Source organism: Euleptes europaea, chromosome 14 (assembly GCF_029931775.1).
Source record: "Euleptes europaea isolate rEulEur1 chromosome 14, rEulEur1.hap1, whole genome shotgun sequence".
NCBI lineage: Eukaryota > Metazoa > Chordata > Lepidosauria > Squamata > Sphaerodactylidae > Euleptes > Euleptes europaea.
Genome location: NC_079325.1, coordinates 41,740,108 through 41,812,196, shown reverse-complemented (window position 1 = coordinate 41,812,196; position 72,089 = coordinate 41,740,108). Strand labels below are relative to the sequence as shown.

The 72,089-nt window shown below is 43.5% G+C and overlaps 3 protein-coding genes across 3 annotated transcripts; all 3 read right to left on the bottom strand.

The window, feature by feature from the left end:
* Positions 1-21,634: 21,634 nt before the first annotated feature.
* Positions 21,635-49,207, bottom strand: LOC130486839 (uncharacterized). Its single transcript, XM_056860139.1, has 4 exons — positions 49,052-49,207; positions 31,689-31,745; positions 23,510-23,638; positions 21,635-22,978 (listed from the first exon to the last, which is right to left on the bottom strand). Exons 1-4 carry the CDS (start codon positions 49,205-49,207, stop codon positions 21,635-21,637), a joined length of 1,686 nt encoding a protein of 561 aa, XP_056716117.1.
* Positions 49,208-49,403: 196 nt separating this feature from the next.
* On the bottom strand, positions 49,404-50,687 carry LOC130486838 (uncharacterized). Its single transcript, XM_056860138.1, has one exon. The coding sequence runs from the start codon at positions 50,685-50,687 to the stop codon at positions 49,404-49,406; it is 1,284 nt and encodes a 427-aa protein (XP_056716116.1).
* A 12,132-nt stretch (positions 50,688-62,819) lies between these two features.
* On the bottom strand, positions 62,820-64,145 carry LOC130486837 (uncharacterized). The gene has a single exon (XM_056860137.1). It carries the CDS (start codon positions 64,143-64,145, stop codon positions 62,820-62,822), a length of 1,326 nt encoding a protein of 441 aa, XP_056716115.1.
* Positions 64,146-72,089: the final 7,944 nt, after the last annotated feature.

Below are 72,089 nucleotides of genomic sequence, written 5' to 3'. Positions count from 1 at the left end.
GTTTATACACAGTTAGAATTCAATACGGGACATTATAAGTACAATGATATATCTGTGTATATATTTTCCTGTATAAAGAACATAACAGCTTGCTAACATCTGTGCATATATTTTCCTGTATAAGTATATAACAGCTTTCTAACATTTGTATAAAAAGTGCTTATGATGGTTAATCTTGCATATTAAGTATATGTTTAAATGCTTGAAGGTTTTTCTCAAGAGTAAAAGAATTAACTGAGTTGGTGGCTGTGTACTGAATAATTCCTTAGCTGGTTGCCAAACCTCCAGGTGGTGGCTGGCAATCTCCTGCTATTACAACTGATCTCCAGGTGACAGAGATCTGTTCTCCTGGAAAAAAGGGCCACATTGGCAATTGGACTCTATGACATTGAAGTCCCTCCCCTCTCCAAACCCTGCCCTTCTCAGGCTCCACTCCCAAAAACTCCAGGTATTTCCCAACCCGGAGCTGGCAACCCCACAGATCTCCCAGACTCTCTCACTCATCTGGATTAGGGATGCAGCAATCCACCTTTTTTGTTTGTTTGTTTCGGTTTTCAATCATTGTCCCTGTGAGCTAGGGTTGCCAACCTCCAGGTGGTACAGCTGAAGAGAACAGCACTATGACCCCAAATCATATAAATAAATCACACAAGGTACTGGATGCTAAACCAATATATTGTGAAGCCAAATACCACTCTAAAAAACACTACACTATTACTAATCTATCTATAATTTATCACAATTATGAAACTATTTATTCAGTCCAGTCAGCCCTCTATCCTCTGACGGAAGGACGTCAAAGCATGAGTCCAATTGCCAAAGCGGCCATTTTCTCCAGGGGAACTGATCTCTATCGGCTGGAGATCAGATGTAATAGCAGGAGCTCTCCAGCTACTACCTGGAGGTTGACAACCGTACAGACTACCCCTGCACACAAAGAAACAAAATGCCTCCATATACAAACCTAGCATGTAAGGACAGCCTAGAACTTTCCTTCTTAACTTGCTAGCTTTCAGTGTGAATTGTTTTGCATGGAGGCATATTCCACAGGGTCTTAGGGACCATATCAGTTCGCTCTTGTTCCATCTACACTGGCTTCCAATTTGCTTCTGGTCTCAATTCAAGGTGGCATAGAAATGTTTTACATACATACATACAAAAAGGTAAAGGTAGTCTGTGCAAGCGCCGGGTCATTACTGACCCATGGAGTGACATCACATCCCGACGTTTACTAGGCAGACAGTGCTCTGTTGTTTTGTGCTGGCCAATGGCCGTAACAATAAATGTATAAATGTACTAGGCAGACTGTGTTTACAGGGTGGATTGCCATATGCCTTCCCCAGTCCTCGGAAGGATGGAAGGCTGAATCAATCCTGAGCAAGCTACCTGAAAACAACTTCCATTGGGATCGAAGTCGAACTCAGTTCAGGAGCAGAGCTTTTGGCTGCAGTACTGCAGCTTACCACTCTGCGCCATGAGGCTCTTACATAGATACATATGAATATGAGAGCCTTGCTCCATCAGATGTCTGAAGTGGGGCAGATAAATCAGATTTAGTGAGTAGTAGATCTGGGTTATCTTTCATATCTTAGTCACACCCGATAGCCCCACCCGCTTGCTAAACAAGCGCTCTTCATTGCAACATAACTGGCAGCCTCTAAAAGTAAGAAAGGTGCAGGGTAAAAATCAGTGACTTCTTTGAATGGAGCCAACTTGCATTTGTATTTTCATTGCAAAGTACAACCTTTTTTGCATAGTGTTTTCTGGGGCATGACCGATCCCACGCTAAACTAACAGATGTGTTGTGCTTTTTCCTTTTCAATAAAGGGTAATGACCACCCTTTATTATGACCACCCTTCATCATGAACACAAAGGGTCTGATGAAAGGGGAAGGAATGGGGATACCCCAACTTTTCTGCAGCCCTGCTACTTTCCCCTTCCTCCCCACCCTCCTCTCCTACTGGACTTCTTGAGTGGGGGACAGGGGGGGTAGGGAGAGTAATTGGAAACATTTTAGCCCTGTTCATGCAACATAATCACACAACGCTCTCAGCATTTATGTACAGCTGAGTTTCATGTGCATTATCTTTTTGTGAACTTTACAACAGCCCCGTAAGGTGGGTAAATATTAACATCTCCCAAGCTGCAAATGGAAGTTGAGAGAAAGTGAATTTATGGCAGTGGCAAGATTTGAACAGGTAACTTCCCAGTTCATAGATCTTCATTTTAGCCACTACACTGCGTCTGCTTCTGTACAAGCAACATGTGCAGAAGGATCATGCCTGCTTCCCTTGACGTGCACTCGGACTAGAGTTGGCACAAAAGCTAGGGTTCTCAGATCCCCCTGGCAACCGGCGTGTGTGGGTCTCTCCCTGTGTTTGGCCACCTTCAAAAGCTCAATGTTAGCATGAGGTTCACAGCTCAATGTTAGCATGAGGTTGCACACACATAAGGCTAACAGTCACAACCCCTCCACGGTCTCTGTGTGCATTGCCTGCACATAGCTGTGCCACTTTTGCATCTACCACCATAACCCTGGACCTCTCCCTGGTCAGTAGTGGACTGGGTGACAGCAAAAAAAAATTCCCTGCCCTGCTGCACTGTTTCCCACCCCCGGCAATGAGAGATCCTTCCTTTCCTCCATAGAAATGACTTACAGCCAGTTCTTTAAATAGAAGCAATGGACATCGGACATTGTTAGAGCAGTAATCGGTCTAAACCTAATGATGAACTTGATTACTGGGGGGGGGGGAGCAAGTTTCCCTCCTCTCAACAATACCCTGCATCTGTACCCACATCCATTTTCCTCCATGGGAAAAAACAACTTTGAGCTGTTAACTGCAGGCAGGGAAAACATTAAGCAGCCCTTCCGTCCTCTCCCCACCCCCCAGTTGCTCTTCTGGTCTTATTTGCTTCCTTCCATGGCTTTTCATCGGGGGGGGGGGGGAAGTGTCAGGTCTTTCTTAGATGCAGTGTGATTTACCCACTTTTTGGCAGACCGAATTTGAGGTTTCTAGGTCACATGGAAGTGCCCCATCATTTCTTTCTCCAGGTCATGTTGAAGTACCCGAAACCATGTTCCCATAAATGGCTGAGCAAATGAAATCAAGTATCTTTCTATTTAATTTTTTTTCCATATTTGGTATTTCAGTGATGTTAAACAACCTGGACTCTTTTGAATGACCTGTGTCTAAAAACCCCACGTAACACCCTTCCCCAAAAACAAACGAACATAAAGTTAAAAACAAAAGACAGTACCTGCTATATTTTCCAAAACTTCAGGTGCACACGGGAATTCTCTTTCTTTTGTTTCCTTCTGGCCTTTCTCCTGGGAGGTAGAGGGAACAAACATTCAGTAGCAGACGTCTTTTAGAAAATGTTCTGGAGCGGGAAATTCACGCTCAGTTGCAAGCCTTCATTCTCCTGAATCTTTTTTGCAGTGGGTGGAAAGTAAAATTTCCTGCTAATCGTTTACTATTTATACATGGATACATTTACTACTATTTATAAATGTATTTATTACTATTTATACATACTATTTATACATCTATTTTTTTTAAAAAGGAGAAGAATGGAAGAGCAGCAAATCCTAGGACACAACCCGGCGCTCCAAAGTTTTCATCAGTCACTCCTGGCACAGTTTAACATTCATGTTTGTCGGGGGAAACAGGTTTTTCTTGCCCCAAGGAAGACAGATGGCTGCTTAGTCTCCATTCAGAGGAAGCCTGGAATACCCATTGTAGCTGCGGTGTTGCTCTGGAAAAAAATAAATTGGGCGGTGTGGAGATAGCACATTTGGGCTTCCGGATTTTAAAAACACCTGGGGAAAACAGGCAGAACATAAGTCTCCATGAGGGCCTAACCGTGTGATCCACTGTTCCTGGGTTAGGGTTGCCAGGTCCCTCTTTGCCACTGGCAGGAGGTTTTTGGGGCGGAGCCTGAGGAGGACAGGGTTTGGAGAGGGGAGGGACTTGAATGCCATAGAGTCCAATTGCCAAAGCGGGCCATTTTTCTCCAGGTGAACTGAACTCTATCGGCTGGAGATCAGTTGTAATAGAGGGAGATCTCCAGCTAGTACCTGGTGATTGGCAACCCTATCCTTAGGCTTACCAGGTCCCGTAGCTCCATCAGGGGGAGCTTTTTAGCAGCGCATGATGCGTGTGTGTCCCGCGCGACACGCCCACGTCACTTCCGGGTTTACTTAGAAGCGATGAGGACACTCTATCAATCTCTGCCGAAACTATGGTTTCCAGAAGTGACGTGGGTGCATTGCATGGGCGCGTGCATGCATTGCCCGCTGGCCCTCAGCTGGTCGGCAGGCAGTCTGGTGGATTGGCGGGATGTAACCCGCCACCACCGGGCACTTGGCAACCCTACTAATCCTGGGTCCTATTACGCAGCTGTGTGACAGGAGGGTCTTCTTGGCTGAAACTTGGATTCTCAGGGGCGTGGGTGTCAATTCAGATTGGGACCATGGGACAGAGGGAAAGGGGTCTTAATCCCCCCTCCCATCTTCTTGACCTGACACAACCCCAAGGAGCCACTGTTTCCCCTGTTGGGAAACCTTACATGTAACCTCTCAATACAAATGCAGCCTATTGGCACAGTGGGTCAATTTCAGGGCAGGGAAATGGTATCTGGGAAAATGCTTAAGCACCCTCTTTCCATGTGTGCCATGCTCCCATTCTGAACAGCCCCTGCATGCCCGAGAATTAAACAGTGCCATTAGGGTCGCCAACCTCCAGGTACTAGCTGGAGATCTCCTGCTATTACAACTGATCTGCAGCCAATAGAGATCAGTTCACCTGGAGAAAATGGCTACTTTGGCAATAGGACTCTATGGCATTGAAGTCCCTCCCCTCCACAAACCCCGCCCTCCTCAGGCTCCACCCCAAAAACCTCCCGCTGGTGGAGAGGGGGGACCTGGCGACCCTAAGTGCCATTCAAAGTAGAGTTGCACCCTTCTCTGTCCCTTGAAGTTGATTAAGGTGGCATTCTGCTTAGGATAACTCTAGAAGTTTTACTCAAAATTCCCAGCACGGGTCTGCTTGACAGGACTCTGGGCCAGACTCAGGAACAATTTCCTGGGAAAGTAGGCTCTGAGAGAGAGTGACTGGCCCAAGGACACCCAGGAAACTTTGTGGCAAGCGTGGAAATTTGAACTCAGGTCTCCATGGTCATCCCTGACACTGTAGCGAGAGATCCCCTCCCACATCCTGTGGGAGGATCTGTAGTAAACAGTTTTCAAGGCTTTGCCTGTGCAAAAACTGATTAGCAACATTCTCCTGGATTTATCATATTAAAGGAGATTTACAACCTTTGATAGTAGTTCACTAGATTAGCGTCTGCCACTCATGTGGAGGAGTAAGGAATCAAATCTGGTTTTCAGGATTAGAGTCCACCACTCCAAACCACGCTCTTAACCACTACACCATGCCTGTTCTCTCTTGTAAGTGCATAGGCTGTGTGCAGGATGGAGATCAGGGTATTTATTTAAAATATTTATGCCCCACTTTATTGTCTTTGACTCAAGGTCACTAACAAACGATCGGCCAGTTGCAAACTCATAAAAACAACTTAACAGCCCATAGGGAGACCAGGTCACCCCCTGGCACCTCGGGAGGATTTGGTGGTAGAAACAGACGTACCAGCATCACTCCAGCAAGCAACATTGCTTCTGGGGACATTGCTTCTGACATCAGGGGTGACCTCAGGGGTGATGCTCTCGGACGCTCTAGGATTCGCCCAGGTCAATCAACAAGATGCAAACAACATAGCGAATACAATCAACACATTGGATACGAATTTGTTTCTTTACTTTGTTTATAATTTGTCTTTCTCTTGGGGGCACATGGCGGATTACACAAAACAATGCAATAAGAAGGGTAAAATACATGCTACCAACAATGGAATAAAACTGTATCATATGTACATCTCCACAGTATCATGCATACAAGCAATACAACAGAGCTAGCGTGGTGTGGAGTTTAGGAGCAATGGACTCTAATCTGAAGAATCAGGTTTGATTCCCCGCTCCTCCGAATGAGCAGCAGACTCTAATCTGGTGAACCGGTTTGGTTTCCCCACTCCTACACATGAAGCCTGCTGGGTGACTTTGGGCGGGATGATTTACCACTCAATGGGGGTTTGCGGGGTAAATTGTCCCATTGTGCTGCAGCATTTCCGGGAGTAAACCGGAAGTGATGGCATTGCGTCACTCGTGGCCGTGTGTGTCCAATCCCCGCCCCCAAAATCTCCTGTTGGAAAGAAGGAGGGTCCTGGCCGCCCTACCCATCCACCAGGTGGAGCAAGGCTCGGTTGGGTGCCTCCCTCACCAAGCTGGGTGTGGCAAGGCCAGACGAGGAGCATCCCTTGCTACGGTGAGCACATTGAAAGATTAGCTGGGTGTGGATTCTCTAGACACATTTCATTAATGTTTCAGTCACTTGGTAAATTTTACTTATGACTATCTATTGGTGGTGGTGGATTTTAATGACATACTGGATACGTTTTTTTCTTAAAAATTTCTTTAATTGTGCTTCAAAGAACGTCGTTTATTGCGTGGAATGTAAATGTGGTTTAAAATATATTGGCAGCACCATTCGTCCTGTGAGAACTAGGGTCTCTGAACATTGTTCTAGAATTCGCTCTAAGAATCTTGAAGCCCTGCTCACGGCGCATTTTTTAGAAAAAGGACATGGAGACAGGGATCTCTCCTTTTGCGTCTTATGGCAATTTCGTGGTCGACCCTACGATACACAGAACATTCAGAAAACATTGCACCAAATGGAGACCAAACTTATTTTTCTTATGGGAACATTGTCTCCTGATGGTCTAAATAATGAACTCGATTATTCTTGTTTTTTAGGGTAGTATCCCCTTAAGAGCCTTTTCTCTCGCGTCTGGCTTTTGCAGCTGCAATCAATTAAATGCTATATCTTTTTACCTTTAAATTCCATTCTCTTCTTTTCTTGATTATTCTGTCCTTTGGGAGACCTAGATACAAATCTTTGCGGTCCCTATGAGACGACACCTACTAAGGCATCTATATATATATATATTTATTATTGGTAAGAATTTTATATTAATCTTATGTCTGCATAGTCTTTTGTTTGTTAAACAATGTTTTGATGTTTATTGTGAGTGGTTGGTTTGAAGCTGAATATATGCATTTGTGGTACACAGATACAGGTCACCGAAGAAGCCATATGCGAAACGTGGTCCCGATCTAGACGACACATCTGACATCTTGTTCCTGTGGCTTTGCTCCAATAACTGAAACCTAAAAATAATTTAAAAAGACTCAAAAAAACCTTGACATCAAATGATACCCTAATTGGTGATATACCTTACCTGTTGAATTAGGATCTATGATATCCTTTGGACAAGTCATATTTATTGGATTGCTTTTGTAAATTTTGTATCTGTCTTGTACTCCTATTTGTACATGCTGTATATATATTTATTCACTTTGCACTTTATAAATTCACTTATTTGCTTTATATTGTCATAGTGCTGTTTTGGGTTGCTCCAAGAATAGAGCATAGCATCAGGCAGATATATTCTACCCACACATGGAAACTTTGGGAACGTTGGCATCCATAACTATAAGAGGCCAACAGAACACATTGCCTGGTACAGGCTTTCCCCTATAGAGAAAAACAGTGTCTTACCTTCACTGTTAGGAATGTGAATCACAAGACCAAGTGCTTGCTTAGAGACAGCTTCTACCAATCTCTATATACTATGTTAATTAAAGAAAGGCAGACAACCAATGTTTAGTAAGTCGACGTAATTGGAACATCCCTAACCAGAAGTTATAACTGGGGTAGCAATCCTTTGTTCTGTATGAAGACTGTCCTGCACATTAGGGCAGTTTCATCCGGTATGTATATTGAGCTCAATAAACTGCTGCTTTGAACTATCAACCTCCCACTGTGTTATATTGATTCGAAATTAATATTATAACACAGACATTACAACAGCACTTAACACACACCCAACTTTGAAAGATAGAGTGAAATATCTGTTAAGCCAGCTATTTGGAAATTGATTATGTGTACATCCGCCACCACTGTTGTTATAGTTTTGTCTCTACTTTATGTATATCTATTTTCGGCTTGTGTGTGTGTTTGTGTGTTTTGAAAGAAAGGGAAAAAAGATTTGGGTGCTTTCTTAGCTGCATCAGGTGAGATGAGCCCTGCACTTCCTGCAATCTGAAATGCTAGGGGTTTAACAACACGGCAAGTGTGTACTTGCAGATGAACGCAAGAATGCACAGCCCCTCCCTTTGCCACCCTTCCCTACCTCAATTAGCCTAGGGGCAGCCAACAGAAAGCCTGCTCTGTCCTACAGAATCGCTGGTAGCTAGCAAGGAAAGCAATTTTTTTTATGGCCGCCTCCTCATCTGGATCTAGATGGGGACTCGGCCTTAATGTTTATATGCACATAAACCGACCCAGCAATACTCGCTCTGGGTTTCAACGTTGTGTTCCTTGCACAACTCAGGAGAAAATGTGGAGAGGCATCTGTCGCACCTGCCGCTCTTTTCCGGAGGCCACCGCTTAAGCGAGAATGATGTTAAGTAATAACTGAAGGGGAGAGACACGCTCAGAGAGAGACTCTCAAGGACCATGGCAAGCCTTCTTGGTTGGGTGCGGCCACACAAAGGCAAATGGAAAAGGCAGTGTCCCGGCTCGACACCTCCGCCCCTGCACTTGCCTCAGGGGACTGCAAGCCCCACCACCGGCACACTGTGCCAGCAAGAGCTGAGGCTGGTGAAGTCGCCTGTCCCATTGCAGCAGGGCATGGCCTTGGCAGAGTCTACTCAGGAGTCAGCCAGCTGGAAGAAGCCCAGCTGGCTCCAAGCAATAGGGGTGTGCATTTGGCTAAAGCCAAACTGGAAAAACAAAAAAGAGAAAAATACCTTTTTGGTATTTGGGGGCTTTTTTTTTTAACTGGTAAAAAAAAATGGCGGCAATGATCTGAAAAAGCAGATCCCAAATAATGCTGTTTTTTCTTGGTATTATTTGAGACTGCTTGGGCCCCGCCACCATTTCCCCCCTCCTCTCCTCCCTCTCCCCTCCCCTCCTCTGCTCTCTCTCCCTTCCCCCTCCCCGTTATTTGCTGGCTGAGCCCTTGCCATCACCTGCTGCTGCCAAAGTCCACATGGACTTCAGAGGTGGTGGGCCGCGGCGTTCTAAATGCCCCATTGTTCAGATCGCTGCCACCTCTGAAGTCCATGGACTTTGGAGGCAGCAGGTTGTGGCGATCTGAATGCCGGCCCAGCATTCAGTTCACTGCTGCCTGCTGCCGCAGAAGTCCGAGGACTTCAGAGGGGTAGGTAACGCAGAACTGAACGCTGGGCTCCACGTAGGGTTGCCAACTGCCAGGTAGTAGCAGGAGATCTCCTGCTAATACAACTGATCTCCAGCCGATAGAGATCAGATCACCAGGAGAAAAATGGCCGCTTTGGCAATTGGACTCTATGGCATTGAAGTCCCTCCCCTCCCCAAAGCCCTCCTCAGGCTCTGCCCCAAAAATCTCCCGCCGGTGGTGAAGAGGGACCTGGTAACCCTACCTCCACAAAGCCCCGTGTTCAGCTCTGCACCACATATTTTTCGGGTTTAATAAACCCGGAAATTTTTGATTTTTTTCCAGAAAGTCAAATCCCTTATAGTTGGCTTTTGGTTTTTTTAAAAAATTTCCAGATTTATTAAACTCGAACCTGAAAATTTTTGAAAAAGGTGCACAGCCCTATTCAGCAGCATGCTCCGCAGCAGAAGCCAACCCACCGGAGTTCCTACCAGAAATGACCCTGGCATTGACACCCAGGGAGTGTCCTCTGTCAAAAGGGACAGGGAGAACAGGCAGCGAAGACTTCTTAGAGGAGGTGGGGCAGGACAGCAAGCTATTTAAAGAAGTCCAGGGAGAAGGGCCAGTGAGCGCACCACTCCAAGGCAAGCATCCATTGGCTCAGGGCTGGATAGGGGAAGGAGAATAGGCTGAGCTCAGGGTTGACCCTCCCTTGGGGAAGGATTTAAAGGGTGTGTCCAGGAGCAGCCAGGGAGGAAGAATTAAACCCATTCCAAGGCAGGAGGGAACAGGTAAATGGCAAAGCAGAGAGGTGAAATTGGGTGAAGAGAACCCCGCCTCCTCTTGCTGTATTCTGAAGCTCTTTCCTGGTGAGGAGGGGGAGGAGAAGGAAGAGGAGGAGGAAGAAGAAGAGTTGGTTTTTTTATGCTGACTTTCTCTATCACTTAAGGGAGACTCAAACCGGCTTACAATCACCTTCCCTTCCCCTCCCCACAACAGACACCCTGTGAAGTAGGTGGGGCTGAGAGTGTGTGACTAACCCAAGGTCAACCAGCTGGCTTCATGTGTAGGAGAGGGGAAACAGATCCAGTTCACCAGATTAGCTTCCGCCTCTCATGTGGAGGAGTGGGGAATCAAAACTGGTTCTCTAGATTAGACTCCACCACTCTGAGTCCAAACCACCACTCTTAACCACTACACCATGCTGACTCTCACTGAAAGCAACCCTGGAGTTGGAGGGCGAAACAGCTCCGGACTCAGACCTGACTCCAGTGGAACCTGACAGGCAGCTGATAACCAAGGAGCATTTGTGTTCTGTTTCCATGACCAATTGTCTGTGCATTCCTGATGTGGTGAAAGACAGTGCGCAGAGGAGGCTGGTGATGTTTCAAAAACTGAGCTGCTCCACCCACCTCTGCCCACACCAGTTCCTCTCAGCCCAGATTGGATTTTTGACATCTGTACTAGCCTTATCGTTATCATCTTCAACTATTATTACTAACAGCTCAGCTGGGTGCTCAAAGGTGGTGCTTTCCTTCAGCACAGGGGGACTTCCGATGACACAAGATCTGCTTACATCAGTGAAAGGCTCAACACACCCTACAGGTCTATGGAACCCAAGCCATTATTCATAGTGGATGAATACATTTGATGCTGACGATTCTTAAACACTAGCATAGGCTTTGACATTTGTGCTTGGTAACACAGTTAATGAGGGAGCCCCGTAGCACAGAGTGGTAAGCTGCAATACTGCAGTCAAAAGCTCTGCTCACGACCTGAGTTTGATCCCGACGGAAGTCGCTTTCATGTAGCCAGCTCAAGGTTGACTCAGCCTTCCATCCTTCCGAGGTTGGTAAAATGAGTACCCAGCTTGCTGGGGGTAAAGTCTAGATGACTGGGGAAGGCAATGGTAAACCACCCCGTAAATATAGTCTGCCTAATAAACGTAGGGATGTGACATCACCCCATTGGTCAGTAATGACTCGGTGCTTGCCCAAGGGACTATCTTTACCTTTAACAGAGTAAACAGGGATGTGTTCAGTTCTGTTCAGTCATTATGATTTTGACACTCCAAAATTGCATAATAGGAGGAATGCGCTACCTGCAAGTCTTCAGATATGTACAGCCACCATATTGTGTGAACTGAGCAATGCAAAGGTTTCCAACTTTGTTATGTTCAAATGGTTAGCCTAGAAAAAATTGGGTTTCTAATCATGTGTACTAAATTTCTCCTTTTGCATTGGGACCGTGAATGAATAGGCGTTTTAAAGATTGTATTTTTTAAAAAAGCTTTGAGCGAGCATCAAAATTGACCCTGCATAAATGGCCAGTATATTTCTCTGGAAAACATATTTACTTCCCTGCTACCACAGATTTAAACTTTCCAGAAACTTACATTTGTACTGCTAAGTGCTTTTCCATTCACCACACTGAACTCTCATTCTTCTGAGATGACTAGGGTTGCCAACCTCCAGGTACTAGCTGGAGATCTCCTGCTATTACAACTGATCTCCAGTCGATAGAGATCAGTTCACCTGGAGAAAATGGCCGCTTTGGCAATTGGACTCTATGGCATTGAAGTCCCTCCCCTCCCCTCCCCGCTCTCCTCAGGATCCGCCCCAATAACCTCCTGTCGGTGGCAAAGAGGGACCTGGCAACCCTAGAGATGACATAGAAAGGAGAGGAACAGGGACTAAACCTCCTGCATTTTTCACTTTAGAAATTAGGTCACAGGGCGAGCTGATGGTCTTAGCAAGTTGCTTGAGTTTGCACAGTTGAAAGTAATTCTGAGCTACAAATTAATTATATGCGGCTGAGGTACATCAAGGGGTTCTTTTCATCTGTAGAGTTTACCCTTCCTTTCTACTTTTCAAACAAAAACAGCAAAAATTAACAATTTGGAATGATTTATATAAACATAGATCTGTTAGACTTCAGCTTGCTACATGACTTGGCTGCATCAGTCTAAACACAGAGAAGAAAATGGGTTCTTACAACATTCTGTCAACCAAAAATCTTTCATTTTATGAAGATGAAGAAGAAGAAGAGGAGGTGTTGGTTTTTATATGCCGACTTTCTCTACCACTTAAGGGAGACTCAAACCGGTTTACAATCACCTTCCCTTCCCCTCCCCACAACAGACACCCCCTGTGAGGTGGGTGGGGCTGAGAGTGTGGACTAGCCCAAGGTCACCCAGTTGGCTTCGTGCATAGGAGTGGGGAAACCAATTGTCGTGGTACAGGCGAGGAGCGAGGGCTGTAAGCGTAGTCTGGAGAACAGTCCAAGGTCATTCACAGTGAAGGCAGAGTCCGAGATATCAATACAGGCAAGGGAAGTCCAAAGCGTTAGTCAGAGCCAGTCCAAGAAGTCAGGATACCAGGAATCCAATGGATAGCAGGGAAACAAGGCAGGTACTCAAGGAGGTTGGTGACAAGTTGCTTGCACAACAGCCAAGCCTAACTGATGGCTTAAATCCCTTCCCCTGCTGCTGTAGCAGCCAGCTGATGCTGATGAGGCTGAGTTCACAGGTGGTGCTTCAGCCCTGCTCTTCCTCATCACTGCTACTGGGGAGGTTCCTCTGTAAAGCCTTCAGCCTAGCACTCTGCCGTCTCTGCTGCATTGCCAGACGGACCTGTTTTCTTCTCTGCTCCAGTGGCCCTGGCGAGGCCTCTGGAGACACTGCATGTTGCAAGGTGTCAGGTCCAACTGGAGTCCTTGAGTTGGCAGGCTGCAGACATGGTGAGTCATCTCCTGACTTTGGCTGATCCTCTATTCTGGCCTCTACCTCCTCTTCATCAGAGGAGGTCTCTGCAGGCTGACTCTCTGCAGGCTGACTCATGACACCAATCCAGTTCACCAGATTAGTGTCCGCCGCTCATGTGGAGGAGTGGGGAATCAATCCTGGTTCTCCAGACCACCGCTTTTAACCACTACACCACACTGGCTCTCTATATTGTTGTATTGAAACAATTCCTTCTCTGTTATAGGCAAATGTGCTGACTGACATTTCTTCCTTGTACCTTGTCACTAGAAGGCAAAACTCCTCTTTGGAAGAAGCAAAGAGACACACATTGGGCCTACACCGAGGAGAGCATGTGAACACCAGGGCAACATGCTACAGTAAATGGACATTCACTAGCAAACAATGTTCCATCCATTTACACCCTTCCCCTCCACAAACCCCTCCGTCCTCAGGCTATAACTTTTTTAAATGGGCTGACAGTATTTGAACTAATCCTTATACCTCTTTCAGCCAGCATTTTATATGCAGTAAAAAGTACCGTATTTTTCGCTCTATAACACGTACATGTCCATAAGACGCACCTAGTTTTTAGAGGAGGAAAAAGAAGAAAAAATACATTTTTCTTCTTTTTCCTCCTCTTTCCCCCCCGCCCCCCTTCCCAGGACTCCCGGGAAGAGGGCGGTGGTGGTTTAAACTGCTCTGCGCTGCCTGGGCAGGCAGCGCAGAGCAGTTTAACCTCCGCACCCCCCCCCGTGCTTCCCCCCCAACAGCTGAGCCTCAACTGGGAAGTGGGGGAGGTTAAACTGCTCTGTGCTGCCTGGGCAGGCAGCGCAGAGCAGTTTAAAGACCCACTGCCCCCCTTCCTAGGAGTCCCGGGAAGGGGGGCGGTGGTGGTTTAAACTGCTCTGCTCTGCCTGGGCAGGCAGCACAGAGCAAATTCAAGACCCAACCCCCCTCTTCCCGGGAGTCCCGGGAAGGGGGTGTTGGGTGTTGAAACTCCTCGAGCAGAGCAGTTTCAAGACCCACCGCCCCTCTTCCCGGGAGTCCCGGGAAGGGGGCGGTGGGTGTTGAAACTCCTCTGCGCTGCCTGGGCAGGCAATGCAGAGCAAATTCTGGGAGGGGCCTCCCGCCCCCAGCTGGCTGGGGGCGTCCCAGCCGGCTCCTGGAGTGGCCCGGCTCCGTGCCCTGCTGCCGCTGCATTCGCTCTATAACACGCACTGACATTTCCCCTCACTTTTGAGGAGGAAAAAGGTGCGTCTTATAGAGCGAAAAAATACGGTAGGTGTCAATGTTTAAATCCATACACCACAAAGGATGAACGGATTTCATGTAATAAACAAGGAAGAAGTGTTCTGTCATTTGTCAGCCATATTGAACCAAGGGTGCTGATAGAGATCGGTTCACCTGGAGAAAATGGCCACTTTGGCAATTGGACTTTATGGCATTGAAGTAGAGTTGCCAACCTCCAGGTACTAGCTGGAGATCTTCTGCTATTACAACTGATCTCCAGCCGAAAGAGATCAGTTCACTTGGAGAAAACGGCCGCTTTGGCAATTGGACTCATTGAAGTCCCTCCCCTCCCCAAACCCCGCACTCCTCAGGCTCCGCCCCCAAAACCTCCCGCTGGTTACGAAGAGGGACCTGGCAACACTAGCCAAAGGGCCCTGTTTATAGGTTTTGAAAGGAGTTGACTTCAGTGGGGAACACTGTTATTGGCTTGATCCTGTGCAGAGTTTAGGATCCACAGTGAGACTGGATCAGAGATGCTGGGTCTTGTTTCCTATTGGTGTGTTTGAATTTTGGGTGAGTGCAGACAGAGGAACATTTATGGCGGAAGTGGAAGTCTAAATACATCCAGGCTAGGTGGGATGACAGGGGACAACGGAACAACTTAGGTGAGGTGACAGGGCTAACCTAAGTGGCCAACCAGGTCCGGCTGGTTTGAATAAAGCTGAGCAGTGGCTTGATGACTAGGGGCGCCAACCACCAGGTGGTGGCTGGAATTCCCCTGCTATTACATCTGATTTCCAGCCGACAAAGATCAGTTCCCCTGGAGAAAACGGTCGCTTTGGCAGTTGGACTCTATGGCATTGAAGTCCCTCCCCTCCAAACCCTGCCTTCCTCAGGCTCCACCCCCAAAATCTCCAGGTATTTCCCAACTCGGAGCTGGCAACCCTATTGATGACATTCCCTGGGCTTGTGATGGAATTACTGGAGAAGGCTGTGTTGCAGCAAAAATGGGGGCTGGAACACAGAGACCCAGAGACCCAAGTTCGAGAAAAACAGTTTATTACAGCTGTAGACTCAACCCTGCTTTTCAGTAAGCATAAAAAAAGAGCTGAGCGGTTTCCAAAAGCAACAGGTGTCATTTTTATCCACTATCAGTGCATTCATTATTATTCATTATTCATAATGAAGGATGCAGTATCTATTCATTCTACAATTTTTATTTTTTTATTGGTTATACAACATATACCTTTTAACGATTGGTTTATACAACATTCTACTTGTTTCTTCTTGGTTATATTTACAGCAATATCATTGGTTACAAAAAGTTCTATTTGGAGCCATCCTTTGCATGTTGGTCAACGTTACACAACATTTCTACTCATTTCTAATTGGTTCTTTTATAATACAATCTAAGCAATATCACTGGGTAAAAACAGTTCTGTTTGGAGCCCATGATTTGCGTGAGGGTCAGTGTTTGTCCACCATTAATCATCACTTCCCCCAAGGAGGCCCTATGCTCTGGCTTTTTTCAATTACCTCCCTGCGTCCCAGTAACGTTCCTTTCTCTACCACCCCGTACCTGCTTACCTTACTTATTTTGCGTATTTTGCGTACAAGCACGATTCATCCCCATTCCCTTTGCTCTGACCCTTTTTTGCGCTCTCCTAAAGTTTTTTTTTAGTGTTTCAATACTTTTCCAGTTTTACTGTCACCTCAGCTGTATTGCGGAGAGGGCTCTGGGGTCTTAGGTTATTGCCCAGCAAACTTGATTCAGTTACTCAGTTGGCCTGGGGTGAGAGGGAGTTCTGAAGGCTTTAGACCAGTGGTTCCCAACCTTTTTTTGACCAGGGACCACTAGAACGTTTTTGTTCGGTGCAGGGACCCCAAGGTTCAAAATAAAAATTCCGGGAATTTGAAAATAAACTTTAATCATAACTGTTAGTTAAACATTAAACTTAGAATTATATTTGAATATATATATTTTATAATAGAAAACTTTTAATTGAAAATATTAATTTATTATGGGTTTATAACTTTGTTTCGTGGACCTTAATTTAGTTCTCATGGACCCCTGGTTGGGAACCAGTGCTTTAGACCAAAGGCCTTTGGTTGATGTGCTCCTTGAGACACCCCAGCAGTTGTGCTACTCCCATGTGAGAGTGCCCAAGGGAATTCCTGCCGATTTCAGGGCTTCTGCTTTAACATCCTATTAGATGTTTTACTCAGGCCTCTGACAGCTGGGTCAGAGGATCTTTTGGAGGGAGCAAATGCAGTCCCTGTGGGGAGCGGCCTTGTAGGCAACACCACTGATGCTGAAGCATTGCCAATAGCAGTGTGGTGCTAGTCCCACTAGTCAGTACCCCACGCTTGCTGAGCAGAGAGGAAATAGGTATGCAAAAACTCTAGAGTTGCCAGATGCCTGTTAATGGTGGGCAATTGCCTACCAATTAACAGGCCTGCCGGGCACCCCTCAACTGGCCAGTGGGGGAAGAAGGACAGCTAAAGGGGGGGCAGATGATCACCACACACGCACAATAATGTCCTTCTGAGGTAAACCCCCAGAAGTGATGGGGACACTCTAGTATGTCCCTCCGCAAAGCTCTATGGAAACCATAGTCTTTGGAGAAATATGCTAGAGCGCCCCTGTCACTTCTGGGTTTGACAGGGATCCTCTAGCTGCTAACACATCCCTCCAACTCTATGGTTTCCATCGTTTTTTGGGGGACGTCCTAGAACGTCTCCGTCGCTTCCGGTTTTACCTGGCATGGACATTATTGCACGCAGATGAATCCCCTGCCCCCTCTCTGAAGCTCCTGCCAGTGGCGAGGAAGGACCTGGCAACCCTGAAAAAATCCCACTTGAAAGGTGTGGAGAACATTGCGATTGCACTGGAGTCCATAGCAACCCTGCCACAACCTTCCAATTATGATGTGATATGCTGACACCACATGACAGGCAACGTGAAAGCAGCTAACCAGTGCACAGGGAGATGGCTACAGCTGTTTAATATCAGCCTCCCACCTCCCACCTGCAGAAAACAACAGCATCCTCTACTGGAAAAAGGACGATGGTGTTACCTGTAGGAACCTTGGAAGCAGTACATGCCAGGGAGTTCACAGATGTTCAATCATGTTCCCCTTTGCCAGCTGCACACACAAGGATAACTCCAAGATGAATAGCAGTGAAACTATATATTTAAATAACAGTTCAATCGTTTCCCCCTTTTGGAAAAGTACCTCCTGAGAAAAATAGCCATGTTCTTAATCATTCATGAAGGAAATGGATTTCTGCCTTTCTGCACACCTACTATGCAGGCCCACTTAACTGTTCTAAAAATAATTGCTCTGCATGAAGGAATTTACCCAGGGAATTTACCCCAAAAGTATGTCACCCAAAGGAATGTGGTCTCAAATAGTGAAAAAGGGCGGGGGGGGGGGGGAGAGAGAGACATATGCAAGATGTCCTGGTAGTTAATATCTAATACTGAGATATAGGGTCCAAATCAATTTATTTAAGGGAATATTATTGATGATTGTAGAATGAACAACCTACAACAGTTTTTAAGAAGTTACAGAAAACAAATTTCAGGGATGCCAAAAAAAAAAAGGTAAAACAAATTTCAAGGATGCAAAAAAAAGGTAAAAATTCTGTGCATGTTAATTATACTGATAATGTAACCCTGAAAATCAGTTAGGAAATAACATTTTAAAACCATTTTAATGCATAATTGGAATTGGAAATTAACCGTCGTTAGTAAGAATTTTCATCGCCTTGACAACCATTGGTATGCACCTTTAAAAGCATTGCTTACATATATGAATGCTACTTGAAAGATAATTGACCTCTTATCAGAACTTAGCAGAAAAACTAGTTTCTGTGGTGATGACCAATGAATGTCCCTTCTTAAAAGAGGAGTCAGATGTTTGTGCTGCCTACTCTTGATAGGATAATGTCCCTTGTACTCAGGAGCTCTGGATGCTTTTGGACCCAGGGTTATTTATGGGGTGTTTGCAGGTAACACTTTAGAACAGGCCCACACAGTATGAAGCTCACTAAACTGAATGCAGTCCTACATCTATACACTGTGGTCTAACAGGTACTCTACAACCCCTGCTTTTTCTATCCCAGGGACCTAACGAAAATAAAAAGTTTACCAATCCCCTACTGGTCATCATATTAGCTTCTGAGTGATTTCCCAGAGATTCCCATGGTTCAAGCTTCTGTGTTTTAATTTCTAGATATGTCCTATACATTAAGCATGACTGATGCCGTTTTCATTTTACTGTCAGAGCTGGGGAGGGCATAGCAGAAAATGAAGACATCCCACATATAACAGTGACATTCTTTAGACTTTTGATACAAAGAACCCTGTTGCATGGCTGGGTACACACACCCCTTACCAAAATAAAGGAACCACATACGTAAAAGTATAGATACACCCAGGGAGAAGAACCTGTAACTTCTTCTGCTTTTGCACCCAGGTGTTACTGGAGAAATGGGTTCAGGGGGTAGCAAAATACCTTCTGTCACTTATGTCTAGTTTGGAGACTGACCTGCTTCTTGGACCCAGCGAACCTGGCCATACTGATCTACGCAATTATAACATGCAGGTCGTGAGGCAGCCCTTGAAAACAATTCAGAAGATTCATCTAGTGCAAAATGCAGCAGCACATTTAATAGTTGGAACTGATTGTTTTTGCACATAGGGCGAAAACGCACGGTCGCTTAAGCCTCCTTTATTCCCTGTTTCAGCCAGGATTCAGCCAGGATCGGACACACGTTCGGCAAAACGCACGCGTTCGATCCTGGCTGAATCCTGGCTGAAACAGGGAATAAAGGAGGCTAACGTGACCGTGCGTTTTCGCCCATTGTGTCTGTTCTGCTTTGGTTGCTGATGTGTTTCTGAGTTCAGTTCAAAGTGCTGACCGTGAACTTTAAAGTCATTTATGGCCTAGATCCCACGTATCTGCTGGATTTATGGCCTAGATTCCACACGTCTGCTGGATTGTCTTTCCCACTGTCAACCCATTTGACACTTCCTTTCTCAGTCCAACATCTATTGGTCATTCCCTCTTGTAGGGTTGTTGGGCTGGCCATGGCCAAATCAAAAGTATTGTCAGTTGTCACTTTCACAATCTCCTGTCAGTCATGTCAAAATAAAGCTTTACAAAGTAATGCCAGTAAGATAGCTTTTTTCTCAGTTCAGAGCATTTCTTTGTTTAATTTCTTCCTCCTAAGATCTTTGCTTTGTCAATACGCCTCGCCCACCCTGTTAAGAAGCCTGAACACTTAACTTTACACTGACATAAAAACCAAACTCTGGAATACTCCTCCTTCAGTCTTTTTTAATGTGTCTTCTCAGCAACTCAAAGTTTATTGACAATCAAAAGCTGCCTTGTATATTTGAGCCACATACAACTTTTCTTCCAATATGGTGTGTGTGTCTTTGTGTGTGTGTGTGTGTGTTAAGTACCATCAGGTCGCTTCTGACTTATGGCAACCTTATGAATTAATGACCTCCAAAATGCCCTATTGTTAACAGCCTTGCTTAGGTCTTGCAAACTGAGGGCCGTGGCTTTCTTTACTGAATCAATCAATCTCGTGTTGGGTCTTCCTCTTTCCCTGCTGCCTTCAACTTTTCCTAGCATTATTATCTTTTCCAATGACTCTTGTCTTTTCATAATCTAACCAAAGTAGGGTTGCCAACCTCCAGGTACTAGCTGGAGATCCCCTGCTGTTACAACTGATCTCCAGCTGTTAGAGATCAGTTCACCTGGAGAAAATGGTCGCTTTGGCCATTGGACTCCATGGCATTGAAGTCCCTCCCCAAACCCCGCCCTCCACAGGCTCCGCCCCAAAAACCTCCTGCCAGTGGCAAAGAGTGACCTGGCAAGTACAGCAAACTCTGGTTAGTCATTTTAGCTTCCAGGGCTGATTTGATAAACAGGCACGTAATTGTTGCCGCTTTGTCTTCTTCTTGAACACACATGAACACATGAAGCTGCCTTATACTGAATCAGACCCTTGGTCCATCAATCAAAGTCAGTATTGTCTACTCAGACCGGCAGCGGCTCTCCAGGGTCTCAGGCAGAGGTCTTTCACATCACCTACTTGCCTAGTCCCTTTAACTGGAGATGCCTGGGATTGAACCTGGGACTTTCTGCATGCCAAGCAGATGCTCTACAAACTGAGCTACAGCCCCTCCCCTTCTTGCTGCCCTTCAAGGCTATACTATTCTGGGCTACACTACAAGGCTATACTATACATTCCCTTCTTGGGAAGCCAGGTTTGTTCTGACTACGTGTGCAACAATATCCTCTGTGATCTTTTGGGTCAAGTACAGCCACTGTTCCCCTATGTTTCTGGCCATATCCATGTCACTGTGCCATGTCACTGTGCCATATCCATGTCACTGTGCCATGTTCCAAAATTTTGGAAACACTTAAGAGTGCAGCTACAGTGACAGAGGGCCAAAATGAAGGTGCTGATATCCATCTGGTATCTCACCATGACTGCTTCTTGCAGAAAGATTGTTCTGAGCATATGAACTGTTCAGGAAGACCATATGAATTGGCAATGAGGTTGGACCTTCCTGATCCTTATCCTACCTGTTTTTAAAAACAAGTGGATGTTAGGTGACATATCGACATGTCTATTCACCCCAGTTCCCTTTTTGTCTACTTTTCTAATCAGCTATTGGATTGCACCTTCCGCATTTACTGAGGTCCCATCTGCAGGCCTGGAAGCAGTATTTGAGTGGTGTGGGGAAGGGAGTACAGTTTCATTAGAGTGGGGCAGAGGGGCATTTTGAGCAGCACAGTAACCGCAAGGTGTTTTTCATTTTAGTCTAAATCCTGGTGGTCAGATCCATTCACACTAAGCAGTCAGCAAACTCACAACAGCTGGATAAACTATCAAGGCTCTGTCATCCTTGCTGAACAAAGATGGGATTGCTGTTAAGTCAGTTTGTGCTGGCGTAGTCCAAAGATATGCCACACTCATGGAGGGGCCTGTGTTGCATTGTGACGGCACTGGCATGGTTAAGTTGGCAGAACCATAATATCCATATGACACAGCTGGGGCAAGAGGTGAAGATGTAAGCCATTAGTTTGGGGTACAAAGAAATGAGGCTTAATCACGTTCCTCTTTGCTTTCAGCCCTCCGCTCCATGAAGGGGAAGTATCACACCATCATATGTTGCGTATGTTGAGATGCTCCCACTGACTGTCCATGGAGAGTGCTAAATGATTGTCCTTAACACCTACATTTCCATTCCTCTTACCTCTACAGCTCCATTAAATTGTCCAGCAACATCCCCAGCCATCAGCCAGATCGCCTTCGTTTGCTTATGAAGTTATTTCTTGGAGAACTTTGTTGACATTCCCAATCAGTGAAACATTGTATCTCCAGAGCGTTGTGTCCTTAATGAGTGATTCTCTAGTAAGACTTGCTTGTAGGGGTTCTCGACAATGATAGACAAGAGCAACATCCATCGGGACTTTAATGCTGTCCCCGTACGCATGGAGAACAGAGTGGATGGATGTCTGAAGCACTTTCCTTGGGTCAATGATCATTTTCCGAGGATTGAAGACGTCTTTCCTGTCAGGTTCCCGAATGACGTGACTCAGTATATTAACCCCAGGCACTGCGCTCCAAGAAGAGATGTTGAACATGTTGGTGGGTGTAAATACAGTTTTAGGGAAGATGTGATTTTCAAAGAGGAAAACACCAGCCTCTGGATGTTGCCTCTGAAGGTTCTGCATCATGGTTCTCCAGTCCGCATATTTCCTTGGTAGAATAATTTCATCCATGTCATTTAGCAGTACATATCTGCTCCTGAACATGTTGCGATAGACACAGTCATTCAAGGCTGTAATTTGCCCATAGTAGCCAATGTCCTTGGGATCCATCGAATGATGCCAAGAAGAAGAGACCTTGAGGTATGAATCAATGGGCCAGGGGATTATCTCAACAATCCCTTCTGAAATATAAAAATCCAGCACTTTTTCCATCAGTGGGCTGCAGCTGGTCTTGTAGATGACCACTCTGCCCACCCCGAGGATTTTATACATCTCCATACTCTGCACAAACTGCAGGACGTTGTTGTACTCTCCAAACATGGCGGAAATGCAGACTGTGAATTCCACAAGAGAACCTTCATGATAGCGGTTTCTTATTTTAAAAAGTGGTAGCTGGTCAGGATTACCTGAATGAGACCAATGTATTGACATATAACACGGTTCCCAGTCTTCTGGTTCCAGACAACGCAAGTCCGTGGCACCATAAGGGAAGTCAAATCTATCAGAATGGACATCAATTTCAGCCTTCGAGATGTATATTTCACCATTGGATGAGTGGCAGAACCAGCAGTAAAGTTCCTTGACGTCTTTGTGGTGGGCTATTGCAATCACTCGTGCCATTTTGTTCTTTCTGTTGTCAAAGTATGGAGCGATGATGAAGGTCCTGTTATCTCCTAAGGGTGTGATGGTGTTACTGGTGGGAATCCCTCGGCAGAGGTTTTTCTTTATCACCGGCATGAAAGAAAATTTTCCATTCTGGATGTAGGAATAGGTCATTATTGACATGAAGGTGACAATATAAGCGATGCCAGTCAAATATGATTTTATCCCACAGTCAATCATTTCGGGCATCTTTACAGCTGGCCGGTGAAAAGAGATCAGACAGCTGCTCTGTGGAGAGATGGAAAAGCACACCAGAGAATCGGGGAAGAAACATTAGTGCTGTTCTTGACCCCATGATATGCTTAGAGTGCAGGTTTAGAAGAACAACTAAAAAAAAGGTGCGACTTGTCACTTGAACATGTTTTTTTTAAAAAAACATTGTATTGGATAATTAAGGAAGGGATGTAATATGTAAATTAAAGGGAAGTGAGGCATAATATGTAAGGAAAGGGGACAGGGAATGAAATAGTATTGTGGGATGCTAATGAGGAAACGGCCACATCACAACCCTTAAACTGGTACAAAACCAGTAAACATATGGAGAGTACATAGCCTCACATAAATGTGCTTGTGGCGTGGGGTCACCGATATTTGTAATGGCTCCTGCTTTCATGACTTTAACAGCACAAACATTTACCAGATGATAACCTTCACATCCCTGCTATGAAAATCTTTGCTGATTTCTGCGGACAAAGCCATCGTTCAGAGCTCAGGAACAGTAAACTTCCATTTCTTTTTCTGGTAAGCTGGCAAGCTTACCTGTTCTGCCGGGTGATTTAATTTTGGAAGCGTTTGTACTATCAGCATCTGCCCTGTGTAAGACTCGTTGGCAGCAAACGGCTTGAGCTTTTTGAACACCGTTGCTCTTTGGCCAGAAGGAATGCCGCACTGAATAACACCCCCAAAGAGCTTGTTGCTGTGAGCTTTTTTTCTCCAGGTGGTAGGTATCTGCTGTTTCTGCACAACAAGGCTGAGGTTTGCAGATAAAATAACCTTCCTCTCTTTACTATAATGTTGAATGTTCCAATTAAAATGTTGAACTCCCCGCCCTTGTCTGAAGTGGCCGATACATACTGAGCTTCTTAGAATGGCATAGTTTCTGGCTCTTTCTCTAACATGCAATCTGTTTTATTCCTTAACTATATTATTCTTTTAACTAAAATCAAAATATGTACTTTTAGATTTTCTAAATGTACAAAGCAGTTGAACTATAGGGGACAAGTTATGCATAAGGCATTCCACGTTCTCAGGACAATACGGTAAGCTTAAATTTTATAAGGAAGGAAGCATTGCGTATGCTTCAAGGTCATCTGAAATTTCAGAGTTTTTGCCCAGAAAAACCACTATTATTTCCCATACACAGCATATTTTTCCAGAAATTTGCCTCAGTACACTGGAGTACTTTTCTTCTTATCAATACAATATAATACAAATACATTTAATGGCATAATACAGTTTAAAAACACAAAGTCAAATCAGGTTAGAAATTGGGATGTAGGTCATTCCTTGGTGTTATATAGTCTGTCTTCTGACTGAGTTCCCATTGGGTAGCAGCTATCAGCAGGAATCTAGCCATGTTTCCTGTGATTTCATGATCCTGATCTGCTAGTAGATTATGAAGCATTACCTTTTTGTTTGAGGCAAAGTTTGGGGCAAGGTTCAAGACTGAGGGTTTTATGAGTTTTTCTCTTGTGGTGTCATATAGGTGACAGTCCAGGAGAATGTGGGACACATTTTCGCTTACCATAGCCAGCTCTCACCGTTCTGAGATGAAGGATAAAAACTGAATCGGAAGAGGAGCTGAACTCCCAGCACTTCTGACTTCAAGTAGTAAAGTATGATCACAATGGCTTTTAAAAGCTTACCCGTCAAGTAACTTTACACAGTTAGCCATTACATGCAAATCGTTATAGCACAGAAACCTATAATTCAGCTATTTACAAGATTGGATAAATACTGCACTAAATTCTCTTCATCTATACATATTTAAGTGCCGTCAAGTCACAAACAACATATGACTACCCCAGCAGTCCCCTTTCAAGGCAAGTGAGATGCAGAGCTGCTTCACCACACCATTGCCTTCCTCTGCAGAGTCTTCCTTGATGGTTTCCCATCCAAGTACTGACCCTGCTTAGCTTGCAAGATATTATGAGATTGGGCTATACCATGCTACTTTCCCTCCCTCTTCATTTTTAACACCCCTAAAATAAATGTTTCGGATCCCTTGGCTTAAATTGTATGGGTGTTTAAAGAAATATAACATTACCAAACTTGGGCATGTGATTCACAACATAGATCACAGATTAAAAAAATCACACACTCTCCATATATATACTACCTAAAATTAATTTTGAAGAGCCCCTAGTTTAAACTGAATGCGGGGTTGAAGCTTTCACACACCAGGAAAAGTATAACATTAACAAACTTGTGGATGGGATTCACAACAGTAATGTTATTTGTCTTGAAGATAAGGGTAGTGGGCCCAGCCAAGGTTTAGTATTTTCAAATTAGGCATTTGGTCTCTTTAGTTCTGGGACTTCAAACGAACATGCAAAAATCATCTGCCTGTGTGTGATGTTGCATAATTTAAGAAGGAGAGGAGCTTTCTCTTCTGCCTAGTCAGTATGGCTAAATTATGACAACAAAATACGGCTACAAAAGTCAGAGGGGGAAAGATCTAGGTTTTGCTTTCTCAGAAATGGTCTCAGAAAATACACAATGTGGTTAAGGCTTCCTCATTCAGTCAATAAGAGAGTCTAAGATTCTCTGTTGATGGTACCTTGCTCCAGAAAGGTTAATCCGGATTTAATACAAGCCATTTCAGATGTGGAAATTATCTGCTCTTTGTGCAGACTTATTTATTGATCTAAAACATTTATTAGCCGGAAAATCTCCGATTAGGACTGCCAATAAAAACTCAAGTCAGTCAAATGCAGTCCTAAATAACACCATCTTCAATGGCCTCCTGAAGATCGATAAGGAGGCTGCCTGTCTGCTTCCATTATTGGTGGGGTGACCTCATACACATTATTGTGCTCAAGCCACATATGTGATTTCTAACATCACAAATATAGCGATTTGCTTCTTTACTGAACTTTGCTCAAATTAACTGTCAGTTTTCCGTAAAACTGGCCATCTTATTCCTTTCAGTTGCTGCTAAAATCATGGGGGGAAATCTGGAAGGGGGATGTGGGGGGGGGGAATCACACACACCCTGTAATTCACAAATGGCTTCTCTAAGTTTCAGACCTAGCCAAATCTGGCACCCTTGTGGACAAGATTCTTTTTGGAATGAGATTTTCAGTTCTTCAGGTTGGTAGGAAGCGAGTCCCATTTACTGATTATTGGAATCATCTCCCAGGATTCAAAGGAGCCTTTTCTTGTTGTCCTCTAAGGATATGTACTTTATTGCTATATTGCAACTGAGTTTTTATACAACAATTTTGTTTTAAAAAATCACTACACCTGCACAGTTGTCCATCACATGGAAAGCTTGTCAGACATTACTACAGATACATTATATGCCCCACACTAACCTGATATTGAGACGCTTCGCTGGAGTCTTTTAGCCGTTATCCTTCCTGTGTACATTTGAAACAAAAAACCATTCCATTTATTTACTAGCTCCTTTGACCAAAGGTCTTGAGCTTAACCATAACAATAATACATAATACAACAACACATAATCAATTTACAACACCCAACGTATACTTAAGGTTAAAACACAGTAGAAACAATTACTAAACATAGCATCACTAATACCATAACAATATATTCCCCCTGAACCAGTCTCATTGAAATCACAAAATCTGTTTCAACATTCAACTCGTAGTTTACGTGCTTGTTTTATTTTGACGTTTGAGCGACATCACCTCCGCCAAAAATCTTGCAACAGAACTAGTGATATCAGGATGAATATCTCCCATTATGTGGGATATCACCCAGGACTCCAAGGGAAGTTTGTATTTAGACAATATTGGGGTGATCCAACGCAACCGAGGAGCTGACCAGTGCTGACAAAACAATAAGAGATGGTGTAAAGTCCCAATATCTCCAGATTTACATTCACAAACTCGATCTGAGTATGGAGTTTTCGCAAAACGACCTGACATCTCTGCAGTTGGGTAAGCATTTAATCTGGCAAGCATAAAGGCACGTCTATGGCTTGGGATTGTCAGCAAACTCACATAAGAGGGCACGAACTCAGGAGGGGGAATCCCCAGTGCAAGGGTAGAACATACGCGCCTAGCGCGGAATGTAGTGCTAACACACTCAAGATTTCTCACCCTTGACCTTACTAATTTAAGTGCTTCAGAAAAGTTTAAGTTGTTAAGAACTAATGGTGGAAGGTCAAGCAGTACCAGTTTACTATCTATATGTCTTCCCCACGTCCCTCTGTAGTTATCTTCCTTTAATCTATGTAACAGGCCCCCTTGGATGTTAGGAGTTGAGTAGAGAACCTTCAGCCTTAATTTGAAGGCAGCAATCCAGGCCCTAGATTCAAAAGAACACTGTGCAAGTTCCATTCTAAGTGCCGTTCCCGCCACACACTTTGGAGAGCCTGTCAAACGCCGCAGAAAATGTATAAGTATATTGTCAACAGACTCCGTGATTTCATTAATCCAAATGGGAGCTCCAAATAGAAACTGAGGGATTATTTTGGCATTGAAAGCTGTAATAGCCATAGGAACATATTGGCCTCCCCTGGAATAAAAGAATCTTAACAAAGCATTCGAATTAACTTTGGCAGTTTTATTTGCCAAGCTAAGATGAGGTTTCCAAGACAAATTTTGACTAAAAGTAACTCCCAAATATTTAAATTGGGACACCATCTCTAATTCACCCCCCTCAACTTTCCATGGATTTCGTTTTACTTTGATCTTCTTTGAGAAAACCATTACTTTTGATTTACTATAGTTAACTGATAGACCCTCCTGGTTACAATAATCAATAAACCTATTAATAGTCTTACGAAGGCCCACCTCAGATCTAGACAAAAGGACTGTATCATCCGCATAGAGCAAAATGGGAACCTCATGACCAGCTAATATTGGTGCATGATAAGCTGTCTTTTGAATAAACGGAATCACATCATTAAAATAAAAATTAAACAGCATGGGGGCCAAAAGGCAACCTTGTTTCACCCCCTTTAAGAGGTGAATACTATTAGTAAGTTGGCCTTCAACTCCACAACGGACCTGAGCGGTAGGGTTCTCATAAAGCTTAAAAATCAGCCAAAGTAATCTCTTATCTATGGTTGTGGTTTTTAATTTAGCCCACAGTCGGCCTCTAGGCACTGAGTCAAAAGCTGCCCTTAAATCCATAAAGGCAACATACAAAGAGCCCCCTGAGTATGAAGAATACTTATCTGCAAGATGATATAATATAAGACAATGTTCCAAGACAGAGGTGCCTTTCTTAAACCCAGCTTGTTCCGGATGTATTATTTCTTCAGTTTCTAGCCAATTCGATAATTTTGACTGCAAAAAGGCTGCATATACTTTACCTATTGATGAAAGCAAACTAATAGGACGATAGTTTTTGGGATCGTTTTTTGGTCCTTTTTTATAAAGTGGCACAATTATTGCATGTTTCCATGCTGCGGGAATATCTCCTGTGTTATTTATTTGCGTGAAAAGAGAGGCCAAAATATGGCTCCACCAAGACAGATTTACTTTCAAAAGGTCAACCGGAATTAAATCAGGACCTGGAGCTTTACCTGACCGAAATTGTTTAATTAAGGCACTCACACATTCAGGGGAGACCTGTGGCCAACTATCCATTTGGGGGGGTTCAACCAGTTCCTCATCCAAATCAAAACCAGGGACCGTTACAAAATTAGAAGTAAAGTATTTTTCCCAGATCCCAGGAGTAATGCATGAAGGGATACTAGCCACCGTAGAGAGTCCTCTATTCACTAGATTCCAAAAAGTCTGGGTTTCGTTATTATTTATTGCTGAGATGAGTAATTTCCAGCATTTATATATGTCCAGCTGTTTTTTAAACTTTATCAGGGACCTAAATGACTTCTTTAGCCGTATAAGATCTAACAGATGTATATTTGAGCTGGTATTTTTATATAAGCGGTGAAGAGATCTTATTTTTTTAATACTTTCTCTACACTCACCATCAAACCAGCTATTTTTACGTTGGAATCCTCGGGACGATGATGGTTTTGAATAGATTGGTTTAAAAAGGTTTAAAATATTAGTTAACGATTCTATCATCTGCACCGTATCCCTCTGTTTAAAAAATTCAGTAAGGGCGGACCGACATTGATTTGAATGCATAATATTCACTACAATAGGAGTTAACTCAGGTGACCATCTAACGGGCCTCAAGGCCTTTCGTCCTTGTAATAGGTTTGTTGATAAACTGGGGAATAAAAAACAATCAGGAGACAATGAAAGAGTTAATTGTAAGGGAAGATGGTCCCCTCCATAATACTCTCCTATCTTAAAATCGTGAATTCGCGGTAGCAAACCTTCTGATACTAACATGTAATCAATCACACTGGCCCCTTTGAACGTTACACAAGTAAAATCTCCTGTGGGATCAAACTGCCTGTGCCCATTTAAAATTACCAAACCTTGATTCACAGCGCACTCAAACAATTGTTTTCCTGCAAAATTAACCTTAGAATCTTTTGAGAATCTCTCACACAAATGTGGGGGGGGCAGCTCCGTCGTGGGCCAAACTAACCCAGCTTCATCATTGGTGCCAATACGGGCGTTAAAATCACCTGCTACCAATAATGGAATTCTGGGATATCGCACAGTGATCTTATCCAAAAGGGATCCCAATTTGTCCCAAAGAATCCTAATGTCATTTCTTGAGTTTAGTGGAGGGAAGTAGCTTGTAATAATTATAAAAGAGAACCCTGGGAACTTCAGCAATAAAACAATTACAGAATTAAAAGAAGGGATCAAAGTTATACTTGTGCAATTTAAAATTGAAGAAACCAAGCAAGCCAACCCCGATTTGGGACGACCCCGGGTTGGACCAGAAACGGCATCTACAGTATAAACAACATACCCAGGTACATCAATAGTATCCCTAACCCAAGTTTCTTGTACCAGAATAATATGAAAATCCAACAAATAGGTCCTGACACCAGGATCTCTCAACCTGTTACACCAACCTGTAATGTTCCATGATAAAATTTTAATATAGGGAGGTGGTGGCGAAAACAGTCAGTCTGATAGAGGGGCAGATCCCATAGTTCCCTGACAGGGAGCTGAATTGGACTTAGTATTTCTATTATTGATTAAAACTACTGGTTCTAAGGGGATGTGGTTTGTCGTTTGGATCAGAGGATCTGTTATTTGAGGGAGTTCATCACTAACTTTAGGAGGGAATACATGAACTTGGGGGTGTTCTATTTTTGGATCTGTTTGTACCAAACTGCCCTTCCTAATATCATCGAGCGAAATCACTAAGACTTTAAGTCGGTTTATCAACTCATCTTGTTCGCTAGGAGGGAGAGCACCAAAAGATGATAAAAGAGCAGACTCCATGTCCTCAACTGTTCCAGAAGTTTCCAAGTTTATCAATACCTCCTTTGATTCAGATATAGCAGGGAGTATAATTTCAGGAGTTATAGGAGTTTGCAAGTTCACTACCTTACTAGGAGAATGCAAATGGACAACTTGCATTAAATTTTCTGATCCCTCTGGACTGTCTTTTCTTTGAATTGTTTTATTATTTAATTTATTTCTACCCACATTTTGACATGGTGCTTGGGGATTCAATTTTACTAAAGGTTGGATTGTAGGATTTTTAAAATGTCTCTGAAACCTGACCCCATATTTAATAAATTCATATCCGTGAGCAAGCACCTGGGATGGAATGCTGCTGGATCGAAAGTACAAAAGAAAATGTTCATGTCGCAGGGACCCAAAAATCCGTTCTACCTTAATAAGATCTAATGCAGATGGGTTAGTTTTGAGGAGAAATGCCAGATGATTTGTGGCCCATCGCCTTGTCGACCAATTTATATGTCTTCCTTGATAAGGGAAGACATTAACAACAACACATTTAGAATCATAAATTAGTGACCCAGGGCCTTCTGACTTTCTATCCAGGCCTTCCAAGTACATTTGTTGGTTAGGTCTCAATTCCAAAACTCTGCCTTTGTCCATACTTCTGGACGAAGACGAAACAAAAAACCCAAAATAATATTTGAATATGTATAAAGACGAGATCTGCTAGTCTTCGAGGGGTAGAAGAAGAAGAGTTGTTTTTTACACCTCACCTTTTCTCTATCTTTAAGGAGTCCCGAAGCGGCTTACAAGCTCCTTCCCTTCCCCTCCCCACAACAGTCACCTTGTGTGGTAGGTGGGGCTGAGAGAGTTCTACAGATTATAGATCGCCTCTCTTAACCACTACACAACGCTGGTACCATGACATTCTCAGTTGTCATAGGGGGTTACCGCTTTATGTATTCCCACCGATGTATTAAGAGTTTGAAAATGTTATAAAAAATACTGTTCGCACTTTGTTTGGCCCCTTTAGCTGTGAAGACATCTTCCAACCATTTTTTAGCCGTGGTATCCAAAAACCCTTTTAAAGCGAGGTTTTTTTTTATAACATTTTCAAACTCTTAATACATTGCTGGGAATACATAATGCGGTAACCCCCATAGAGTAGAGCCTTCTGGAATGAAGGTTGTACAACTTTATAATAGCAAAAAGTTATCACTTTATAGCTTTTTGCCATCAAGTCACAGCTGACTCATGGCGACCCCATGGGGTTTTCAAGGCAAGAGACATTCAGAGGTGGCAGAAGTAGCGACCCTGGTCTTCCTTGGTGGTCTCCCATCCAAATACTGACCAGGGCTGACCTGCTTAGTTTCAGAGATCTGACAAGATCAGGGTAGCCTGGGCTATCTAGGTCAAGGCATATTCAAGCTACAGAGAAATATTTTGCTTGAACTCACCTTGTCTGTGGAAACCTCTTCTTTTATAGGAGCAAACAGCCAAGCCTTAAATGTACACTGCAGAGAACAAGCAACTTTCAGCATAACAAACTATTGCAAATGAGCACTCGCAAGGTGATAATGGAAACCAAATCACCCTTCACACCCATAATTTGCTACATGTACATATGGCCTCCAACTTTATAGGTGGTGCAATATTTAAACCAATCTTTATAACCCTCCCAACCAGCAGCAAGCAAGAAAAGATTATCTCTACCTCTGTGTTCCACAAAAGTTACCATTTCCTCATATTCAACATTTCTGAAAGGGAGAGGAACAGGCAAGGCCATTTTTTTCCCTGGGGCAATCCTTCTAAATCGGGGTGACATTTCAGATGGAGGTGAGGATGGCAGATTCCAGGGATAAACTTGTTATTGAATTCCACATTTTAGTTTGCACTTTTGTTGAGAAAGTATGTGGATCAGGGCCAAAGTACTGGGGAAGGGACTTTTAGAAGGGAAATATAAGAAGATCCCTAGATCAGAGAGGTTATGTCAGTGTGGAACAGGGGAATTGAAACCATCGAACATGCATTGATATGTTGCCCATTCTACCACGAAGTTAGATCAAAGCTTATTTCCCCCCTACTTGGCAAATTACCTGAAGAGTCAGTTGAGCTTTTGGCAAAGAAGCTCCTATTAGGAGAAGACCTTCAGCTTACGCTCCAAACTGCCAAGTTCTGCGCCGTTGCTATTAAAATACGCACAGCTTTATTAGAGTATGATTGTTAGAATATTTCACAGTTTTATCAATTTCAAAACGATAATTTTAACCAGGGGTTGCTTTTATTGATCTTATACCTTTAGATGCACGGGCAGCCTGTGATTCTGTGGTGCAAAACTATTAGGTCTGGAAATTTTGATGTGGTGGCACGTGATTGGTCAGTCTACTTATTAATAAACTTGACTTGACTACTGGGGAAGGGACTTTCCTTCCACACTCTTTCTATGAACAAAACATCCCCTCCCTGTTGGATGTAAATACACTCTCCTCTGTGACCAGATTTATTATCACAAAGTAGAGATGACGCCAGGTTTAAGAAGCAAAGGGAGAAAAAAGCTTTTTTTATTTTGCCAGGCAAAAGAGGAAGACATTTCAGCCCTTTTCGGGTTCAAAAGTGAAAGTCTCCTAACAGACTCCGCCTAGTCCTCATATTTATACTTCTCCAGAGTTCTTTGTTCTAAGAGGATTTGAATATCTCCTCCTCTCAAATCCACCCTAACTCTGATCTCATCTTTGTGGTCACATGCATATGATCTCATCTGTTATTTGGTGATATCCTGTTCCAGATACGAAAAATCACCTGCTTTGTTCAGTTTAAGTTAGACAGGACTATTTTCTACTGACTTATATAAATAACCACAGCTTATAAATATAATAGAAAAATAACATTTTTCTAATATGCTAGAATTAAATTAATTAAAATCTTACACATCCCACAGTCCCCCCTCATGATCAAAATCAAAATTATTTTGAATCTTGATCATTCTATTATATTAACTTGCAATTTTAAAACAATAATGTAGACATAATGTTTCCCTAGCCACTTTTTTTAACCCAAAGGACCAAATAATACATCAAAATGGCTTTCTAAAAGAGTCTTAAACATCTACTCTTGTTCTTTAGCTAACAATTGTGCTCTGGTTTCCAAGTTTTTTAATCATAAGTCTTGTTGATTTTTGAATAAAAAATCAAGTTCGCCTGCAGGTTCTACCAACCACTTCGAGCCTCTTGCACGTGGACTCTCGCCAGCTGCTATGGTGTTGGCTGCCACGACGTCATCTACCGCCCTTCTGGTCTCGACCTCACACGGTGGTAGCGCTGCTTTGCATCTGGAATAGTGGACCCAGCCTCCCTTTCCATCTACCTTTACTGTGGCATTTGCGGTGAAAAGAATTTGGAACGGACCCGTCTACCTGAGCTGGAGAGTAGTATGCTTTTAAGATTCTACAAACACCCAGTCTCTTATTAAAAAAAGAATGGACAACAGAGTCTAGGGGGAGAGGTTGTACAACACAAGCCAGTTTTTGGGTTTCCTTCAAAGCTGCACTTAAAGTTTTTATATAGTTTTTTCATATATCTGTTTCCAACCTCTTTATTGGGTGTTCTCTGATTCTAAAAATGTTAAAAGAGACATTCATACAGAGCCTCAAAGGGCAACAACTTGTGTGGCCCCCGGGCTAATGTACGGATGCGTGTCAGTGTGATAGGCAATACATCTGACCATTTTAAATTAGTTTTTACACAAATTTTAATTAACATCTCTTTTTAGGGTCCGATTCATTCTTTTTACTGTCCCTGATAACTGGGGTCACCAAGCCATGTAAAAACTATATTTTATTTTCATTTTTTTTAGAACTGTTTTATAACTTCCCTAACAAATAACCCCCTCTGTCTACATATACCCTTTGATATGTCACATGTTTTTGTTATTTGTTCTGCTGTTTGATAAATGCCCTTTCCATTGTATAATTGCAAGAATATTTTTGCTAACCCTGTTTCCTCTAGATGACTATTCTAGTGTAATTGTGTGAGGATGTGTGTGATGTGTACCCTTAGGCTTTTTTTTAACCACCCCCCTCTTTTTCTGTAGTCCCTACTTTTGCCATCCAGTTTCTTTTCTTCCTCAGTGTAGAGCGCTGTAGGGGGCAGTGTAAAAACTGGGGTTAAAGTCATTACCATATCACAGGATGTTGATTTTGCTGTAGTCACTTTTGCCATTTCATCAGCTCTGCAATTTTCTTTGGCCTCCTTGGTATGTCCAGTTTGATGTTATTGTCACCTGTAACTAAATATTGTCCAAAACCTGTAAAATCAAATTTCCATGCTTTACAGCTCCCCACTAGCTGTCAGGACTCCTCGTTCTTTTCAGATGTATTTATATGCTTGTACAACTCCAAAAGCATCTGCTTCAAGCACTTTGCACTCAGTCACCAGGCTGTATCCACTCTGCCTTTTTCCACTCACCACTCGAGAAGATCCATCAATCCAAATTTCGAGATCTGCGTTGTGGATAGGCTCATCCTTGAGGTCTACCCGTGCCATGGTGCACATATCTACAGTCTGTAGACAGTCATGGTGTTCCTCCAGGTCAGTTGTTACAGGCAGCAGACTAGCAGGAATTTAAACGGTTATAAGGTTCATATGTGATATCATCTCTACCAATCAGTGAGGCTTTATATCGAGACAGCCGTGCATTTGTAAGCCACTTGGCTCCTCTCTGTTGTAACAAAATAGTCACTGCATGAGGGCAAAACACTCTGATTGGATGTTCAATAGTCAATTTCTTTGCTTCCTTCACAGCCAGGGCGGTTGCAGCTACTGCCCTCAAGCATGGAGGCCACTCTTGTGCCACTGGATCCAGCTGTTTTGATAAATAAGCTACAGGTCTTTCAGTTAGCCCACAAGTTTGTGTAAGGACCCCCGCCATGCAACCCTCCTTTTGCAGGTCAGGGATACCCAGAGCTGGTGCTGTCATCAAAGCTTGCTTCAGCTCTTTTTACTTATGTGCATTTTCAGGTTCCCACTGCAATATTTCTGGTTCCTCATCATGGCATATTTTTTATCAAGTCTCTGGTTAGTTTACTATACTCTTTTATCCACTCACGACAAAATTTCAATATTCCCAAGAAGGACCTTAGCTGTTTCTTAGTTTGAGGGAGTGGCATGCGATAAATAGTCTCCTTGCAAGAAAATAAAAGATTTTGTGTTCCCTGTGTTATTTTGTGTCCCAAATAAATTACTTCCCTTTGGGCTACTTGGAGTTTTTTCTTTTGAGACCCTATATTCTTTCTGTCCTAAGAAATTCAGCAATGAGATCGTTCCCTCTAACACCAGCTTCTCTGTTTTTGCAGAGATTATCTGGATTCTTTCACCCCAGGAGAAACAGGTCCTTAGAGTTGGCATCCAGTGGAATGCTAAAAAGGCATTTTTCAAATCTGTCACACTAAACCATACATGGTGTCCTAATGGGGTGTACAGGAAAGTGTGAGGATCTGACACCACTGGATACCCATGTTGAACAATCTCATTAATTTTCTTTAAATCCTCAACTAATCTCCATCCTCTTCTCTTTCCTTTTCTACCTGGCTTTGGCAATGCCAGAATAGGGATGTTGTCTCCCATTTGTCAGCAACTGCTGTACTACTGGTAATTTTAACTGGCATTTACGCTCCCAGTCAAAGGTTACCTGTATGGGTGAAATGTTCAACTGGCCTGCATTGTCATCTTGCACTTACAGCATTCGTTTACAAATTATATATATATATATATATATATATATATATATATATATATATATATATATATATATATATATATATATATATATATTTATTAGTGCAAAATAAATAATACCTAAAGCTATTAAGGCTGAAAAAGCCTTCCTTTTCACCCTGATTTGAATACCTTTTAAACCTTTTTTTATTAATGATGCCACTTTTATGTTATAACAACATAAAAACAGAAAAACATAAAACAAAAAGACACTGTCCTTCAATGTTACTCCTCTGAAGATGCCCGCCACAGCCGCTGGCGAAACGTCAGGAAAGAAAATTCCAAAACCACGGTTACACAGCCTAGATAACCTATGAGAACCAATGAACTTTAACCGTGAAAGCCTTCAACAATACCCTGGCTTTAATTTGACTGTGTTTTAAAACACTTAATATATTAACATGATTTCTCTGTCCCTGGAGAAAACAGGCACCCAGCATCACCAATATCCATCTCATTGAATAACCATAACTATCCTCTCTCTTTATAAACCCTTCTGCTTCCCTCTCAAAGTCTCTCCCAACCATACATCCTCAGCCCTCTTAAGCCAAAACACTTGCCCCTTCACAGCACACTCAAAACATGCTCTAACTTTCTCATAACTTACTTATTCCCTCATATTAATACACATTGCCTTTTCACCTTGTAAGCATTTCCAGTCTGTTTCTTTTCTTATAAAGTTTGATACAGTTCACAAGACTCTGCTTTCCAAATTCCAAACACTTTGACTTGGCCCCTCCTCCTGCGTTCAGCAAGAGGGCTGGTTCAGTCAGAGTTAACTTAAAATTCCATTTTTTTTTATTTTGTTTCACATTTTAAACTTCAGAGAAAGAAAGGATCTTCTGTTAACAAAACAGTGTTGCTGGCTTGATTTACGACCAGTCTGATAGAAAGAAGAACAGAAACACTTTGAAGTGGAGAAAGGAGGGGCATGGGGGATTCTTCTTTTAGCCGACACCGTCCATTATCCCAGGCTGGCCCCATAAAAAATAAACACGTTAACATTTGTTAAATAACCATATAACCCTTTATAAAATACTTCACAGAAAGAGGGAACATAAAACAAAGCTGGACAAGACAAATACAAACACAAAACTACTTTCCCTTTTCTAGGCATTTGCCTCTTCCAGTGCCCTGGAGGCAACTGAAAAAATTCCGGATCAGCACAGGATTTCACAATCCCTGCTCTGGCTACTGCTTTTCCCATTGACAATAATAGACCATTGGCTGAATCCTCTTACAGCCCCCGTTACCATTCCAACTCAGTGGCGTCCCACTGAGCCCCTTATCCATGGTGGCGTTGCTTCTGCCTTCTCCTCTTAGAAGGGTTTACCTCTAAGAACTGCCCCACCATTTAGGGTCCCGTAATTCCTTTCCGCGGTTCCTTACCTCCAGCCCGTTGCTTCTCCTGGGTCGGTTTAAAAGTGGGACTCTGCAATTGCACTCACCCCCAGACGCTGTGTCTGCCAAGCTTGAGGATCAGCGAAATCGCCGGGTGCACCTGTCCTACAAAACTTCGACACCACTCATCTCTGGGCAGTTGACAACCAGATGTCCCCTGGGGTGCCATAAATCTGTTGGATGTAAATACACTCTCCTCTGTGACCAGATTTTATTATCACAAAGCAGAGACGACGCCAGGTTTAAGAAGCAAAGGGAGAAAAAAGCTTTTTTTATTTTGCCAGGCAAAAGAGGAAGACATTTCAGCCCTTTTCGGGTTCAAAAGTGAAAGTCTCCTAACAGACTCCGCCTAGTCCTCATATTTATACTTCTCCAGAGTTCTTTGTTCTAAGAGGATTTGAATATCTCCTCCTCTCAAATCCACCCTAACTCTGATCTTATCTTTGTGGTCACATGCATATGATCTCATCTGTTATTTGGTGATATCCTGTTCCAGATACGAAAAATCACCTGCTTTGTTCAGTTTAAGTTAGACAGGACTATTTTCTACTGGCTTATATAAATAACCACAGCTTATAAATATAATAGAAAAATAACATTTTTCTAATATGCTAGAATTAAATTAATTAAAATCTTACACATCCCACACTTCCACACTCTTTCTATGAACAAAACATCCCCTCCCCAGAATGCAACTTGTCGGGAAGGGGGGAAAAGACAGGCGATTCCTGTCTTTTTTTCTTTACCAGGAAACCCCCAAACAGCTCAGGATAAGGATTGGAAACAGCGAAGGGGCAGAGTGTAAAAGAAAAATTGTTTCGTATTTCTATGGCATTGATCCTAAACCCCCCATTGCAGCTGCTTTTAAATGCTAAACTAACGATCAAATTTATTGTGTAAAGCTAAAGGCCGTCACCATCAATCACAAAGAACATAAAACATATATCATAAATAACATAATTAAAATAATCCCATCTGAAAGTGCTTATCCTGTTAAAACATTTCACCCTTCAGATACAACTTTCACCTGCATTTTCTTGGCTGTCAAGGCAAACAATGACACACTGTATAGAACGGATGAGTCAGTGTCCGAGAGAAGAAAAATCAGCTTCTCTGTTCCCAAGAGTTAGGCCCTTCAGGAGCAATGTAAGAAATTTGGCTCTAGGCTCTGGGTAAAGAGGGCAGGACTGAATATGATGGGCAAATCCTCTGGAACTGGAGCGCCACAATGACGTAAGTGTTAAGCGAGCAGTTTTGGGGAGCAGCAACCATCAAGCAAAGCTGTTGGCATGGTCTGGAACTAAACAGATGTAAAGGCGTTTCTGAGGTTATAAAGGGTAATGCTAGACAGGTAGGAGGCTCTGACGTGGTCCCTTTTAATCAATTTGAACCAGAGGGAAAATGTTGGAGCTGGAGATTGTCACTGCGCTACACTTGAACACCCAGCCCTGAATACTGGTACCTGCCATTGAGGCACTGTGGGTATCATCTGATATGGAGCAGCAGCAGAGAATATTGTTGTAGCAAGCTACCCAGGTAGCATCTTACTGCACCATTATGAGACATTGCTAGAGGAATAGACTAGTAGTGTCATTCCTTGGCTTTCTCTAGTCAGAGAGCAAACCAAGTTATGCCCTCGTTGGAGCTGCTGGGCTATTCTCTTTTAAAAAAGATATTTTGAATGGATTCCAGTTTTGTGACCAGGTAATCATTCCAGCCCCAAACCTCCACTCTATACCGAAGTCATGGAACAGTCTTAATCTAGTATAATTTCAGAGGTAGGTCTCTCAAGAAACCCCCCTTTACGCTGTAAAATTCCAGAATAGCACCTATATGTAGATCTAGTGACTGTTGTGTGTGTGTGTGTTAAGTGCCATCAAGTCGCTTCCAACTCATGGTGACTCTGTGAATCAATGTCCTCCAAAACGTCCTATCAATCAACCTTTATTGCTCATTGACAAAGTCTTAAGCATTTACATTGTACAACGGAAGCAGTTTTACAGACACAGAAAACGCCCTATCGTTAACAGCCTTGCTCCGGTCTTGCAAACTGAGGGCCGGGCTTCCTTTATAGAGTCAATCCATCTCATGCTGAGTCTTCCTCTTTTCCTGTGGCCTTCAGCTTTAATTAGCATTATTGTCTTTTCCAGCGAGTCTTCTCTTCTCATAATGTGGCTATTACCTCAAGATATTGAAAGGTGCTATATCAGTTTACTGGGGGTGAGGCATCTATGGTTCACTTAAATTTACGAGGCCTTTTTCTACAGATCATCACTTTGATCTTAGCATAGTTAATATGTAAGGCCTCTTCTCTGCAGAAGTTGCCAAGCTTTTATAGGATCTGTTTAAAGCCAGTGTGTATGAGAGAGACACCACCAGAACCATGTCATCAGCGTATAAACGAATCGATATTTTACAGGAACCTAAAGAAGATGAAACAAATTCAAGACCTGATATAATTTAAATATAAATGAAAAGCAGTGGGGCTAAAACACACCCCTGTTTTACCCCTCTGGTAATTGGGATCTCCTCAGTTAGGGCGGCTAAGGTGCCCACCTTTTTCTAAGGAAAAGGGGAAGACCCAACAAGAGATGGATCGACGCAATAAAGGAAGCCACAGCCCTCAATTTGCAAGACCTGAGCAAGGCTGTCAAAGATAGGACATTTTTGGAGGACATTGATTCATAGGGTCGCCATGAGTCGGAAGCGACTTGACGGCACTTCACACACACACACACACACACACACACACACACACACACACACACACACACACGATGCCCACATTTATTTTAGCAAAAAAAAAAATCGGGAGTTCCTGTAACATAAAAGTATGCCCCTTTCAATGTTTGTACCTGCCAATTTCAGCCAAAGCCATTTTCTGTCAATTGAATTAAAGGCAGCTTGTTAGATCTACAAAAGCCATGTACAAAGATTTGATGGACCTCTGGTGCTTTTTAGGGTTAGGTGGTAAAGAGTAGGCAATGATTGACTGCACTTTGCCCTTTTCTAAAGCCTGTTTGCTCAGGGTGGTTGGAAGACTCCCAATCCTCCAATTTGCAAAGAACATTCTTACTACATACAGTTTGGAGGCTATATCCAACAAACTTATTGGATGGCAGTTATGAGGAAGCCCCGCTTATAAGCGATGTTCATATTTTTTAGTTTATCAGCAAGGAACATTAGATTTTACACTTCTCCAATGTTACAGGGGATAAACCAGAGAATACCTATATTGTCATGACATCAATCTATAGGGGGGTTGATCTTAAGACTACTAACAAAGAATCCCTTATTTGTAAGCTACCAAAGGCAATGATTATGTCCTTATGGACCTTCCTTTTTCTAACAATTTCAGAATTTGAAAGTTTTCATTCCCTCTTCCTCCCCACAACAGACAACCTGTGAGCTAGGTGGGGCTGAGAGAGTTGTAAGAGAGCTGTAACTAGCCCAAGGTCACCCAGCTGGCTTCATGTGTAAGAGAGGGGAAACCAACCTGGTTCACCAGATTAGAGTCCGCTGCTCATGGGGTTTTCAAGGCGAGACAAGCTGAAGTGGTTTGCCATTGCCTTCCTCCACAAAGCAACCCTGATCTTTCTAGGTGGTCTCCCAACCGAGTATTGGCCATAGTCAGCCCCGCTTAGCTCCCAAGCCCTGATGAGCTCAGGTCAAACTGGAATATTCAGGCTGCTAGTACAAAGGTAATAGAGCCCCGTGGCGCAGAGTGATAAGCTGCAGTACTGCAGTCAAAAGCTCTGCTCACGACCTGAGTTCGATCTCGAGGAAGTCGGTTTCAGGTAGCCGCCGGCTCAAGGCTGACTCAGCCTTCCATCCTTCCGAGGTCGGTAAAATGGGTACCCAGCTTGCTGGGGGTAAAGTGTAGATGACTGGGGAAGGCAATGGCAAACCACCCCATAAACATAGTCTGCCTAGTAAACGTCAGGTTGTGATGTCACCCCATGGGTTAGTAGTGACCCAGTGTTTGCACAGGGGACTACCTTTACCTTTTAGTACAAAGGCAGGGGTGGTTAAACCTGCAAGCGTTGCCCTTTTCCTGACCTGGAAAGTCCTTGGAGGCTGTTATTTGTTTTCCCACTGAGTTCAATAGTTGCTTCTTGGGGCCATCAGGATGGGGGAGACTTAACCATCTCACCTCTTGTGTTGTGATACCAATTTAATCAGGCCTTTGTGCCAGATCTTTACGAAAAGGACTGCTGGGTTATAAAACTCCAGGATCATGTGTAACTAGAGTTGCCAGCTCTGTGTTGGGAAACACCTGGAGATTTTGGGGGTGGAGCCTGAGGAGGGTGGGGTTTGGGAAGGGGAGGGACGCCATACAGTCCACCTTCCGAAGCAGTCATTTTCTCCAGGTGAACTGATCTCTGTCGGCTGGAGATCAGTTATAATAGCAGGAGATCTCCAGCCACCACCTGGAGGTTGTTAGCAATGTATCGAAAAAGTGCAACAAAGTGCAAAGGCGTGTAACAAGACACAGCTTGTATACAAAATACAATTATATATGAAATACATCTTGGGATTTATCTTGTTTTATTTAGATGTTATTTCTTTAACATACCCCTACTAGTAAGTAATTAACATCCAATAAGCACTTTTCAGCTGTTACTGTGCTCGAACGCTATTTCTAGTTCCTCCACAAATTTGTAGTAGAGAACGTCTCTCATTCTGACGTGTGAGCTAGCCTCTGAGCAGTACACATGTGAGTATTTTATATATATAGAACACTATTGTTCAATGAACTATTTATATGTAAAATTTGTTTAAAATATACTTAAAATGTTTTAAAATTTTTGCTGTTAAAACTATTCTGCTGTAAGAAAGTTTTTTTGAGATTACAAGTTATATAGTAGTCCTCATATGATGTTCCCTTAATATATAGCCTATTCCGAGGAAGATTAATAATCGAAACAGGAAGATTACCGGATCCCTGTATTCCTACACTCTTGATACAGGTCAAGGGAACTCTGCAACAGCTCTTTTTGTCCAAGAACATATGCTATAAAGCAAACAGGTGGATAGCCCTCGAGGCACCTTTACTAGGTTCACACTGTGAAGCAAAAGGACCATATTTCTTGGACACTTTGGTATTTTTGTACTTTTGTATTTCATATATAATTGTATTTTGTATACAAGCTGTGTCTTGTTACATGTCTTTGCACTTTGTTGCACTTTTTCGATACATTGATAACAACGCTCACCCTTGCATATCATTTGTTGTTTGGCCATTCGGTTGTTTCTTATTTACTACCTACATGACAACAGGCTAACTTTGTATTGAATCCGCCACCTGGAGGTTGGCAGAACCCTATATGTAACAGAAACCTGATGTACTTATTTATGGGCATTGCCCTTGTAAATCTTCCTAGTACACACACCATTTCTCAAATATAAAATGGTCCTGAGGAACAGCTATTTGCCTCCCTAGAGGGGCATGCAAGTATTAATACTGGTCCTGTATATTTTTCCCATGAAGGAAATAGTGGCTTCCTGGGACTACTTCACCTCAGAAAAATAATATGGGAGGGGAAGGCTTAACCCCCTGTCCCTTCATACCTTTACCCTATTGGAAATGGGACCCTGCATCTGCTTTTTAAAGAAAAAAAGCGGAGGCTAATCTGGTGAACTGGATTGGTTCCCCCACTCCTACACACGAAGCCAGCTGGGTGACCTTTCACACACTCTCAGCCCCACCTACCTCACAGGGTGTCTGTTGTGGGGAGGGGAAGGGAAGGTGATTGTAAACCGGTTTGAGTCTCCCTTAAGTGGTAGAGGAAGTCGGCATATAAAAACCAACTCTTCTTCTTCTTCTAACTAGTAGTGTGCATGGCTTGTCTTGATTCTGCTTTGAGACCATTTGACTCCCACTGATCAGGAGAAAAGTGGGATGTAAATATTTTAAATAAATTATATATGTAATTTTTTTTTTATTCCACTGAAATCCTGAAAAGAACTGGGGCGCTCAACTGCTCCAAGGAGCAGAGCACAGTATAACACGATATTAAACTAATTTTATTTTATTACCATAGATGGTACTAACGACAACAACAACAAAGTTGCAAATAAACCAGATTTCAGTGACGTTAATTTAAAAAAAAAAAAAACCCACAGGCAACCATCCGTAAGCATTAAAACAACTCGGTGAATAAATTAACAGATGATACAAGCAACCATTTTAATTCATTGAAAACTGACATTTATTATTAGAGGAGTCAGCCCACCATAGTCCCATTGTGGCCAGCTCGCTTTCCCCCCCAGGGTGACTTTGGGTCCACCTTGCTTCCTTTCTGAAAGCTGTCATGAGAGTGAGGAGTCTGTGGAGATGGGGGGGGCGTTTATTGGAGAGGCTGGCCCTTCACTTCCATCCCTGGAAATGACCACTACAGCTCCGCGGGACTTGCCGCTTGCCCATCTTCTAATCCCTCAAGCAACAGCTGTTTCAACGCAGGAACTTCTTGCCAGTCGCAAAGCCTGCTGCATAATGGCCTTTCCATTAACCTTGCACTACCAAAATGAATGTCAGGCCCGGCCTCTCGGCCTTAGCCTGACATCGCTCCTCACAGGCTCTTGCTCCGAGCAGGCCAGGGTTTGGCTCGGAGTCAAGGCCCTGGTCACGTGCTCCTGGTCCTCATGCCTTTGTACAGTATCAGTATCCTGCGTTCTATGCTCAGTATGGTATGCCGATCCTGTTTACCACGATCACCCCAGCTGCATAGCCATGTTATGTCTGCCTACCCTGAGAAAGCTTGTCATGGATTGCAGCTGCCTGTGTACCTTTGCCTATCCATCTTTGAAGTCTGCCTTGCATTTTAACCATGTGCCCTTGCCTTGATTCCTCATTAGTAGCCTTGTCTGCCCAGGAGGCAGCCAGCTTCTTACTTTGTCTAATTTTGCTCCTAATAAAGCCGAAACTGCTTCAGAGCCTTTGCCTGATGGGTTTTGCTTGAAGGTTGCTAAGGACAAACTTCTGAGTCTGACAATGATGCCCTAGGGTCAGGGTTGCCAACCTCCAGGTGGTGGCTGGAGATCGCCTGCTATTACAACGGATCTCCAGGTGACAGAGACCAGTTCACTTGGAGAAAATGGCTGCTTTGGAGAGTGGACTCTGTGGCATTATATCCCACTGAAGTCCCTCCCCTCCCCAAACCCCACCCTCCTTAGGCCCCACCCCCAAATCTCCAGGTATTCCCCAAACCGGAGCTCCATTTCCCACGGGCTCACAGACGCTAATCTGGTGAACCGAGTTGGTTTCCCCACTCCTACTCATGGAGCCAGCCGTGTGACTTTGGGCCAGTCACAGTTCTCTTAGAACTCTCTCAGCCCCACCTACCTCACAGGGTGTCTGCTGTGGGGAGGGGAAGGGAAAGAGATTGTAAACCGGTTTGATTCTCCCTTAAGTGGTAGAGAAAGTCGGCATATAAAAACCAACGCTTCTTCTTCTTTACATGTGCATTCCCCAACAGAGGGGCCAATTGGATAATGCTTGGTCTCAAATTAGTGATGTTCACAAAAAGCCATCCCTTGAGGATGAACCAGGCATAACAATTCCATTAATTGTTCCCCGAAGCCATTTAAAGACAGGAAAATGGCATGACAAACAAGGGTTACACTAATCCCTCCTTTCTCACTGTCCTCTGTGCCCTGACTGAACTAAAAAAACACACATGAGAAATGCCATTCACAAAAGTTCCCACCAGCACGTGTGGCTTAAAATGGTAAAGGTCCCCTGTGCAAGCACCGGGTCATTCCTGACCCATGGGGTGACATCACATCCCGACGTTTACTAGGCAGACTTTGTTTACAGGGTGGTTTGCCAGTGCCTTCCCCAGTCATCTTCCCTTTACCCCCAGCAAGCTGGGGACTCATTTCACCGACCTCGGAAGGATGGAAGGCTGAGTCAACCTTGAGCCGGCTACCTGAAACCGACTTCCGTCGGGATCGAACTCAGGTCGTGAGCAGAGCTTTTGACTGCAGTACTGCATTTTACCACTCTGTGCCACAAGGCTCCTTCATTCAATTTGCAACGTGTGGCCTAGTTCTCAGTTAATCCACTTCAAAGAATTGTTATTGGCAGTTCTTGCCCCATCTACCATTCTGTTAGAAACCATCTGCCTGATATAAAAGATAAAGAATTATTGGTTTGCATTAAGACAGAATTTGAATTATAAGTAGAGAGGCAGGTGCACAAGGGAACAATGCGGGGGGCTTTGCTTCGATGAATGATTTAGAGAAGAAAGGTCAGAGAACAGGAATGGATTGGGGAGAATGGGGACAAGAACACAATTATGCCTTTTGCAGCTTTTAATGCTTGCATTGTGAAATCTGATACAGTAACCATATGCTTTCTCAAAATAATTTCTCTATGTAGGAGAGAGGCAGTTGACAATTGCTGGGTTCGACCCCCAGCAGAAACAGATGCAAGAGGAGCAGCTTCTGGGCTGGGCGTGCTGGGTGGGCCAGCTAAGTGGGCTGCAGAGTGGCCAGGCAGCCAGGCAAGTGTCCAGGGAGCCACCAAACCAGCCAGGGGAGAGGCCCCACATTCAATTTGCAACAGATTCTGTCGTAGATTAACTCAATACACCTTACAAGGTTACGCGTAAGGGTGTGCGAGAACACTGCAACACCATTTGTTTCCATTTTAAAGAAAAACATCTTTGTAAGTTTTGTACTGCGGAGATTAAAGTACGTAGCAAATTAAAAAGCAAAGACGCAGATAAAAGTTTGAGCTTAAACTACTGGATTTCAAAAGTGGAGAAACCTGATGGCTGTTTTGTTTATAGGAAAGGATCGTTGCTAAAGTACTATGTGGTAATCTGATTTTAATCTTGATAAGTTTTTTATATCTTATTTTATTTGAATTGTTGTATGACTGTTACATATAGTATTTATTGGTCTTTGACCGCAAATAAAATCATTCATTCATCTTTGTAAAGAGGAAATTTGGAGTGGAGAAGCAGCAGATATGGGACAAGTTAAACACACCTTCTCGGCTCCTTTTCAAGCTGCAGCCGTCTTTAAAAAAAATCTATACAATTAATCAGATATCTTTTTTTGGGGGGGTAAGACTTTGCGACAGAACCTATGCACTTATTTTTTAATTAGATAGAACAAAAACTGTAATATAGCTATAGATCTAATAGCCAACTATACCCCGATCTGTGAATATCTAAGGATTGGACCCATTTATGCAGGAGCCCCGTGGCGCAGAGTGGTAAGCTGCAGTACTGCAGTCCAAGCTCTGCTCATGACCTGAGTTCAATCCTCACAGGAGTCAGTTTCAGGTAGCCGGCTCAAGGTTGACTCAGCCCTCCATCCTTCCGAGGTCGGTAAAATGAGTACCCAGCTTGCTGGGGGTAAAGGGAAGATGACTGGGGAAGGCCCTGGCAAACCATCCCGTAAGCAAAGTCTGCCTAATAAATGTCGGGATGTGACATCACCCCATGGGTCAGGAATGACCCGGTGCTTGCACAGGAGGCCTTTACCTTTTAAATTTTTTTTCAGTAAACTTGGGGGACAACCCAGGTTTGCAGAAAAATCTGAAAACTAAAAAAAAAAAATGTTGGGGAATGTAATTCCCCCTAAGTAGGGTTGCCAACCTCCGGGTACTAGCTGGAGATCTCTTGCTATTACACCTAATCTCCAGCTGATAGAGATTGGTTCACCTGGAGAAAATGGCCACTTTGGCAATTTATGGCATTGAAGTACCTCCCCAAACCAAGCCCTCCTCAGGCTCCAACCCAAAAACCTCCTGCCAGTGGCGAAAAGGGACCTGGCAACCCTATCAACAGGACTAAATAATGCTTTTTTATCTATCTGTGATTATACATTTTTATCCCACCCTGTCTCCAGAAGGCAAAAGGCAGGCCTCCCCTACTGTATCCTCACAATAACTCTATTAAATAGGTTCTATTAAGTAGAGTTAGGGTTGCCAACCTCCAGGTACCAGCTGGAGATCTCCTGCTATTACAGCTGATTGCCAGCTGATAGAGATCAGTTCACCTGGAGAAAATAGCCGCTTTGGCCATTGGACTCTATGGCATTGAAGTCCCTCCCCAAACCTCGCCCTCCTCCGGATCTGCCCCCCAAACCTTCCACTGGTGGCAAAGAGGGACCTGGCAACCATATGGAAGAGTGAGTGGTGGTGAGGCAGGGGCAGAGGGCAGAGGGGCAGGGGCAGAGGGGCAGAGAGAGCGGAGGGGCAGAGAGAGAGAAAGATGGAGCGGGAGGCAGAAAGAGAAAAGGAATGACAGTAGATGGACAGAAGGTAAGAGAATGGGTGGGGGAGTGAAAGAGAGAGACTGAGAGAAGTGGAGGAGGGAGATGGGAGGAATCAAAGGTGGGGGAAATGGCACGGCCACTCCCACAAGCTTCTTGCAGGTCTCCATTTGTGTCAGCTAATTCTTGAGACTGTGTAAATTGCAGCAGTAAGGGATTTGAGGCTGGACTGGAGACCCTCATTCAAATCAGTCAGACCAGCAAAGGCCATGTCTTGATCATGAACAAGCATGGAACCAAAAGGTACATCCAGGATTGGGTCCTAGCACTCCCTTCTAAGTGCTGCATCCTGTAAATACTTTCATCCTCTGCTGGAGAAAGTTTTCTGTCTATTAGGTTACACCAAATAAATAAATTTAAGGGTACATTTCACAAGCAGTCACCAAGAAACACAGAAAGGCAACTTCTTACACAAGATGTAGGTAGTGTGCTTCTTTCATATTAAAAAATTCAGTGGTTTGTGGCAGTGAATTTTAATGATTTTCTCTTGGCCAAACTGATGTCACAGATTTTGCTTTTCTGAAAAACACACACACAATATGAGTGGTGATTAAAATTATACAACAGAAGGTGCTATAGAAACGCTCCATTGTTATTTAGATCAAGAAACTACAGAGTCTCTATTAAGATCCTCCAAAAATGATCTAAATTGAATCGGTGCTATATTGGTTTTCCTCCAGTTAGTCTGCCAAAAAACACAGCAGTTATTCAATCCATTTCTCCCTTCACCTGTTTAATTTCTATCTACTCACAGTCACCTTTGATGCTTTACCATAAAGTATCATCCCCTGTGGTAAAAGATTGAACGTACACAATGGACTTTACAGAGTCACAGTAATCCAGCTCATGCCCAAACTCGACTTCCTTTCTTTTTGCCACGGCTTTCTGTCATGTCAACACTCAAAGGTTAACAGGAAAACATGGAACTTCCGACTTCCTCTGATCCATCTACAACTTTTCATCATTCCCCTTATTCTTTCTAATGGTTTCTCTTGTGCATCCCTTCTCCCTGTAATTACTGCCACACAGAAAATCATTTGCCAGCACAATTAACATTCTTAAAAGGTGCCCCAGATAGTTGGGATAGGTGATGTTGCTGGCAGATTATTCCAGAGGTAAAATAGTATGCTGGTTGAACAAAGTAATCCAATTTACGTGACCTATCTTCACCAGGTACCGCTGGACTCTGCAAGCTGACGTAGACAGGAGCAATAAGTGGAGTCACCCTTGTGAGTGCCACAAATTTTGCCCAAACTAACGGACCGTCCTCTTAATGAAACGGGATGGAAAAAACCCAGAAAGAGAGATGTGGATGGAATTATTTTTCCAATCGAGCCAACTACAAAGCATACACATACCAGTAGGCCAGGCATATTAAAGATTGTTCCGTTCATCCCGATAACACATGTCATTTCTTTGCAAAGGCCCTTCAAACACTGGAAAGACAGAGATCCATGATGATCAGCTTTTGTAGAAGAAAGAAATGGCTTCTTGCTGCTGACTTCATTGGTCATCTTTGTATCTCATAACCAAAGCATACCAATTCATCCACTTGCAGTTAAGGCAACCAATAAAAGCATGTGCCCACTATAATTTATGCACTCAGTCATTTTCCTTCTGAACCTCTAGAAAACCTTCACATTGACTTAGTAGCTCCACCTCACTGTATTTATTGCCCAGCTGCTATTATCGTTGCCAGTTTGTTCTCCCTCAGCTATATTCTACTATATTCCATGAAATTAGTTGTAGAACTTTGCTGACATTTCCAATTAATGACATATTGTACCTCCAGAGAGTTGTGTCCTTAATTAGGTGAATTCTAGATAGATTTTCTTGAAGGGGAGTCCGGCAATGATAGACCAAGGCAACATCCATTGGAATATATATGTTGACCCCATAGGCCTGGAGAACCGAGTGGACAGACGTCTGAATCACTTTCTTTGGATCAACAATCATTTTCCGAGGATTAACAACGTGCTTCCGATCAGGTTCCCGGAGAACATGCTGCAGTATGTTAACCCCAGGTATTGCATTCCAAGAAGAAGTGTTGAATCTATAAGTGAGGGTGAACACAGTTTTAGGGAAGATGTGATTTTCAAAGAGGAAAACACCAGCTTCTGGATATTGCCCCTGAAGGTTCTGCATCATGGTTTTCCAGTCTGCATATTTCCCTGGTAAAATAATTTCATCCATGTCATTTAGCAGTACATATCTGCTCCTGTACATGTTGCGATAGATACAGTCATTCAAGGCTGTGATTTGCCCATAGTAGCCAATGTCCTTGGGATCCATTGAATGATGCCAAGAAGAAGAGACCTTGAGGTACGCATCAATGGGCCAGGGAATTATCTCAACAATCCCTTCTGCAATATAAAAATCCAGCACTTTTTCCATCAGTGGGCTGCAGCTGGTCTTGTAGATCACCACTCTGTCTACCCCAAGGATTTTATACATCTCCATGCTCTGCACAAACTGCAGGATGTTGTTGTACTCTCCAAACATAGTGGAGATGCAGACTGTAAAATCCACAAGGGAACCTGCAGGATCACGGTTTCTTATTTCAAATAATGGTAGTTGGTCAATATCTCCATTAGGAGACCAATGTATTGACATATAATGTGGTTCCCAGTCCTCTGGTTCCAGACATTCCAAGTCCGTGGCACCATAAGGGAAGTCAAATCTATCAGAATGGACATCTATTTGAGCCTTGGAGATGTATATTTCACCATTGGATGGGTGGCAGAACCAGCAGTAAAGCTCCTTGACGTCTTTGTGGTGGACTATTGAAATCACTCGTGTCATTTTGTTCTTTCTGTTGTCAAAGTAAGGAGCAATAATGAAAGTTCGGTTATCTTTTAAGGGTGTGATGGTATTACGGGCAGGAATCCCTCTGCAGAGCTTGATTGCTGGCAGAGACATGGAAAATCGTTTTGTTCTGTGGAGATAGGAAAGAGTCACTATTGAAGCGCAGGTAGCAATGCAAACAGCAACCATGAGGTATGATATTTTCCAAGACATCTCAGGCTCTCAGTTGGCTTTGTGACGGAATATTAGGCAGCTGCTCTGCAACTGGAAAGAAAAAAACAGACACACAAAATAGAGTAGGAGAGCAAACACGGGCATTGAGTTTGACTGCACTGTAGATTTACTTATTTTATTTATTTTCATACTTCTAGCCCACCCTCCCCCAGCCAAGGCCGGGCTCAGGGCAGGTTACAGCATTTTAAAATCTTACAATATGTATAAAATACATAAAACCATTAAAACCATTCCCTTACTTATAAAACAATGGCTGCCATATGAGTAAAGTGCCCACTGTCGCAGATAATGCTGACCATAAATTAGTATCTAAAACTAGGTCGGCTGACCTAGTGGTCAGCAGACTAGTGGTCTGACACCCTCTTGTTTTTTGGACAACAAGAAGGTGAAAATTTTAGTCTGAAAACTAAAATTGAGGAGAGGAGGGCCATGTGCGCCCTGAGCTCCTTGGAGGACAAAAGCTCCTTGAAGACAAAAATGTGATAGATAGTAAACAGAATACTGATCAGAAAAACACTGATGTCTTCCACATGGGTTATGTGCCCCACATTCAACGCTTTCGAGAAGCAGGTTTTTTTCCATACTCCCCCACAGAATCATGATGCATTTGTGCACCTCCAAGGACTTCCTCAGTTTTTCTCCAGTCTTTCTCAAACCAACTTAACTCCGAAGTTTCGGGGAAGACTGCATTAAAGCTGGGATAGCCACTATGCCGGAGGAAAATTTGCATTTTGTTGCTCATGTGGAAGCCATTTTCCTTGACCCTGTCCACAAGGCAGCCATGTCCTCCCCCAGTCACCAAGGGTTTTTATTTTTTTTTTTAAAAAAAAAATCAGCACTAGAACATCATTATATTAATATACCATTGTAATAATAGATCAGGTTGCCAACCTCCAGGTGGAGCCTGCAGATGTCCTGGTATTACAACTGATCTCCAGAGGACAGAGTTCAGTCTTTCGAGGTAAAACTATGCAAGAAAGTAAAAAAACCTTGGATTTTTATGAACATGGCAAGCAAGTCACTCGTCGACAAATAGATCGCAACGGATAGCTGTGTTAGTCTGTCACTAACAGTAGAAAAGAGCAAGAGTCCCATAGCACCTCCAAGACTGACAAAATTTCTGGCAGGGTATGAGCGTTCATGAACCACAGCTCACTTCTTCAGTATCTGCCATGGCAGGAGCTTTCATGAGCCACAGCTCACTTCTTCAGTATTTGAAAAAGTGGCGCACGAAAGCTCATACCCTGCCCGAAATTTTGTCAGTCTTTAAGGTGCTACTGGAGTCTGGACTCCTACTCTTTTCTACTGCCGCCAACAAATAGTCATTAAAGAATTACAGATTATTAAATAATTACAAATGGTTATTAAATAATTACCCCTTTTGAAAATTGTGCAGTTCTGTCACATTTACAAAACTCTGATTAATTTGAGTATTATTTAAACCTGCCTAAAGCAATAGGCCCTTGCTGGCAACTTACCTGCCATAAAATTGGCTTCTCGATCTAAGGTGCATGAGAGTGGAAAACTCTGGACACCCAACAGCACAATGCGGTTGTCATGTCCTCCTCCTGAAGCACCAAGGCGTGTCTAGATGGCAGCCGAGAGGTCACTAAAGTACTTCGAAGTTAATCCAGCATAACCATTTCTTTTGCTTGAATACAGATGTCACAGCCAATTTCTAGAATAGCTTCCCCCCTTGAATTCAGATGCAACAGCCAATTTCCAGAATAGCTTCTTGCACAAAGCAAATACAGAGATCACAAACGCACGCGCAATGAAGCCATCAGATCAGAGAAGGATGATGACCCGGGGGGGGGGGAATTACCCAGCTTCTGCACCTTTAACAGGAACTCAATCTGTATATATATCAGCAACAGAAGCATTTCAGGGGCAGGGAGAGAAACATGAGCACCTGCGGGCATCTGCGGATGAAGCGGCTGTTAAATGCACAGAAACCAGAGGGCCCCGGAAAGAAAATGACAGTTCGACATATGACATTGTACTGAAGCAACATTGTTATTCCCCTCCTCCCATCAGGGCTTTCAAAAGTTTTGTTCTGGAAGGCACTGCAGAAATGTCAAAGCAAAACTCCGAGAAGCAAATTCTAAGCAGCAAACATGCGCCGATTACTCTACAGCCAGCCCGTTTCCCTCCCTCGCCACATCCAACTCACCTCCTGCGGGAACAGCACGCTTTCCAGCAAACGCGGGACACCTCTCACTTTAGAAACTCCTGCAAGAAGCCCGTGAGCCAGCTGCTTTGGAAACATCAGATAATGAGCTTTGCACAATTGCCTCCCACATGCCAAACCCTGCAGAACCACTAATGGAGCACATGCTTCCCATTGACCTGAAGCTGAGGAGCTCTAAACTATTTTAACCCTTTCCCCTTCCTTTGCTTTACAGGAAAGCCACTTAATTGCTAATCATTGTATGCGCACTAGGGTCTTGTATTAGACACACTCCTTGGTTCGTTCCTTGGCCACTCACCTCCACTCCAGAAGGCAAGGCTTTTATATGCGCAAGAGGCTTTTCTCTGGGAGCCAAGAAGCCCCAGCAACTGAAAGCTCATAGTGGAGTGTGTGAGGCCATTGGGGGCTAATGAATCACAGCAGACAAGTTTTCACAGACAGAGAGCTCAGCCAATCCTTCAAGCAGATAGGAAGAAAGCAAGAAAGCAGCAGGGGCTCTTCCAGGAAGGGGGGGCTGCTGCCAGGAATCTTTCCTCTCCTGGGCTGACGGAGACCGGAGGAAGAAGAGAAGGATGGTGTTTTTAAACTGCATTGCAGGGATAGCTCGCAAGCTTTCCTAATCATACTTAGGAGTAAACAGGAGTCTTGCCACACTAACAAGAGACTTACTGGGCTAAAGACGGTCAAGGTTTTGCTCCAGCACCAGCTTTCAAGAACCAGGATAAAATCTAGTTAGTCTTTAAAGTACCACAAGACTCCTGTTTATTTTTGCAACCGACTCGCATGGGTACCCTGTGGCGTTTTGACTCAAGTGTTCCTTGAGCAGCAAGACTGCAACAAAATGCCCTTTAAGAAAATGCTTGTTGGCTATCTAATCGTGGACCTATCTAGAGAACAGCCTTATTGTAAGTTCGCACACGTTCACACCTATCTGAAATAGGATCCCTGATTTAAAGCCATGCAGTTGGTAGGGAATTGTGAACTCAGAAATTGTTAAGTAGGACTAATTTCAAGGCAAACAATTGTTTCTGGTTACTCTTTCACCAATTGTGTTTCTAATACAAGGATACCTTGGAGATATTGCGGGTTTGGTACCAGACTACTGCAATAAAGTGAATATCACAATAAAGTGAGTCACATGCATTTTTTGGTTTCCCAGCGCATATAAAAAAAATGTTTACATTATACTGTAGTCTAGGTGTGCAATCGCATTATGTCTAAAAAATAATGTACTGTAATAATAAGGAAAAAGTTTGAAATATTTGGGAATTAGCAAAATGTGACACAGAGACATGAAGTGAGCACACGCTGCTGGAAGAATGGCGCCAATAGACTTGCTCGAAAAGGCAATATCTGTGAAGTGAAATAAAGTGAAATACCATAAAATGAGGTAGGCCTGTACAAATCTTCCTCCAAAAACCTCAGCCTTACTAAAATAGCCATACACTGCATAATGCGTGACATGGCTGCCAACACAAACAAGCGACTTGTGAAGAAGTGCCTAGAATTTATTTTCCATTCACTTTTGATGAAAGAGGCATTGTTTGTGATGCAGATCTTGGTTTCTATATGAAGAAACTTGGAGGTGGTGGAGGAGCTGGTTTATTTATCGCACTGTTCTCCCATCCTTGGTTTTGAGAGCTGATGGCACCAGGTCCTCAGTTTCTCTGTTTTATCTTCATAGTATCGCTTAGAGAGGGTGACTGGTCCCAAGTTGCCCAGTGCTTGAGAAGGGATTTGAATTTAGGGCTCCCCAGTTGTATTTCAAGTCTCTTAAGCACTACACCACATTGGCTTGTAACAATGAGCTCTTTCCGTGACTATACAAATAGATGGGAGGGTATGTGTGCAAGTAAGTCATGTACTTAAGGCAGGGGTGGGGAAGCTTTTTTCTGCCAAGGGCCATTTGGATATTTTGAACATCATTCGCGGGCCATACAAAATTATCAACTTAAAAAGTAGCCTGCTATATTTGGTCAAACATTTAGCCAAGAGGCACGACCGGAGACGGCTCAGAGTGTCTGCCACATAGAGCGACTCACTTTTGAGCTCTGCTGTCCCCAGCTGGGCCCAAGAGATTCAGGCAGGGCAGCATCCTTCTGAGCTAGAGATCTGCCAGGACCCATGAAGGGCCAGACCAAGGGATTTCGCGGGCCTTATACGGCCCCGGGCCTGATGTTCCCCACCCCTGACTTAAGCTGGCTTCATGTGGAGGAGTGGGGGAATCAAACACGGTTCTCCAGATCACAGTCCCTCGCTCCAAACCATCGCTCTTAACCCCAGCACAATGCCAGCTCACTTTTGAAAAGGAATTTGCCTCCAGAGTACAAATCGTTGTGTTATTCTGCAGGAAGTTATGAAATGTGAATGTGGGGGTCAACAGTAGTATCTGTTAAAAGCCAATCTGTTCCCATGGAAATCTTTCATACAGGTCTTGCCAACCCTTTGTCAAAGTCTGTCTCTAGTTTATACATAAACTATTTTATGAGGGAAAAGAAGAGGGAAAGCACTAAAAGGTTTCCATGTTCTAGGGGACAGGAATCACCAATTTCCTTCATTACAGTGGGAAAGCAGTCCCTCTCTTTTGGGATACCGATGACTGGCGCTGTTAGTCAGCTTTTTCAGAGGGGTAACAGATTTCCCGAACAGTAACATCACATGGCTCGTTCAGCTCTGTCAACATTTCAGAGTAAACTGTAATTGTTTAAATCCCTCCTTGAAAGGGGGGGATTAGTAAATTTTGCCACGTGCAGAGAAATTCCCCCCCTACTGATGAAGCTCTGCCTAAGCTTGATGCAGATTACAACATACTCTGGCTTTGTGGCAGCTTTGACACTTGAATCTAAAAAGTGCCGAGAACGGATTTTCTGATCTTTTTTTGTTTGTTTGTTTTGTAGCAGGAAGTGCAAAGCCAGCACTTTCCATTAAACTATCTGGGCTGCAAAACCCACTGTTAATGGAAGCCAAACACAGAGAAATCTACATTATCTGACGTGACCCGGTATTGATCGCCATGCATGGAAATTCACTTCACTGTTGAGAAATAAATCCATTTGTTTCTGATCTGCCTTTCTTTCCAGCAGGTATCCAAAGTGGTTGAGGATAGCATTCTCCCTGCCTTCATTTTTATCCTCATAACAACAACCCTGTGAGGTAGGTTATGCTGACAAAGAGAGTGACTGACCCAAGGTCACCCAGTGATCTTGAACACATGAAGCTGCCTTACGCTGAATCAGACCCTCAGTCCATCAAAGTCACTATTGTCTACTCAGACCGGCAGCGGCTCTCCAGGGTCTCAGGCCTCAGAGGTCTTTCACATCACCTGCTTGCCTAATCCCTTTAACTGGAGATGCCGGGGATTGAACCTGGGGCCTTCTGCATGCCAAGCAGATGCTCTACCACTGAGCCACAGCCCCTCCATCTTCCATTGCATGTGTTAGTGAGCAGGCACTGGAACAAAAGAACGTAAGAACAGCCATGCTGGATCAGACCACTAGTCCATTTAGTCCAGCATCCTGGCCGGTCAGAGACCCTGAGAAGCCCTACAAGCAGGACACGGAGGCCACACCTCCCTCTACGCTTGGTCTCCAGCAACTGCTACTGATCATGGAGTACACATCATACCTAACAGCCATCAATGAACTTATCCTCCATAAACTTGTCTAATCTTCCTTTCAAAGAAACTGAATTTATTGGTCATCCTGTTGTGAAGAATGCCACAGATTAGCTTTGCTTTGTTCGCACTGTGCGAAGAGATAATTTATTTCATCTCTCCTGACAAAAATGCAGCATGAAGGTGAATAGGAGTAAAACTGTCTGTTTTAAATGAAACAAGAACAGGCCCAAGCAAAATAACCCCTGAGATAAACAAATTTAATTCTTTGAAAAATGTCAAAAATGACGATTATTTCTTCTGTGGCAAACAAGATGACTCATGGTCCTACATGCAGATATGAACAATGAATTCTCAAAACCACCACTGAGTTCCGCAGGGCTTTTCTAAGTCAGCGTGCATAGTATCGCGGTCGAGTGACAGTTCCTCTCCAGAACGCCCTCAGCCCCAAGTCTGGGATGCCAGATGGCGTCCTGAGCAGACACACCAGTGCGCCGCTCCTGCCTGCATTGCGGTTGTGGTATCAACTGTTTTACTGTTGCTAGTTTGCAGCAGCTTTCCCCCCACCCCCAAAGAAATGTTCTGTTCACCAATATACGACTTTCACACCCAACAATATTTATGGAATTTTATTTCATCTTCATATTCACTTCCCAGCAGTGAAGTAATTTCATTCTGGTTTAGTTCACGGGCGTCTCGTTAGGAGCTCCGGCACACTCTCTCTGCAAGTGAAAACTTTTATCGTGTCTTTTTACAACTTTTACCCAGGGTGTTTTAACTAACTGTCCGTCTGAAACCTGAAATAATCTCAGGGTCTCTTTAGAATTGTTTTAAAGACAAATCAGTAACACTGTGGTTGGAAAATCTCTAAAGGCTTGAAGGAGACTATGTTTACAAGAAAACGCCGACGTTCCTCCTCTGAAACAACTGGCTTAAAAGTTGGCAAACAACAAAAAATAGGTACGTCCTTGACAACAATGCCTCTGAAACGCAACCTGGTGTAATTGGACTTGTTAACAGATTTGCTGCTTTAGAATCGGAAACCCCATTACTCCCGGGTGATGAAGAGGGAGTTTCACATGAGGAGGATACTCCTCTTGATTTAAACCCACGTCAACACTGCTGCCAGCAATTACCTGCATCACTCCTGGATATATTCTCTAAGGAAGCAATTTTAACCTCTCAATCCATGGCTATGTTATTAGCTAAAGTCAAGGACATAGAAGCCAAAGTAAGCTCCATGAGGGAAGCTATTGACCGCCTTGTAATTGTTAACAAGACTAACATGCTTAGTGATAAGGCAGACCTTGAACTTTCGCAACCAAACAAACTGACTGTAGCTGACTTGCCAAATACGAAAGAGGATTTTCGGGTGCATTCTCCACCAGCTTCCCTGACATTTGGCTATCTTTTTTAATTCTCAGACTGATTACTATAGATGGAGCAATTTTAAAGCCATTACCCTTTCATTGAGCCAACTGCTTAACTGCAATATCTCAACTATATCCCCGCGTTCTTATTTTAGACTCCCCAGAGTGGGAATTTATAACAGACTGGGTCTACAATTTAAAAATGGAGATATCCCTTCTAGGATGCTGCACCTCCAAAAAATTTTATATAGGAAATACGGAATTTGGGTGACCAGAGTTTTTAAGAACTGTGTGCAAGCTCCCCTGTGCCTCAAGATAAGGGGAAAAGATTCTCTATTTAAACCAACAAAGGACACATCAGGAGTAGCCTCTCTCAGTAATATTAGAACAGAGCAGAAACAGACAAGAGATGGAGACAACCCTATCAAACCTGGCAATTCGAGTGTAATTCCAATTGTTCATCCTCTAAATGGTGAAGGTCTTTCTCCCTGGCAATCATCATCTCAGGACAGAATTTCCAAGACCTTTAAATTGCCAGGGAATCTGGCAACCAATTGTCAGGATGGAGCTCAATATGAGATGGATTTGGACTTAAGGTCGCACAGAGTTACTTTTCAGACACCATGTTTCCCGTCGCATAATAAATCTTTGGCTATTGAAATTTTGGAAGCCGAACATGCTACTGCTCAGCAGACTACTTTACCAACTTTACCCTTGAACCTCCACTTAGAAGGGTCCCCTAAGGAGATGGAAACTAATATCCCTCTGTCTTATCTTCTACCCACATTACCTTCAACGCAGTCTCCCTTTACTACTGCGACTGTTACTCTGGTCTCACCTCCCAACAAAATATTCAAACAGATGCTGTACAAGAGGCTGTAGTGTGATTGATTATGGTTTATGCTCTTTGAACTTGTTGCCTCTTGTCAAGTCAGTGAATATTGAAACCCGTACCGAAAGTGATCATCTCCCCCTTTCATTTCTATTAAATTTCCCAATAAAGATCTTCAATTTTTTAAATCCCTCCCCTGATGAGAACAAGGTTTTAATCCTGACAAGGATTAAATGGTCAGAATCTAGATAAATTGAATTGTTCAATATCCTCCAATCTGACGTATTGTCCAAACTAAAGATGTCTATAATTGGCTCTTCCTCTCATGAGGAGGTACTAATAGCCTTTTCTCAAGTTATAGAGCAATGTAGCTCTATAGCCAAACCGATATGTAAAACTACTTTTGAAACATCGACCTGGTTTGATTATGAATGTTTAACTCAAAAAAGGAATTTGCGATCGGTTTTGGGGAAATCTAGGAAAGGAGGCCAAACAATCAATATGGAGCAATATTTATCGTCAAAAAAGCTTATCAGGAATTAGTGGCTAATAAAAAGAAAGCCTATTATCAAAAAAGATGGGACCAGCTCTTTTTATCTCTGAAATCAAGTGACAGTAAAATCTTTTGGAGAACAATTTCTTGTCTATTAAACAACAAACCCTTTCCTGACTCAAATATTATCCCTCAAGTATGGGTTGATTATTTTTCCAACGTCTTTGGCCATGCTGTGGTCCCTCCATCTGATAATGAGGAAATTATTCCCTCAAATATCCCTCCATGGCATGCAGTAAGTAGGGAAGAATTTATGACCCTAATTTCTAAACTAAAAACCGGTCGAGCACCAGATCCTGATGGGCTCCCTGTCGAACTCTTTAAGAAATATGCTGACTGATGGGCTCCGCTACTAGCCAGTCTTTTTATATCAATTGATCATTATGGTATCCTTCCTGATTCATGGCTGAACTCAATCTTAATGCCAATCTATAAAAAGGGAGACCCCAATCTACCGGGAAATTATTGCCCTATTAGCTTGCTATCAGTACTGGGCAAGTTATATACTAGACATCTTGAGACCCGCCTTTCGGAGTGGTCTCAAGCTAAATCCATTATTGGCCCAGAGCAAATAGGATTCACTAAGAACAAATCATCTTTAGATCACTGTCTCGTTCTATCCTTTCTTGTGGTAAAATACATGAAGATGGGGGGGAATTGTTTGCAGCTTTCATAGATCTAAAAAGTGCTTTTGACTATTTCTAGAGAGAAACTGTGGGACAAATTGTCAAATCTTGGAATTGACCCCAGGCTGCTAATACTTTTAAAGAAATTATACTTAAACACCACCTGCCAATTAAATACTCACCTAATGGTGGACTGACTAAGAAAATCTTAATTCAAAGAGGCGTTAAACAAGGGTGTGTTTTAGCTCCCCTACTTTTTAATATTTTTCTTTCTGACCTAGTGCAGTCATTGGGTTCAGTTAATGGTCACCCACCTAAATTAGGGTCCCAGTCTTTACCTCTACTTCTTTATGCGGACGATACCATCATTCTTTCTTTCACCAAAGTAGGCCTCCAACGATATCTAGATGCTTTTAATAATTATTGCCATTCGAATTTACTTTCTATTAACTCCTCCAAATCAAAAGTAGTGGTATTTTTCAAAAAATGGTCCTTATACAAATGGCATATTGGGAAGGATTCAATCGAACAAGTTAAAAGCTATAAGTATTTGGGAATTACCTATAACTATAATCTCAATTGGTCTATACATTGACATAATACTATTAAAGCCACCAGGATTTTCTTAAATCAACTCAAGCAATTTTTCTACGCAAAGGGGAATCAGTGTGTTCCTGCAGTGATAAAAATCCTGAATTTGAAAATATTCCCCCAAATTCTGTTTGGTGTTCCCTTATGGCTTGGAACTCTTAATCAAGAAGTGAAGAACATCCAAGCCATATTTCTTAGACAAATATTGGGGATACCTAAATGTGTTTCATATTTTACAATTTGTCTTGAAACCGGGCAAAACTTGATTGCCACCAAAGCCTGGATTCAAACAATAAGATATTGTCTCAAATTATATTTTCAAACTGAGCCAGGTTCCCTTTTATATATTTTGAAAAGTGAACTTCATTATTTCTCATGGGACATATTGATTAGATCTAGACTCTGCCAAATTGGAATTGATTTAGATAATCTTGCTCTGGCCAATGAATTTTACATCTTCAAAAGAATCAAGCAACATCTCCTTGATGTAGAATTGCAGAATTTTAACCCAGCTCTTCCCCCCATCTGTTCTCCTGCGGCCCTAGGCCTTAATAATGGATCTGGTAAAATGGCTAGGTATCTAGATAACCTAGAGATACCTTCTCAACGCCACACTTTTCTATTAGCTAGGGTTAACGCATTCCCATCTAGGATGCTCTTAGGCCGATGCCTTCAGATCCGTAGACATGAACGCTTATGCACATGCGGTTTAAATTTGTTGGATACAATTGACCACATCCTTTTAGATTGCCCCTTCTATGTGACTCTGCGGGATAAACTGCTATTTACTTTGCTCCAGTACAAGAGATATAGGAGTAATGAAGTGAAATGCACATTTCTCTTGAGTGATCATGATCTTAAAATTACGGCTACCATGGCTGAATTTCTTACAGGAGTTCTTAAAGAACAAGAAAACTTTTATTAACCCGACTTGTAACTTATATGTATTGCCCTTTGGAGGTATATTGTTGTTTTATCTCTGTTTTTTGGTATGCCAATAAAGGTTAATGAAATGAAATGAAATGAAATGATTTATAGTCCTACATGTAGACATGAATAATGAATACTCAAAACCACCACTGAGTCCCGCAGGGCTTTTCTAAGTCAGTGTGCATAGTATCACTGTCAAGTGACAGTTCCTCTCCAGAACTCTCTCAGCCCCAAGTCTGGGATGCAAGATGGCGTCCTGAGCAGACACACTGGTGCGCCGCACCTGCCTGCATTGTGGTTGTGGTATCAACTGTTTTACTGTTGCTAGTTTGCAGCAGCTTCCCCCCCCCCCAAAGAAATGTTCTGTTCACCAATATACGACTTCCACACCCAACAATATTTATGGAATTTTATTTTATCTTCATATTCACTTCCCAGCACTGAAGTAATTTCATTCTGGTTTAGTTCACGATCATTGGTGAAAATAAAATTAACAGTTGTTATTACTTAAATGTATTTAGTTTAAGTTCAGCCATTTTTCCAATCTGAATTTGCTGGAATTTCTTCCTCCACCTTAAGAGGGGGTTTCAAACACATTTGTTGCATAGGATGCATATATGCGAAGTGTCGTCAAGTTGCTTCCAACTCATGGTGGCCATATGAATCAATGTCCTCCAAAACGTCCTATCTTTAACAGCCTTGCTCAGGACTTGCAAACTGAGGGCTGTGGTTTCCTTTATAGAGTCACTCCATCTCATGTTGGGTCTTCTTCCTCTTTTTCTGCTGCCTTTGACTTTTCCTAGCATTAATGTCTTTTCCAGTGAGTCTTGTCTTTTCATAATATGACCAAAGTACGACAGCCTCAGTTTAGTCATTTTAGCTTCTAGGGATGGTTCAAACTTGATTTGTTCTGCTGCTTACCTGCTCTAAAGTTCCATCTCACAAAGCTGCTTTCCTTTTTGCTAAGTGGTGCTGGGCATCTCTGCATGCAACCAAGAAGCTGAAGAGGTCAAAGCCTTCATCATGGAAACACACAGAACCTTTTGGTCCCACTTTAGGTTAAATCAGTTACCTCCCAAGTCCCTATGTGAAAGCATTAAGCAATAGATCAGACAACAAAAATGTGCAAGTAACTAAATAAATACCTTTGCTCATTGTCTATGCAATAGTGACTTCGGCGAGTCCAAACTGACCTGACTGATTTGACCTCTTTTTAACCTCTGACCCCCCAAACACGACCATTTCTTGGCACACTCTCATACACTACTCAATATGTTATCATTGTGCAGCCTAATTTTTTAAAGGCATAGATTGTACGAGTCCATTCAGCAATGATCATTTTTCTGTACTGTCTGAGTCTCCCCCAGATTTATATCCCTGTTTACAAAGCTATTTGCTGGAGAACTATGTTGACATTCCCAATCAGTGAAACATTGTATCTCCAGAGCATTGTGTCCTTAATGAGTGATTCTCTAGTAAGATTTGCTTGTAGGGGTTTTCGACAATGATAGAGAAGGGCAACATCCATCGGGACATTAATGCTGTCCCCATACATGTAGAGAATACAGTGGACAGATGTCTGAACCACTTTCCTTGGGTCAATGATCATTTTCCGAGGATTGAAGACGTCTTTCCTGTCAGGTTCCCGAAAGACGTGATTCAGTATATTAACTCCAGGCACTGCACTCCAAGAGGAGATGTTGAACATGTCGGTGGGTGTAAATACAGTTTTAGGGAAGATGTGATTTTCAAAGAGGAAAACACCAGCCTCTGGATATTGCCCCTGAAGGTTCTGCATCATAGTTTTCCAGTCTGCATATTTCCTTGGTAGAATAATTTCATCCACATCATTTAGCAGCAGATATTTGCTTCTGTACATGTTGCGATAGACACAGTCATTCAAGGCTGTGATTTGCCCATAGTAGCCAATGTCCTTGGGATCCATTGAATGATGCCAAGAAGAAGAGACCTGGAGGTACGAATCAATGGGCCAAGGGATTACTTCAACAATCCCTTCTGCAATATAAAAATCCAGCACTTTTTCCATCAGTGGGCTGCAGCTGGTCTTGTAGATCACCACTCTGTCTACCCCAAGGATTTTATACATCTCCATGCTCTGCACAAACTGCAGGACGTTGTTGTACTCTCCAAACATGGTGGAGATGCAGACTGTGAAATCCACAAGGGAACCTGCAGGATCACGGTTTCTTATTTCAAATAATGGTAATTGGTCAATATCTCCAATAGGAGACCAATGTATTGACATATAATGTGGTTCCCAGTCCTCTGGTTCCAGACATTCCAAGTCCGTGGCACCATAAGGGAAGTCAAATCTATCAGAATGGACATCTATTTGAGCCTTAGAGATGTATATTTCACCATTGGATGGGTGGCAGAACCAGCAGTAAAGCTCCTTGACGTCTTTGTGGTGGACAATTGAAATCACTCGTGTCATTTTGTTCTTTCTGTTGTCAAAGTATGGAGCAATGATGAAGGTTCGCTTATCTTTTAATGGTGTAATGGTATTATGGGCAGGAATCCCTCGGCAGATGTTAGTATTTCTTATTGAATCGGAAGAGATGTTCATTTCATGCCACAACATGGAAACAAATTTTCTTTTCTGGAAGTAGGAAAGACTTATTACTGACATGAAGATGGCAATAGAAATACCAGCAATCACGTTTGATTTTTTCCAGCAGGAAGACATCTCAGACTATCAGTTGGCTCTGTGATTGGTCATCAGACAGCTGTTCTGCAACACAAAACACAGCAAATGCAAAACAGTGTTAAGAAGCAAATGGGAATTCTACTTCACTGTGCCTTTCACTACGAAGTGGGGATCAATAGTGAAGGCGAAAAATAATGACTTGAACTCACTTTTTTAAAATGCACTTATGAAGTTCATTCTGGTGTTAGAAAATTGATCCAAGGTAGGAATGATGTTTTTGGGAAGGTAAGTTATAAAAGTCTCCATCTTCCATCACAGAAGGGCTGCATCTCTTGGGATTCAAAATGAACAACTGATAGATGACTTTTGAAGCTACTTCTCCTATTCTGAAAGGAGACACTGATTTCAGTCCACGAGAACTAACTTCTAAAAAGATATACTAGCAAAATGGTTATTGTGATTGATGAGGTATAGGGGGAGGAGTGGTCTATATACTGGCAAGACCACTTGAGGAGGAGGGGCCTACAAAGAGATCCATGTCTCTTGGGTTCTGCGTTTTCAGGTCAACATTCAAATGTCTTTAATCAGCTTTCCAGGTTAGATTACTGCCTTGTGCTCTAAGCAGGACTACTTTTGAAGATGGTCTGGAAACTTCAGAATACAGCAGCAAAGCTTGAGACAGGTGTCCAAGCACACTTCTTGCCTGTACTTAAATAGGCCCGTTGCCTGCTCATTCGTTTCCAGGTACAGTTCAAAGAGCTGGATCTTACCTTTAATGCCCTAAACCAGAAATCTCCAATCTTTTTGAGCCTGTGGCCACCTTAGGTACAAACACATAATGGCCACCATGGGAGGTGGTGTGTGTGTGTGTTAAGTGCCGTCAAGTCGCTTCCGACTCTGGCGACTCTATGAATCAACGTCCTCCAGAATGTCCTATCTTTGACAGCCTTGCTCAGGTCTTGCAAATTGAGGGCTGTAGCTTCCTTTATTGAGTCAATTGGGAGGTAGAGACAACCACAACTGGCTGCTGCAGGAGGCAGAACCACACACAGAGGGAGCCCAAGTCCAGGGTACAAAAATTTTTAAATACACTGGGGGGGAAAAGAGGAGATGGGGGGGGAGGGAAGAAACCAACACTGTGGGGGAAACTGCCTGGGAAACAACGTTATTTTAATCTACAAAGCCAATTAGACCTTTAAGGGTCAATCAGCCCACCCACTTTCTAAAAACACTTGGTGGGCATCAGGAAATGTGTTGGCGGGCACCTTGGCACCCACTGGCAGTACTTTGGGGACCCCTGCCCTAAATAGTCTAGGACCAGTTGAAGGCCAAACAGTCATAGACCAAAGACCTTCTCAAATGTTACATTCATGTACACTAGGAGACTTGCAACTGTGTGCAATGGGAGTGCACGCTACCCATAATCCTCCACACACACACACGTAGTCACCAGGCCATGCGAACAATGACAACAGACCTATTTCTGCATTTCTGCATGTCGAAACATTGGTTTCTGTTCTGTTTTGTATGATGTGGCATGAGGCATGGAGCTGTCATGGAAGTGGGTGGATTGGCTCCTTCCTACTCATACCATTTCCCCGGTCAAGATGAAGTAGCAATAAAGCAGCATTTTTATGAGCCTCCATTATGGGTTATTGCATTTTGTTCCAAAAAAACAACAACCTCACAACATTTCAGAAGCACTACAAAACTGTACCAATAAAACCATCCATTTCAAGAAAATGGATTTATCCTCTTTTCATGAAGTAAAGGCCCATTCCCTTGTTTATAACAACCCGCAATCCTAGCACTTGGGGCACGGACTCAACTGTATGCGACCCTGAGGAATAAACACATGCGACCTGAAACATTTGGGGATAGGGGAAAGAAAGGAAGCGTTTCCTAGTGGTAAGCATCTGATCCTGAAGCCTATTCCCCTTAGGTACTTATTTGGGAATGAGCTCACACATCGTTGTTTGCCAGTTGCTGAATTTGGCACCCGGCTATATGTTTAAACAGCTCAGAAACCACAGGCAAAAAGCATGTCACCAGAGATCAGCTTCAGCAAAGACATTGTCCATGAGCAAAATGCAGCGAAAGAATCAATGGTGTGGATCAAACCAGTATCTGGAATTCAGACTCACCATCGCTGCCCGCTGCTTCTTGCCCCGTAGAAGTCCTGGGTCACAGGGATTGCTAGTGTTGCCAACCTCCAGGTACTAGCTGGAGATCTCCCTGCTATTACAACTGATCTCCAGCCGATAGGGATCAGTTCACCTGGAGAAAATGGCCACTTTGACAATTGGACTCTGAGCTAAAATCTATTGAATTAATAAGTGGGAAAATCAATTTCTGGTGGGGTCATAGAATAAAGACTTTTAAAAAATAATTCCTACTTTTGGCTTTAAGAGACTTTCTGGGTTATTTCCCCCCATGAGCCAACCGCTTTAAGATCACTTTACCAGGAAGATCCTGAGAGAGGAGGTAGGGACCCCTTTCTTATCTCACACACCCAGACATAATGTACAAGGGGAGAATTTAGGGCAACCTGTCTTATAAAACTACCCCAGGTGATGGCAGGGAAACTACCAATGGTCTGTTGCTACAGTCTAAGAGTGCTGGGGTGTGTACAGCTGCATAGCAGATTACCTTCTGCCCCCTTCTCATTACAACTAAGGCAGCCCACCACCAGGTGAACCTGAAGTTGGCCTCAAATTATAACAGAGACAAGTTCCCTTGGAGAAAATGGCAGCTTTGGAGCGTGGTCTCTGTGGCATCACAGCCCTGCTGAGCTCCTTCCCTTCCCCAAACTCCATACATCCCAGTCTCTGCCCTCAAATCTCCAGGAATTTCCCAACCTGGAGTTGGCAGCCCTTTTCTAAAGTGGGTTCGGCACAAATAGCAGCCAACCTATTCTCTCTAGTATCAGAGGAGCATGCCTATTATATTAGGTGCGGTGGAACACAGGCAGGATGGTGGTGCTGCAGTCGTCTTGTTTGTGGCTTCCTAGAAGCACCTAGTTGGCCACTGTGTGAACAGACTGCTGGACTTGATGGGCCTTGGTCTGATCCAGCAGGGCCTTTCTTATGTTCTATTGACACCCCCCCCCCCCCATCATTCAGGCAGCATCATAAGAAAACAAATGAGCTGACCTGTTAGTGTGAATGTTTATCAGGTAAGGGCATTAAAGGAGAAAAGACAGGTTTGTTAAGAACAAGCAAGAATGGGCCAAAGAGGACCAAACTGCTCCCCCATTCCTACGGGCGTGGAGGGAGGGGTCGTGGAGGGAGGGGCCGTGGCTCAGTGGTAGAGCATCTGCTTGGCATGCAGAATGTCCCAGGTTCAATACCCGGCATCTCCAGTTAAAGGGACTAGGCAAGTAGGTGATATTTAAGACCTCTGCCTGAGACCCTGAAGATCCGATGCCAGTCTGAGCAGACAATACTGACTTTGATTGGACCAAGGGTCTGATTCAGTATAAGGCAGCTTCATGTGTTCATGTGAGTGTACAAGCACACCAGACACAGAGTCAGACATTTTTTCTTCCAGAGGGCAAATGAGTTTGTGAAGGGAAACCACATCATGACACAATATAAAGCAGGCATGCTCATACTTCCAAATAAATACAATTATGTAACAGATAGATTTTCCATGCATATAGGTATACATTTTTCTCTATCACATTTTTCTCTCGCCCTTCCTAGGATGACTTATATGGTTCTCCCCTCCTCTATTTTATCGTCACAAGTGACTGGTCTCAAGTCAGAGGAAAAATAGGGCTACTCCAAGCAACATGCCAGCAAACCCAAAAAAGGATGCCACATGATGGGTGACAGCTTTACTGTCATGTAAAACCCCTATGCATTTCCCTGTACATGCTTCATCAGCCAGTGACTTTTATGGCTGAGTTGGGATTTGATCTCAGGACTCGCCAGTCCTAGTTCAACACTCTAACCACAGTTCTGCTGCTCTGCTTTCGTAGTGATAGCAACAGCCTGCTTTGACAGGTAACAGGCAACAAACGAAAAACATTATCAGCAAAAGGATACAGCCTGCTCTCAGGAGTGAAGGTGAGGGGAACAACCAGAGAAACCAAGCATCAATGCATCTTTGTCCAGAAATTAAGAAGTCCTATACGAAACGTTGATATCCAGAACAATTCGACTTGCTTGAAATCCTGTTAACGCTAACGAAAATTTCACATTCCAGTGTCATTCTGTTGGGGAGGGGGGAGTAAAAGAAACAATAATGTCAAACCTTTTATGAGGACTTTTTATTGAAGTAGATGGTGCAGTAAGGATTACAGGTTGTGCCTAGGGCTACTGGGAAAAAGACACCAACTACCGCAGTTCTGCCTTTAAGAACATGAATCCCACTTGTAGTTCGCTTTCGGGAGGCTCCACCCCCCACCTAAACTACTAGGTTACAGCCAGATCAAAGCCCCATCAAACGTTTCTCTCCACTTCTGTTGATTAAATAGTACCCTTATGCCATTTTTCATTACTTCGTGTCATCCAATTAGCACTAACGGCAGTTCCAGACTACTGCTGGCTTGTATAGTTGAAAACAACAATTTTTTTTCTCAGTCACTACATTCTTGGAAGCAACATGAGATCTTTTTGCAGTAGATATTATGTACGTTTGTGCCATCAAGTTGCAAACCACTTGTGGTGACCCCAGCAAGGGGCTTTCAAGGCAAGGGAGAAGCAGAGGTGATTTGCCATCGCCTTCTTCCGCAGTCTTCCTTGGTGGTCTCCCATCCAAACCCTGCTTAGCTTCTGAGATTTGATGAGCTCCATCTACACCATGCTGCCTTCCCTCTTGGCAGTAGGCATTAGTCTAACCCAGAGGTGGGGAACCTTTTTTCTGCCAAGGGCCATTTGGATATTTATAACATCATTCGCAGGCCATACAAAATTATCAACTTAAAAATTAGCCGACCAAGCCCCAAGCAGGCAGCTGCCCCAGATGACCCCCCCCCCGTTGCGGGCAATCAGGCAGGCATCCAACTAGTGCCGCACTCGCCCACCTGGTGGCAAAGGATGGTCTTTGCCTCCTTTAACCCCTCCATTGTCACCACTTCCAGCCCCAGCCCACTTGTAGTACAGAGGGAATACGTTTCTCCATGATCCGGGTGGGAAAGGGTTAACACATTTCTTGGGTGGTCCTAGCAGCTCCATAGCTAATGACTCTTCTGCAAGAGGGAAAGAAGGTTCCTTTTCTCAGCATTTGCCTTGAATAGAGGCTATTCCTGTCCACGGGAGGGGGTGGATCACTAGTCTTAAATCCTTCTGAGCTAGAGATCTGCCAGGACCCACAAAGGGCCAGACCAAATGATTTCGCTGGCCTTAAACGGCCCCCGGGCCTGAAGTTCCCCACCCCTGGTCTAACCTAAGCTAGACTGTAATCCTTTCCACTGTCCTAGGAGTAATTTGCTGTAACAACTACTTTCCAACTGAAGCGGCACGCTGGGGCTTTCCCATCATGCCCTGCAATCTTTCCCCCTTTTTCTACTTTCTTGGTTTCCTTGTTTAGCTTGAGGAAGAGGTCTAGTCAAATCAAAAGCCTGTTTAATAATAGGGTTGCCAACCTCCAGGTGGTTACACAAAAAAGACACCGCTGTGTGTGCACAGAACGTTTGTTATATATAGTTGCTCCTGTGTTTGTTTCCTAAACTCCAGGTGGTGGCTGGAGATCTCCTGCTATTACAACTGATCTCCAGGCGATCAGTTCCCCTGGAGAAAATGGCTGCTTTGGCCATTGGACTCTATGGCACTGAAGTCCCTGCCCTCTCCAAACCCCACCCTCCTCAAGCTCCATCCCCAAAATCTCCAGGTATTTCCCAGCCAGGAGCTGGAAACCCTATTTACTAGGCTCAGTTTCATCAAGTCCTAATAAAGTCGTTGTACTACTGTCACTTCTTCACTTCAGTTGTGGAAGGCTGAAGTTAATTAATCTAGTTGCTTAACAGACTTTCACTAGGAGCTACTCATGTGTAGGGCTGCCTTCAAGCCTCCCTCTGCAGTGCTGGGAGAAGCTGAAGTAGGGGGAGGCAGGCTCAGCTCTCCCCTCCCTCTCCCTTTCTTCCACACATCTACAACAGGGCAGGAAGGATAAATGAACACGCATTGCAGGGGCAGCAAGCTGGGCTGGAATAGGCCTTACTGTTATCAGGGGAACGAAGCAGCAATTCAGCAGTTCCCCAGAGTTTCCAATCTTCTGTTGGGGCGGCAGCAGAGAAACGGAGAGCCCAGGCTCAGTTTTTCAGGCACCTTTTTTTCCTGGCACAGATGCTGCTTCCGCTCTGGTTGCTGCCCAAGGAGGTTTTCACATCAGCAGATAGGGTTGGGCTTCGCCCCAGAATGTCGTCCCCTACCCTGGAGCTATGGATGAATCACTAAGGCACTGAGCAGAGGGGAGAGGAGGAGGAATTGGTGTGTGTGTGTGGGAGAACACAAGCAGGTGGCTTGCTGTTGAAAATGCCAGCAGCACCCTGGCTCTCTGGGGACCCCAGGCAGTTATAGGCCCCCAGAATTTTGTTTCCGCAATCCCACTAGGGTTTCCAATCTCCAGGTGGTGGCTGGAGATCTCCTGTTATTACAACTAATCGCCTGCCGACAGAGATCAGCTCACCTGGAGAAAATGGCTGCTTTGGCCATTGGACTCTACGGCATTGAAGTCCCTCCCCTCCCCACACCCCGTCCTCCTCAGGCTCCACCTCCAAAAATAACGACAAGAACAACCAACGAGGACCACAAAACAAGCACAGAAAGTGCAAGCAAGCGGTCAATCAGCAAACAATCACAATATATATATATATATAAAGTTCATGATAAAGGAACAATGTCCAATGAAGTCGGCTTGGCTTGCTGCTGGACTCTTGCGCAGTCAGGCAATCGGAGGAGTGTATTACAACACCAGATGGTCAAAATGACAATATAATGAGCACAATTCAAAGGAATAACAATGACAAGTGTGTACACAATGGAAAAAATAGTGACTGATTTTGGTTGGGAGGGGTTGTCTTCAAGTCACAACCCACTTCTGGTAACCCCACAGGGTTTTCAAGGCAACCCTGCTTAGCTTCTGAGATCTGATAAGGTCGGGCTAACCAGGGCTATCTAGGTCAGGATATTTGTTTTTAGGACATATTTTAAATGCAGTTTTACAAGCGAAAACTTAGTGAGACACCAGCATGTACCAACCCCTATGTCAAAGGAATAATCTTGAGAAAAATCCCTGCCAACATTTCATAGATGACATTTCATAGATGCATGGGGGAGGGGGGGAGAAACTGGACAGAGGGAGATTTTTCCCCCTTCCATAATATCCAAACTTGGGGGCACCAATGGAGTTGTTGGGAAACACATTCAGGACAGCTGAAATGAAATACTCCTTTGTTCAACACAGTTTGTTAAACTGTGGAACTCACTGCCGAGGATAGCCATGAACATTGATGGCTCTAGAAGGAGGTTAGACAGATTCATGGAGGAGAGATCCATCAGTGGCCACTAGCCATGATGACTAAAGGGAACTGCATATTTACAGGCAGATAAACTCCTGAATACTGGTGGTAGTAGTCTTCATCATGGGCCTTGACCTCTATGTCCTCTTTGTTTGGTCCTCCAGGGTAACTGGTTGGCCACTGTGTGAAACAGTATGCTGCTGGACTCGATGGACCACCGGTCTGATCCAGTAGGCTGTCCTTATGTTCTTCTGACAATAGGAAAATTCTAAGTAGACTTAGAAACATGGTCTCCTAGTAGGGTTGGCCAGGTCCCTCTTCGCCACCGGCAGGAGGTTTTGGGGCAGAGCCTGAGGAAGGCGGGGTTTGGGGAGGAGAGGGACTTCAGTGCCATAGAGTCCAATTGCCAAAACAGCCATTTTCTCCAGGTGAACTCGTCTCTATCGGCTGGAGATCAGTCATAATAGCAGGAGATCTCCAGCTAGTACGTGGAGGTTGGCAACTCTATCCGCTAGAGC

What these genes read in the sequence shown, in the direction of transcription:
- LOC130486839 (XM_056860139.1), bottom strand. Translation starts at nt 49,207, where the DNA reads ATGACCAATGAAGTCAGCAGCAAGAAGCCATTTCTTTCTTCTACAAAA. An exon ending in TTAATATGCCTGGCCTACTG is followed by an intron (nt 31,746 to 49,051) that starts GTATGTGTATGC and finishes TGTTCTCTGCAG; the next exon opens with TGTACATTTAAGGCTTGGCT. An exon ending in AAGAGGTTTCCACAGACAAG is followed by an intron (nt 23,639 to 31,688) that starts GTGAGTTCAAGC and finishes GGTGTTATTCAG; the next exon opens with TGCGGCATTCCTTCTGGCCA.
- LOC130486837 (XM_056860137.1), bottom strand. Translation starts at nt 64,145, where the DNA reads ATGTCTTCCTGCTGGAAAAAATCAAACGTGATTGCTGGTATTTCTATT.
- LOC130486838 (XM_056860138.1), bottom strand. Translation starts at nt 50,687, where the DNA reads ATGGTTGCTGTTTGCATTGCTACCTGCGCTTCAATAGTGACTCTTTCC.